Genomic DNA, 72089 nt, shown 5'->3' on the forward strand with positions numbered 1-72089 from the left:
GTGATGAGGAGGAGAACTGAGGCATATATTGGCATCGATAAATAGGAAAGAAATGTTTTAGGCTTCTAGTTCCCCCAGCCCTCTCCGAAGCTATTGATCATAAAGATTGCTCACAGATATATCGCCTGGACAATTGGAGGATGCCTTCCGGCATTTGGGGAAATATGAAAACAACTGCTAGGAAACGGGGATTATAAATATCAGTGCGAAAATCCGTTACAGAAGCCAGGTGCTCAGGTGGAATCCATTCATTTCTTCAAATAAGCAATTCTGGACTCCTTCCCATGCTCTATGCGGCCCCATGTGGGACAGAGGCGTGAATGACAGGTGACGCCCACTGCCAGAGGGGGTGCCCAGCCTTAGGACTCAGCATGCCCTCCCTCATTTCCCACAGAAATGCTCTTGCCAACATCCCAGAAAAAGACAGTGCAGGGTCGCACCGGAGGGTCACACACCTGTCAGGAATAGCCCTGCGTTTCTAAGCCACTGACCCCGATCTTCCCAGATACCTGGGAAAACAGAGCTGAGAAGGCAGTCAGGATGGTGATCCCTGAAGTAGCAGCAGGAACGGCCAATGGTCAGATGTTTTCCATGACCTTCACCTCCTGGTGACAGGCTATGGTATTGTTAGGTGGCAAAAGACACTGCAAATATAACCAAGGATCCTAATTAACTGACCTTAACAAGGGAAGTTGAGCCTGGCCTGCGTGGCTCAGTGGTTGAGCGTTGACCTATGAACCAGGAGGTCACGGTTAGATTCCAGGTCAGGGCACATGCTTGAGTTGCGGGCTGAATCCCAGTAGGGGGTGTGCAGGAGGCAGCTGATGGACGATTCTCCCTCATCATATGTCTCTCTCTCTCTCTCTCCCTCCCTCTCCCTTCCTCTCTGAAATCAATAAATTTTTTTAAAGGGGAAGGTTATTCCAGATATTTACCTTGATTGCAGCATTTTGTGGCGCCCCGTTAAGTTTTGCGTCCCAGACGAGTGCTTGCTTCCCTCACCCTATAGAAGAAGCAGCAGAGCGGACCACACAGGGAGCTGCCCGGCCAGGCAGGACACAGACCAAGTTCAATAAGGATCATTCTGGCCTGGGTCATCAGTACAATTGTTTGCTATTTTAATTTAAGCTTTCAAATTCGGGGACCAGATGAAAGTATCTCTCACTTCTTTCTTATCCAGAAGTTCAGAATCTAAGATTCTATAAGTTATATATATATGTGTGTGTGTGTGTGTGTGTGTGTGTGTGTGTGTGTGTGTGTATTTTCATTGATTTCAGAGAGGAAAGGGAGGGGGAGAGAGAGATAGAAACATTAGTGATGAAAGAGAATCATTGATCAGCCGCCTCCCACACGGCCCACACTGGGGGATCCAGCCCTAAACCCGGGCATGTGCCCTGATGGGAAATCAACCCATGACCTCCTAGTTCATGGGTCGGTGCTCATCCACTAAGCCATGCCGGCCAGGCTAATGTCGCATCTTTATGAAAACGCAGCCTCACTCTACCAAGGTAAGGGTTAGGGTTAGGCTTACAGGTGCACAAAGGATTATATTCGCTCACTTTTGTTTTCTTGAAGTCTGTTCCAAGTTATGAATCTGCTTTGCTGTTATATTAGGAGAATTTCCCTCCAGAAAATCTACACAGGGCTCCCATTCTGGCCATCCATCACACCTATAAAGAAAGGCGAGCCGAATTGAAGGCGGTGGTGCGAGCTAACTCAGCATTAGAGCTGATGTATTCTTGTGATCACAAGGTCAAAGGACTTCTGCAGCTGCCTGCAGGAGGCAACACAGCTTCTCCTCCTGCCAGCAGCCTGTGAGGTGCACATGATCCCGCCCATACGGAACCCTCTCTGGTGAAGACCTCCACCTCTGTGGCCAATTTTTGGGGCTCTAATAAAAGGAACACGGGTCTCTAAAACGATGCTCAAAGCCAACTCCCAGTTTCCCAGTGGCCAACTTTGTGTTTAATTAGATCATTTTTTACAATAAACTGGATTCCTTCCCCCTCAAGTTCTACTAACAGCAGGAGACCACCCAGGCTGGGTTTGAGATTATGGGCTTTGTTTAGTGGGGAGATGGCATTATTCCTTTTTCAGGGGGATTCTGGTTCCTTCTAGCTGTGAGTGGGCTCAACACAAAAGGTGTTCTCAGCGCCAATTTAAACCAGCAGGCAGAAATTGTTGCGCATCTGAATGAAAATGGAGAGGAAAAGTATATGCCACTTGCTTTGATAAACTCCCACCTCTTATTATGTGAGACTGAGGAGCTGAAAAGCAAACACTTGGTAGAATTTAATCTATCAGCATCGCATTATTGCTTCATGACCGAACCCTCATCCAGGCAGGGTAATAATTAACATGCAAAAGAGGCAACACGATGTCATAGGAAAATTTGAGTTTTTCAATGCCCAGGTTAAAGCCTGGGAAATGTCATATTCTCTCTGCAGAATTAATTCTTTCCTTTCCACCGAGCAATCATTTAGAACTCCGATAATTCCACAGGACACGGGGAGCGAAGTGGGCAAATAAACTGCCCTGAGAAAATCAGCCAGTCGTGCATACTGCCGATTACGCACTTGACTTTACCAGTCCAGGGCTAAGCAGTGACAGTTCGTACCTGAGGAAGACCACAATACCTGGCAGAGGTCCTGTAACTGTAGAATTATCTGGGGAGGCAGCAGGAGGAGGGCTCTCTGCTACATCACAGCTCCAGGAGGCCAGGGACTGGTCCTTCACCTCCTGGCATTTCCTGGGGACCATGCTAGAGGGTGAGGGGCCTGCTGGTGTCTCAGGACTGATGCCTGTCATCACACATTCCAGTAACACAGAGCTCTCACTCTCTTCTCTGAGCAACTTCTTCAAACCCTATTGAATGGGAGGCCGCTCTGTCATCACGTGACAAACAGGGAAAAGGCCATGTCTTCTTCCTAGGAGTCTTTTAGGATTTCGCTAACCCTTTCCAGGCCCAAGTTCCAGAACCTAGAGGGGGAAAAAGCCAATGTCTAGAGCAGTGGTCCTCAACCTTCTGGCCCTTTAAATACAGTTCCTCATGTTGTGACCCAACCATAAAATTATTTTCGTTGCTACTTCATCACTGTCATGAATCATAATGTAAATATCTGATATGCAGGATGGTCTTAGGCGACTCCTGTGAAAGGGTCGTTCGACCCCCAAAGGGTTCGTGACCCACAGGTTGAGAACCGCTGGTCTAGAGTTGGATTCTTGACAGAACTGCAATGACCAGGTACGTTGGATTCTCAAAGCGATTTGTCTAGACATGATGGGTCTGGGCTGTGACCTGGCCATCAGAACTTCTCTAAGACCTTTAGCCAAGTTTGGGGTGCACCAAAGGAAGGCGGACGGGTTAATGGCGCTTCCAGAAGTTAGCACACATCCAACACCTGGAGGCACTGTATTGTCCCCACAAGGCAAGCATGTTGCAAGAAGAACATGTTTTCCTGGTAGGGATGGCACTTAGAATTGTAAGTTACTGTAGGGTAGGACAAAGATCATTTCTGGACAATGGGAACTCGCTCCTAATATTTTCAGAGACACAAAGAAGATTAAGATTGCCTACGTGGCCCTGGCCGGTTTCGCTCAGCGGATAGAGTGTTGGCCTCCGGACTCAAGGGTCCCAGGTTCGGTTCCGATCGGGGGCATGTACCTTGGTTGCGGGCACAACCCCAGTGGGAGTGTGCAGGAGGCAGCTGATCGAAGTTTCTAACTCTCTATCCCTCTCCCTCTCTGTGAAAAATCAATAAAATATATATTAAAAAAAAGATTCCTCACGTGAGCTAAGAAAAATATCATGTGATCTCACTTATTTGTGAAATTTCGTGAACACAATGAATTGACCAACAAAGTAAGACCTAAAGCATGGAGACGCGGAACAGACGGACATACTTCGATATGGGGTTGGGGATATGAGAAGAGATAAACCAAAGAACTCATATACTTGTATGCATAGCCCATGGACATGGGCAATAGCGTAGTGAAGACCTGGGGGGTGGGGGAGTGGGTTGGGGCTGGACGGGGGATGGGGGGCGATATTGGAGATATCTGTAATACTATCAACAATAAAAAAAATAAAATTAAAACATAACAGCCCTGGCTGGTTTGGAGCAGTGGATAGAGCATCAGCTTACGGACTGAAGGGTCCTGGGTTCGATTACAGTCAAGGGCCCATGCCCAGGTTGCAGGCTCGATCCCCGTGGGGAGCATTCAGGAGGCAGCAAATCAATGATTCTACCTCATTGTTGATGTTTCTATCCCTCTCTCTCCCTCTCCCTTTCTCTCTGAAATCAATACAAATATATTTAAAAAATTAAATCAAAACAAAAAATAAACATTGCCTACATGAACAGATTTCGGCGAAATACTGTGATAGCATCTGCTTTGCCGCCTGTATTGGGTTGAATGGCTGCCCCCGACAGCACAGGCCCCAGTCGTTAGAAAAGGGGTCTCTGCAGATGTAACTAAGTGAAGGGTATGGAGACGAGATCATCCTGTATTAAAGGGCCAGGCCCTGAATTCCATGACAACTGTCCTTATAAACTGAAAAGACACAGGAAAAATCACACAGGACACATGCAAATCACGACAGAGAAAGTGGTTGAAGGCGTGCTGTGATGAGTGAAAAATGCCCGGAGCCCCAGGAGGTGATAGAAGCGTGGAAAATGGTCCTCCTAGCCCAGCCGTGGGCAAACTACGGCCCGCGGGCCGGATCTGGCCCGTTTGAAATGAATAAAACTAAAAAAAAAAAAGACCGTACCCTTTTATGTAATGATGTTTACTTTGAATTTATATTAGTTCACACAAACACTCCATCCATGCTTTTGTTCCGGCCCTCCGGTCCAGTTTAAGAACCCATTGTGGCCCTCGAGTCAAAACGTTTGCCCACCTCTGTCCTAGAGCCTTCACAGGGAGTGTGGTCCTGCCAAGACCTTAACTTTGGACCTCTGACCTCCGGAGCTCTGAGAGAACACCCTTCTGTTGTTTGTTTGTTTGTTTTTAATCATCACCTGAGAACATTTTTCCATTGATCTTTAGAGAGACAGTGGAAGGAAAGGAGGAGAGGGAGAGGGACAGAGGGACAGAGGGACAGAGGGAGAGAGAGGGACAGAGGGACAGAGGGACAGAGGGAGAGAGAGAGAGAGAGAAACTTTGATGTGAGAGACACTTCCATTGGTTGCAGCCCATGCTCACGCCCCTGACCTGGGGCCAGGGACCAGCTCTGCAAGGGATGAGGTACATGCCTTTGAGCAGAAATCAAACCTGCAACCCCTCCAGCCACTGGCTGAAGCTCTAACCACTGAGACAAACAGGCAAGATCCTTCAATTGTTTTAAGGCACCCAGTTTGCTATAGCAACCATAGGAAACTAACATCCCATCAGAGGCACATTCACAGTGCACAAGGCCCGAACAATAATGCAAACATGTGCTTCCCCCTCCAAATATGTGCAAATCACTGTGTTCAACTACTGCATCTCTTCGCCCTGCAAGCAGAAAAAGATAAAAGGTCCAAAGAGAAAGACAGGATGTGTGCTGCCAGCACAGCCTGCTGCATGCTCGGCCTGCTCTCATGCATTTACCAAGGCGGCTCCCGGGATTTCCAAATTTTCACAGACAGGCCAGGCATCCTTCCAGGGTTAGCAAACCCATTATTCCCCTTGACAACTGGATCTCATTGCCTATGCGTTCTACAGGGACATGTCCCGCACACCCGAGTTGAACTTACATCGCGCTGGCTACTTGCAAAAGTCATCTCTGAACCGATACATAAATATTCTGCCAAATGTACCTTCCACCTGAGATTCTGGAAAATGCATGGTCAGGATCGTAGCGTCTGACATAGCTCAGGAAAGAGCTGGCTTGCATTATTTTGTGAGACAAGGCCATTAACTTCAACTACTCCATTACTTGGAGTCATTTATTTTCTAGAGAAACTCCATCTTCCTTTAACTACCCGGGGTTGACACGAGAGGAATTGTGAGCGAGTCGGGTGATCATTCCCTAAAGCCGCAGTCCACGCAGGCCTGCTGAGTTCAAAATCCTTGTTGGTGTCTTTATTACATGTCCTGAGATGATCGGAAAGGAGCCACCAGACACAGGAAGCCACACATAGCTCTGTTTGCCCATAATGATAGCAAATAAATGAACATATGAAAGTAATCTTTCCATTCTCAAAGGGTTTACACAGAGAACACGACTTATATGTGTATGTTTCTATCACGCTTCACACACAATATACTAAATATTCATTAAAAAATGGAGTGGCGCCCTAACCGGTTTGGCTCAGTGGATAGAGCGTCGGCCTGCGGACTGAAGGGTCCCAGGTTCGATTCCGGTCAAGGGCATGTACCTTGGTTGCGGGCACATCCCCAGTAGGGAGTGCGCAGAAGGCAGCTGATGGATGTTTCTCTCTCATCGATGTTTCTAACTCTCTATCCATCTCCCTTCCTCTCTGTAAAAAAATTAATAAAAATATATTTTAAAAAAATGGAGTGGGGACTCTGCCCTGGGTTTCCTTGGGTTCATTTGATTGAACAAATCCAAGGTCCAAAATCAACTGTGAGCTATTAATAGGCCTAGCAGCAGACACATTTGCAGCATCATGGGAACAGACCTCACATTCTCTCCATTGAGCATTGATAATAGCTCCCAGCATTCTGTACCCTTGGCTTTGTGTGTGTGTGTGGTTTTTCGTTAAAGGCCACTGTTCCCTTCAGGGCAAGCTTTGCAGCATATTGTACAACACTGTTCAAGTCAGAAAAGCAATGTGGAGCTGGAAATGCAGCTAACAGGCATGAGGAATGACACGTTACGTGAGGCACAACTCAAATTCGAAGACCAGACCAAGACAAGGACAAGTGCGCATTGTCAGGAGACACGCCCCCTGTTGTCAGTCAGCCCTGACCTTCCGAAGCTTTTCTGCTTTCGCTCCTGGCATTGCACATTCGGTGGGATTTGACAAATGGCTATTGGCATATGTCCTCCATTATAGTATCTTACAGAACAGTTTCAGGGCCCTAAACGCCCCTGAATTCCATCTATTCCGCTCTCCTCCCCCGACTCCATTGGCGATCACTGACCTTCTGCTCTCCCCACATGGGCAGTGCAATGGAGCTGGGGTCCTACAGGATGTAGCTTTCACAGTGTGTCTGCCTCACTCAGCAATATGCATTCAAGGTTCCTCCAAGTCTTCCTGTAGCTATGTGTGAGTTCTGAAAAGTATTTTAACAATATTTCTGGCAATGGAGTTATTTCTAAAATGAGTACTTAACGATATTCAAATTTTGTTTGTCTCCAAAAATTAATAAATCACACCTGGCCAGTGTGGCGCAGTGGTTTAGGGCTGACCCATGGACCAAGAGGTCTGTGTCAGGGCCCATGTCCGGGTTGCAGGATCGATCCCCGGTAGCGGGTGTGCAGGAGGCAGTTGATCTATGATTCTCTCTCATTATTGATGTTTCTATCTTTCTACCCCTCTCCCTTCCTCTCTGTCTAAAATCATTAAAAACATATGTTTTTAAAAGTTTGACAGAGGGATGTCGGGGGTGAGTAGATGAGTGGGTGGGAAGGGATCAAGCAAAGAACTCGTATCCATATATGCAACACCCATGCATACAGACAAGAGGGTGGGGAAGGCATTGGACTGGGGAAGGGGCGGGCGCTAAAGTGCCACTGGGGGGAAAGGGAACATCTGTGATACTTTCAATAAAAGATTTCTGGAAAATGAATAAATCACACTGAAGAAGTCAATAGCAGCTTAGGGATGGCGAACCTTTTGAGCTCGGCGTGTCAGCATTTTGAAAAACCCTAACTTAACTCTGGTGCCGTGTCACATATAGAAATTTTTTGATATTTGCAACCATGGTAAAACAAAGACTTATACTTTTGATATTTATTTTATATATTTAAATGCCATTTAACAAAGAAAAATCAACCAAAAAAAATGAGTTCACATGTCACCTCTGACACACGTGTCATAGGTTCGCCATCACTGGCTTAGAGCTATTTCTACGAAATGAAGTGTTGCCATGGGCACCGCCAGGGACTTGGTATTCTCTTAGTCCTGCCCGCACCAGACACACAGACCACCAGGAGGGGTTCACTTTAAGGAAAGTGGCTGCCTTCCGGGCCTTGGCTGCAAAGAATGCGATGCAATTCACATGAACCTACCTTCGCACAAAAGGCAGCAGACATTCAAATCATTAGAATGGCCATTTGTCAAACTGATGCATGTATCACTTACGGGCTAAAATTAGTTGCTTCCAAAATCAATACCTTAAGTGTCAAATATCTTTCCTCCAGAGACTTTGGGAAGAATTATATTAGAGCTGAAACAAGCCTCATAGACAATTTCAAAACAGCCATTTCAACAAATATGTGTGCTAGGCCGTGAGGTCAAGAACGGAACTGTGGCCCGGACAGCGTGGCTCAGTGGTTGAGCGCCGACCTAGGAACCAGGAGGTCCGGGTTCGATTCCGGGTCAGGGCACCTGCCCAGATTGCAGGCTAGATCCCCGGTAGGGGGCGAGCAGGAGGCAGCCAATCAATGATTCTCTCTCATCGATGTTTCTCTCTCTCTCTCTCTCTCCCTCTCACTTCCTCTCTGAAATCAATTTTAAAAAAGTTTTTATAAAAGAACCAAACTGTGGAGAGATGAAGAGGATGACACGCCAAGAACCTATGAACGGAAATGCAGTTTTTCTCTTTTGAGCAGTGCAGCCCTATAGAAGCTACTGAGATGATGGAAATGGCCTTTATCTGTGCTGCCCATTACGATAGCCACCAGCCGCTATAATCATTCATTTTATAATCTTCTAAAATGAATAGCACGAGGACTTGGCTAGGGAACTCAGTTGGTAAGAGTGTCTGTCCGATACACCACGGTTGCAGGTTCAATCCCCTCAGCGCACATACAGGAATCAGGCAATAAATGCATAAATAACTGGCAAAACAAACTGCTATCTCTCTCTCTCTTGAAATCAATACAAAATATAAATTAAGTGAAATAAAATTAATAGCACAATGGCAGTTACGTAAGTGAAAAGGACCTTTGCACACAAAGTGGTATGTTTCACAGTGACACGTCTATTGGCAATGACTTTGATAGAATTCATGTACCATAAAGTCCACCTGTTTGAAGTGTGCAATGCAGTGACACTTGTTATATAAGATTGTGAAACAATCAGCAACAATTCCAGCACAATCCCAGCGCTTTCATCACCCCAAAAGAAACCCCATACCTATCTTTTAAATACATTAACCCTTTATTTTATAATATACTTTTATTGATTTCAGAGACGAAGGGAGAGGCAGAGAGATTGAAACATAAATGATGAGAATCATTGATCGGCTGCGCCTTGCACGCCCCCTACTGAGGATGGAGCCCACAACCTGGGTAAGTGCCCTTGACCGGAATGGAACCCGGGACCCTTCAGTCCACAGGAAAAAGCTCTGTCCACTGACCCAAACCAGCCAGGGCAAAACCCCACATCCATTTGATGTTTGTCTCTAAAACATTTTGTTAAAATGTAGCTTGCAAATCACTCGTGCATAGAGGCCCCCTCCCATTGCACGGAAACTCTCCATTCAGTTTTCCCATTCACGTGTCAATGGCCACTTCGGGAGCTTGCACCTTTTGGATACTCTGACGAACGCTACTATACACACGGATGTACCAATATCTATGCAAGCCCCTGCTCTCAATTCTGGTGGGTATAAAGCAGAAGTGGAATTGCTGAGTCACGTGGCAATTGTGTTTACCTTTGCTCGGAATCCACACACCATTTTGGACACGGGGTGCATCGCTTCACAGTCCACAGCAATGCACAGGGTTCCATTTCTCCACACGTTCACCCAGTTGCTATTTTCCGAGTCTGCGTGTGCTAATAACAGCTATCCCAGTGGCTGGAAATCGGTTCTCCCATTGTGGTTATGACTTGCATTTCCCTAATGTGCCTGCAGTTAAACATCTTTTCATTTGCTCATTGGCCACTTCTATAACTTGTTTGGGGAAATACCTACTCCAATCCTTGGCTCATATCTCATGGGTGCTTGGGTTTTACGGTTGATTTATAGGAATTCTTTATATATTCTGGAATTCAATCGCTCATCAAATATATGATACGCGATTATTTTCTCCCAGTTCATAGTGCCTTTTGATGCAAAAGTGTCTTTTTGTAATTTATGTTTATTGTTGAAGGTATTACAGATGTCCCCTTGGCTTTTGATTCCATTAACCCCTCCACCTAGCACCCACACCTCCAAGACCTTCACCACACTGCTGTCTGTGTCCATGGGTTATTCATATGTATAATAATAAAAGTGTAATATGCTAATTAGACCGGACATCTTTCCAGATGACCTTCCAGACGAAGCCGCAGTGGCAGGGGCCGGGGCCTTTGCACGAATTTTGTGCATTGGGCCTCTAGTATGCATATAAGTTCCCTGGTAGATCACTCCCCACCCACCACCCACCTGCCTGCCCTCTGAAATTCATCAGTCTGTTCCATGCTTCTGTGTCTCTGGACCTATTTTGTTCATCAGTGTATCTTGTTCATTAGATTCCACACATGGGTGAGATCACGTGATACTTGTCTTTCTCTGACTGACTCATTTTGATGGAAGTGCAAGGTATCTTCTTTCTTCCTTTTCTTGCCGGCAAATGCCTTCCTTACCAATCGGGAGTTTATCAGGGCCTCACAGCCTTCACACCGGGCAGACATTTCGAGCTTCATGGTGCTTGAGGATGTGCACAAGGAAGGAGAGACTGGCTCAGCACAGAGGCAGCTCCTAGTCAAATGCCAGGAGTCGCCAGATCCTTTCTGGCGCGTCACTGCTTGAAAATAGTGGCTTGGATTCTGCTACCTAATACATTGAACACAGAGACTAAGGTGGAGGTTGCAAATTCCTCCCTATTAGAGGGAGCCTGCAGTCCTATTTCAAAGGAAAACTGCAGAGGAAGCGTCAGAGAGTTCACCTAGCACAGTGGTCGGCAAACCGCGGCTCGCGAGCCACATGTGGCTCTTTGGCCCCTTGAGTGTGGCTCTTCCACAAAATACCGGCTCTTCCACAAAATACCTATTTGTGCACATGGGCCATGAAGTTTCAATCGCACTGTACGTGCGCGCCCGCACGTGGTATTTTGTGGAAGAGCCACACTCAAGGGGCCAAAGAGCCACATGTGGCTTGCGAGCCGCAGTTTGCCGACCACGGACCTAGCATATTCATTCTGAAAACTTGTCTCATTCTGCAGGGAGAAAATGCACTCCTTTTTTCCCCGCCTTACCAAGGTTTCTAATATAATAAAGTAGGCCATTCGCCATACATTTATGAAAACTTTGCAGCCACTCGGAGAGCTGTAACATATGCCTTAAACATACACCGAATAGCCAGATTATTATGACCACCTGATGTTTGTAGGAAAATTAGCTATAATTTCCCGCTGAAGTTGCTAGAGGGCCAGACCATTATAAATAGGGAAACAGGTTGTTTACTACGACAGTAGAAGTGATTTTGTTCTGAAGATATGGGTAAACAACATGATTTAACAGCCTTTGAATATACACTCCTCTATATATACTGTATGGAGGAGTGTATGTTTCACAGATATATTTAAAATAGTGTCTCACCAGGCTGGCAAGGTTGAGTAATTGAGCATCTACCTATGAACTAGGACAGGGGTGGGCAAACTTTTTGACTCGAGGGCCACAATGGGTTCTTAAACTGGACCGGAGGGCTAGAACAAAAGCATGGATGGAGTGTTTGTGTGAACTAATATAAATTCAAAGTAAACATCATTACATAAAAGGGTACGGTCTTTTTTTTCAATATTTTTATTCATTTCAAATGGGCCGGATTCTGCCCGTGGGCCGTAGTTTGCCCACGGCTGAACTAGGAAGTCACGGTTCAATCCCTGATCAGGGCCCATGCCCAGGGTGCAGAATCAATCCCTGGTGGGGGCATGCAGGAGGCAGCAGATCGAAAATATTCTCTGATCATTGATGTTTGTATCTCTCCCTCTCCCTTCCTCTCTGCAACCAATAAAAATATAGTTTAAAAAAATAAAATAACATAGCGTCTGACTAGTATTAAAACCTGACAGATACAAATCTCAGTGCAGAAAGACGTATCCAGGATGTGTGAAGTCTATACTGAATTCCTAGGAAGGAAAAACAATGCCATTACCTTTCCTTTACAGAAAAAAATACCGTACTCTCCATACTATAAGCTTAACAAAGGACGTTTCATTCATGTCCATCAAAGGCAGGTGTCCTAAATCAAGGAAAAGCCAAACCTCAAAGCCCATCACATACAGACACTGTACACACTAAAGTGAGACTGGGCAAAACCATCCTTAACTCACGGCATTTTAATCCCTGTCCCCATCCCTTCAGTAGGGAGATAAAAAAGCAATGGCATCTGACTCCATGATTTGATAAGAGTGGATATTTTTTAAATTCATGTCAGAATTTTTTATTTTCATCCCGGTGTGATCTTTGGCACAAAGATTTATATTAGCGATCATACAGCTACCTGATAAAAAAAATTACAGTGCCCTAAATTTTATAAAGGCCTATTCTAGCAGGAGCAGCTTTTGATTCGGGTCTACTAGTAAAAGCCAGGGAAATTTTTCATTAAGTAGCAACGAAATGAAATCTTGGCCCAATCCTAAAGATCAAGATTAACTCTACAGTACAGAATGAAGTAGGGAAGACTATGGAAACCATAGAAATGACTTCAGGTGGGGTGGCGGGGCTCAGAGGGTGACCTATGAACCAGGAGGTCACCCCCTTTCCCCAGACGGGGGAGGCATGCCTGTCACCTCTGAAACCAAGGGTCAATTTAAAGTTCTGTCCTCACATGTGCCGGGGTCCAAACCCCAGCGGGTCCAGGGGTCCCCAAAGGTGTGGACGGAGTCGGCGAAGAAGGAATGTCACGGAGACAGCGTTCAGTTGATCAGCAGCCTAGCCAGGATCTCCAGCCCGGATCTCCAGAGAGGTTCTGCTTCGGATCTCCAGCGAGGTTCTGTAGCCATGTTCCCTCGCTAGGTTCTCCAGCCAGGTTCTGTCCAGGCTCTCCAGTCAGGTTCAGTGTCCAGGTTCCAGTCAGGTTCTCCTGCCAATCTCTGTAGTCAGGTTCAGTCCAGGATCCCTTGCCATGTTCTCCCGCTAGGCTCTGTCTCTAGGCTCCGAGGCCAGTCCCGGTCCAGGATCCTCTGGCATGCTCTCGCCAGCGAAGTTCTTCTGTCTCTAGGCTCCGTGTAGGTTCTGTCTTCTGAATTCTGTCTCCTGAGTTCTGAGTCTTTCTGTCTTGTTACAACTGTATTTATACCAGTTGATTCAATCCTATCAATCTCTATTACAAAGGTTAGGGCGTTTCTTATCTCCATTTCAGGGAGAAAAGATTATGTAGTTTAAGCATGATTGTTCGTAGTTAAAGGGATTAATTACCCGCCTGGCACTTAGTTGAGGGGTTTTATTCCCTCCCTAACTTCAGGGGAAAATCCCTACCTGGGGATTCAACCTTTCTCGGAGAGGTGACTTTGGTTAAAACACAGCGCCAAGAAGGTGAGCAAACATATTAAGAACCGTATGCCATATATGCCAGGTCCCTTGAAACAGCAAGGATGGACCGGCTCCCGGCACACATGGAAATGGCTGATGCCCACGTGGGTACACGCTGCCTTTATTGGAGGACCTGTCTCAGAGAACTTGGCCTGTATGAGAGAAACTGTGGTTAAACACGTGGTTTTGCAACAGAGAACACACGTGTTAAGGCATGTGGAAAGAATATTGGGGCCCGACTGGCATGGCTCTTGGTCGAGTATTGACCTACGAAGCAGGAGGTCACAGTTCGATTCCCAATCAGGGCATATGACGGGTTGCGGGCATAATCCCCAGTGTGGGGTGTACAGGAGGAAGTCCATCAGTGATTGTCTCTCATCATTGATGTTTCTATCTCTCTCCCTGAAATCAATAAAAATATTTTTTTTAAAAAAAGAAAATTGGGGATAGTGGAGAATTTGTGCTAAGTTATGTTTTCAGTGAACTTGAGATACGAAATACTTTAAATATTTTAGTAATTAAGACCTAGAAAAAGCAAAATCGCCTGGCAATACCACAGTCTAGCAGCATGACCTAGGCCAGTGGTCGGCAAACTCATTAGCCAACAGAGCCAAATATCAACAGTACAACGATTGAAATTTCTTTTGAGAGCCAAATATTTTAAACTTAAACTATATAGGTAGGTACATTGTTATTAACTTCATTAGGGTCCTCCTAAGGCTTAGGAAGAGCCACACTCAAGGGGCCAAAGAGCCGCATGTGGCTCGCGAGCCACAGTTTGCCGACCACGGACCTAGGCAAGTGATTTTAACCTCTTTGGGGTTGGGTTCCCCGCTGGGGAAAGTGAGGTTACTAAAGGTGTGTTTGTCCCAGGAGAGTTGTGACAGTAAATGAAATCCTTGGAGGCCAGTACCTTGGACAAGACAAGCTGAACTAAGTGATTAGTGACCACTGTTGTCATTAACCCAAACCACCTCACAGCAGATTGCAGCATTCCATGGCTAAGAACCTACAAGCTAGCTCTGGCCGGTTTGGCTCAGTGGATAGAGCGTCGGCCTGCGGACCGAAAGGGACACCCAGGTTTGATTCCGGTCAAGGGCACGTACCTTGGTTGCAGGCTCCTCCCCAGCCTGGGCCCTGGTCGGGGCTTGGGCAGGAGGCAACCAATTGATGTGTTTCTCTCACATCAATGTTTCTCTCTGTCTCTCCCTCTCTCTCCCACTCTCCCTAAAAAAAAAAAATCAATAGAATAATATCCTCACATGAGGATTAACAACAAAAAAAGAACCTATACTCTACTTGAACTCCTCTTCGAAAAGGCTAAAGAAAGTAAAGAAAAAATCTAACAAGATACTGAACATGTGAAGCTGGGGGCTTACGCAGGTACGGTGGGATGTAAGACGGATAATACAAAATTACAAATACGAAATGAGATCCAGGGTTAAACAAGGGTCCTATGCACATAAAAAGCCTTCAAGTTTAAGGTCATGAACTTCATGGACAATGTGCCTCTACACCACCTTTTGATTGTGACCGGCGTGATTGGTTTGCAGCCCTCCACACGGCACAAGTCACACCGCTGGGAAGCATGTGGATGGAGAAAAATGGCCACCACAGCACTTGTTACCTGATGAGCTAGAATGCAGCCACCCCATGGGGAGAGCAAGGTGCTTGTGCGATGGAAAGCAGCCACTAGAATCAGCTTGAGCCCGCGTTTCTAAACCCCAATCTGCAGACCCTTGCCAATCAGTGAGAGGCACTTTACTGGAGCAAAATCCATTTGGGAACCATTTGCGTCTGTGCTGGGTGGGGCAGCACGTTCCCTCTGAGAATACAATGACAGTGAGGGTCCCTTTCTCCCGCCCTGACTAGCCTGCCAACCTACTCTAAAAAAAATACATATATATTTTGTTAATATATTTTTATTTCAGAGAGGAAGGGAGAGAGAGAGAGAGATAGAAACATCAATGATGAGAGAGACAAATCAATTGCTTGACTCCTGCATGTGCCCCAACCAGGGTCGGGGATGGAGCCTGCAATCGAGGCACATGGCCTTGACCAGAATCAGATCCAGGACCCTTCTGTCTGCAGGCCGACGCTGTATCCACGGAGCCAAACTGGCCAGGGCCAACCTACTCTCTTCCTAGCCCAGCAGAGAGGCTCAGCCAAAAGGGCTGGGATTCTCTAGTTTCTCTCAGTCTGCCTAGAACAGGGGTCGGCAAACTGTGGCTTGCGAGCCACATGCGGCTCTTTGGCCCCTTGAGTGTGGCCACGAAGTTTCAATCGCACTATACGTGCGCGTCCGCACGTGGTATTTTGTGGATGAGCCACACTCAAGGGGCCGCAGTTTGCCAACCACTGGCCTAGAATGTTCTAGATTTAAAGAACAAACATAATGATAATTTTCAACTAGGAATGTTATACAAATGGAAACAGCAGATTAAATTGAACATTCAGGCTGCACTACCTAGGTGTATGTAGAAATAGTTAATAAAAATCTCTAGTCTAGCACAGGTATGTGAAAAAACACGTAAGATCCACGTCAGATGGTTAAAGAAAAATGTTATGTTCTCAATTTCTAGCATTCATATTTTCAGGATGTATGTTTTAAAATTTTCAGGCAATCAAAAAATACTGACTGTTCTCTTAGAGAAAGGATTATATCTTTTTCTGCATTAATACTCTCTAAGTTAGCTGATCAAATGGACTTTCCTTGGATCTGCAACCCAAAGCCACGAAAGGGTAGCATGACACACCCATCAGAGCGTCCACAATGAGAAAGGTACGCAATGACAAGCCTTGGGGAGAGATGGGAACGCAATGGGAACTCGCAGACACTGATGGTGGGAGTACAAATTGAGGCCAACACTTTGGAAAGTTATTTACTCAACATAAATATGCAGATATGTTCACCAAGTACCACCAAGTACAATGTTCTTAACTCTATCTGTAATAGCTCATCATTGAAAATTACTCAGCCCTAACCGGTTTGGCTCAGTGGATAGAGCGTCGGCCTGCGGACTGAAAGGTCCCAGGTTTGATTCAGGTCAAGGGCATGTCTTGGTTGCAGGCACATCCCCAGTGGGAGATGTGCAGGAGGCAGCTGATCGATGTTTCTCTCTCATCAATGTTTCTAACTCTCTATCCCTCTCCCTTGCTCTCTGTAAAAAATCAATAAAATATATATTTTTAAAAATTACTCAAATGTCCTTCAACAACTGAATGGCTAAAAATTTGTGGTATACCCATTCAATGGTATTCCATTATATTGAAAATGAATGAGCACTACATGAAGAAAACACACAAATATAGTGCTGACTGAAAAAAACACACACACAAAAATAAACAAAAAGAACATAGTGGCTAAGAATGGACCCAAGAACCAGGAGGTCATGGTTCAATTCCTGGTCAGGACACATGCCTGGGTTGTAGGCTCGATCCCCAGTAGGTGGCCTGCAGGAGGCAGCCGATCTATGACTCTCTCTCATCACTGATGTTTCTCTCTCTCTCTCCCTATCCCTTCCTCTCTCAAATCAATAATAAAAAATAGAGAACATACTTTATGATAAAATTAACTTAAATTTTAAAAATAGGCAACACTAATGTGTGCTGTTCGACGCCAGAGAGGGTGCTGTGGGCTGGAACCCGTGCATATTGATCCATGAAATCAGGCATGAAGAATGGTGTAAGCCGCCAATTTAACAGTGAAATCTACACATCTCTGAGTCTCCATACAACTGCACACTACAGGCAACTACGTTTTTTCCCAATGTTCTTTCTCCTTCCTTCCCATTTCCTATTTTGGGCACATCTTGCGCTGTCACAATGAACTCTCTTTCAAAAGTTTGCTCAAGAGCTTTAAGCACCTCTCCTCAGAGAAGAACTTTCTATGAGATTTATTCACTCACTCGAAGCTGCTGCTTGCTCACCTCCATTTTCATTTCCTGTCTCTTGACCCCTTTTTAACTTATTACAGAGGTGATCCGAAATGTCTAACGGGTTTCAACATACAGTTCTTATCACGGGATTTTTAATCAAAAGCAGTTTGAAAATTTAATTAAATATGAGACAGTTCATCTTGGCCCGCTATTGTGGTTCCCAAACAACTTTGCTATTCAATAAAGACGAGGTCACAGCGACCGAGGCAGACGGTGGGGCCTAGAAACAACTCAGACAAACGAATCTGGTGGCTCATCTTCTGAAATCGGCAGAAGGAAGAGGCCAGACTACTCGCAGCGGCTGAAGACAGCCATGAAAGCACGTGTGGAATCTGAAGATTGGAAAGAATGGTCTCTACTCATTTTTGATGACGATGAAAAGGAAACAGGTCCAAGATATTAATGAAGGGAGTGAAAAATGAAATCCTACAAAACAAAGGGAAAAAGGAACAAGAGGAAAAGTCCATCTCCCTCCCTCCTGCCCCACATACGTCACTTGGACCTCATCAACCGCATCTTGCTGCATGGTCTGTTTTCCTTTGTGTTTTGCTATTGACAGTTTGGACATATCATAAGTAATTTTTTAGATGTCCCAGTGTATTGAATAATCAAACATCTGTTCCATGCATTAGAGTAGCCCCCCCCCTCCTTTTCTTAAAGGTATTTTTTAATTGATTTCAGAGGGTAAGGATGAAGGAGCGAGTTAGAAACATTAATGAGAGAGAATCATGGATCAGCTGCCTCCTGCATGCCCCCTACTGGGGATTGAGCCTACAACCCAGGCATGGACCCTGATTGGGAGGTGTGACCTCCTGGTTCCTAGGTCAAGGCTCAACCACTGAGCCACGCAGGCCGGGTTCAGTAGCCCCCTCTTATCCATGGGGATACAGTTCAAGACCCCGGGGGTGACTGAAGTTTCAGATACTAACGAACCCTGATAGACAATGATTTTTCCTATCAGTGCATCCTTATGATAAAGCTTAATTCATAAATTAGGCCCAGGTAGAGATGAACAACAATGATAAATAATAAGATAGGAGGCGTGACTTGAACACAAGCACTGCAGTGACGGAACAGTGGATCTGAAAACTGAGAAGAATCCGTGCCTGATGGGCAAGGAGCAGACAAAATGTGGACAAGGCCAAGATTCGTGTGCGGGGTGGGCCAGAGCACGATGGTGTGAGATTTCATCGTGCTCCTTAGAACAGCAACGATTCAAAAGTTATGAATTGTTTGTTCCTTCTGGAATGTTCCTTCTAATATTTTTAGACACAGTTGACCGTGGGTAACTGAAACCGCAGAAAGGGAAACTGGGACCTCGTACGGATTAATGTACTAATTTACAGAGGGTCCATTAACTACCGAGTCTGAAGTAAATGCGGGTGTGAGCCCCCCTGACCTCCCTCTGTGCCTTGCTCCCCTTAAAAATTTGGATGTGTTGCCCTGACTGGTTTGGCTCAGTGGATAGAGCATCGGCCTGCGGACTGAGGGGTCCCGGGTTCAATTCCGGTCAAGGGCATGTACCTTGGTTGCGGGCACATCCCCAGTGGGAGGTGTGCAGGAGGCGGCGGATCGATGTTTCTCTCTCAACCATGTTTCTAACTCTATCCTTCTCCCTTCCTCTCTGTAAAAAATCAATAAAATATATTTTAAAAAAAATGGATGTGTTATATTGCTTTAGATTCCTGTACTAATTACTTTTTACTTTTAAAAATACATTTATAGCATGGCCAGTGTGGCTCAGTGATCGAGCGTCCTATGAACCAGGAGGTCACGGTTCTTGCCAGGGTTGTGGGCTCAAATCCCAGTGGCGGGCGTGCAGGAGGCAGCCAATCAATGATTCTCTCTCATCACTGACGTTTCTGTCTCTCTTTCACTCTCACTTCCTCTCTGAAATCAGTAAAAATGTGTTTAAAAACATTTATAATACAATTTTTAAAGTCTCTATTGCTTAACGTACTCATTCCAGGCAGTATACTGTTATTCGTGGCTATGAAACAGGAGGAAATCCATAACCTCCAACTTCTCCCACATCCTTTCCTGCCATGAATTTTAGTTAATTCTGTTAAATTATATTAGTAATGATTCAGTAGGAAGACATAAAATACTTGGACTCCCTTCTGTAACTCAAATCCCCACAATTGTTTAAGCTTTTATAATGAAATGGCCATAATGCGCATCTCAGATTCTCCATTGTTTCCTGATTAAAGAAATCTCAAAATCAAGGCTTTTGCTGCTCACAGATTTCAAACTCACCCGAATGTTCCAAAATGGCTCTAAAGCAGGGGTTCTCAACCTGTGGGTCGCGACACTTTCCCAGGGGTCGCCTAAGACCATCGGAAAATACATATACAATTACATATTGTTTTTGTGATTTATCACTATCCTTTAATTATGTTCAATTTGTAACAATGAAATTGGGGGTCGCCACAACATGAGGAACTGTATTAAAGGGTCGCGGCATTAAGAAGGTTGAGAACCACTGCAAAGCCTTTATACCTGAATGACAACTTGGCTGGGGGTAATCTTGGCTTTCGCTTCCATCTTTCCATGACTACTTCCGGACTGAGTTCAGCCATGCAGAATTCTGGAGGCAGCCTTCTTGCCTGACCCTGACCCTGACCCTGACCCTGACCTGACCCCTCCACAGGTGAACTTCTTTTGATTGCTGGCGTGCTTACAGGATTCTGGCCATTCTTGGTGCAAACAGCAGGTCTGCATATGGCTTGCAGGGAAGCCGTGTAGTCACAAGGTGCGCACGTTTGTGGAAATTTCACGTTAACATGACTTCTGTATCTTTGGCTGAGATTAGCTGCTGCATAGCTGACTGTCACCCGCTGGGCTCTCGGCAAGGTGGCCTGCCCTTCGTCAAACATGCTATGTCTGAGTGAATGTCCTTCAAGCTGACCGCCGCCTTTGCCAGTTGCTAGGGACAGGGGACACCCGTGCCTGGGCCCTGCTCTTTGGGGACACACTGGCCTGTTCACACTGAAGCCCTATTTATGGACAGAGCAAGCGTCCTGGAGACGATTATCGTCTCTACAAGGGCTCTGTTTAGGCTAAATTTCACCGATAGCGGCAATTCCCTGTCCTGTTTGGTAGGTAGTTTAGGGCTGGCAAGTTTGACCAATTTTCATAGCTTGCTACCTTGGCTGCAAAGATAGTTTTATTCTTAATTTGAATCCTTTTTGTGGTTTTTCCCTTTAGTTTGAGGGAGGGAAATGAGATCAAAACTCTCTACCTCTGACATCTTTCATCAAATTTCTCCATTATTCCATTTAGGAAAGAATTGGACTCAAGTCTGGTAGGACTCACCTTAGCCTAAAGGACTACTGACTCCTTATTTTTTTAAAACATATTTTTATTATTGATTTCAGAGGAGAAAAGAGAGGGAGAGAGAGATAGAAACATCAATGAGAATCATGGATCGGCTGCCTCCTGTACGCCCCCTACTGGGGATCGAGCCTGCAACCTGGGCCTGTGCCCTTGACCAGGAATCAAACTGTGACCTCCTGGTTCATAGGTCAATTCGCAGCCACTGAGCCACACCGGCCGGACAGGACTACTGCTTCTTACTTCAGTTTCAGATCAAAGCTTGCTCATTAGATGTTTTGTGTGCTGTGGTAGAGGGTGTCCTCTGGACAGCAAACACTCATTCAAGGCCCACGGCTTTTCCGGAAGAACTCTCTCCAGCATCTGCTTTTTGGAAAGAGTTGACCCCAGGCAAGTGTCTCCAGTTCTCACTCCAGGAAGGGCTGAGAATACGTGGTTCCTGGAAAACTCCATTTCTCCTTCCTGGAGCTATAGCATAACCATGTGTTCTGGCCCTCTGCTTCCCTCTCAGGCATGTAGATTTGCCCAGACTTCTGGCTTCTAAAATCTCAGAGGTCGCCCTAACTGGTTTGTCTCAGTGGATAGAGCGTTGGCCTGAGGACTGAAGGGTCCCAGGTTCGATTCCAGTCAAGGGCATGTACCTTGGTTGCGGGCACATCCCCAGTAGGGAGTGTGCAGGAGGCAGCTGAATTGATGTTTCTCTCTTATCAATGTTCTAACTCTCTATCCCTCTCCCTTTCTCTCTGTAAAAAAAATCAATAAAACATATATATTTTTAAAAAATATCAGAGGTCAACTTGAGTGGATGGAGGGTCCTGACCATCTAAAGCAGTGGTTCTCAACCTTCTAGCCCTTTAAATACAGCTCCTCATGTTGTGACCCAACCATAAAATTATTTTCGTTGCTACTTCATCACTGTCATGTTGCTACTGTTATGAATCATAATGTAAATATCTGATATGCAGGAATAAGGTCTTAGGCTACCCCTGTGAAAGGGTCGTTCGACCAACAAAGGGGTCTCGACCCACAGGTTGAGAACCGCTGATCTAAACCATCAGCTGACTGAAAGGAACACTTCCACAGTGGAAAGCCTACAATTCCATCTGCACCCTTGACTCATTTTTAAAAGAAGTTGCTGCCCACACAATGAGAGGGGTTGTAAACATTTCTAAGTGACTATAAAAGAATAACATGCTACCAGTCCTCTTGAATTTAATCTACTGAAACCGATCCTTAATACTTTAAGAGTGTTCCCTCTAAACAACTGCTCATAAAATAGATTACTGCAGCAGGAGACAAAATAATCAACTGTACGTAGGCTTGTAAAATACTGCTCCCAATGAAAATCACCGGTCTTAACTTAAATAACATAATCATACTTGAAAATAACTGGAATAACTGCGACATCCCTGTATTTGTACATATAATACAACATAACATCGAACTAAATAGGAGATCCAAAATAATTTATGAATTTATGAACCCAGTCACGATTCATTAAAATACAATATTTTAAAATAACTATTTCTATTTCCTGACCAAATTAAATAATTTATATAAATTGGTATGACATTATGACAAAGTAAAATATTAAAAAATTTTAGTCTTTCCAGTAATTCTACTAACTCAGAGATAAAATTTTGTGTAAATTTATGAACATTTTTTAAAATTCTAGATTTTAAAAGTTGATAAATAATGCCAGAATTCTTCTAACAGATAGTCATGTTAAAGAGTCCATATACAATAAATTAAACACATATTTAAAGGGAGGGAATATCAAATTTACCCAGCCTGCATTCCTGCGCCCAAATCCACAGAAAGCAGCTTTTTTGCAATCGGATTATATATGATTAAACAGAAAATTCTCAAATAGGCTGAATCATCACATTATCGCAACTTCCCCCATTTAATTCCACGAAAAGAAAATTATACAATCATTTTTGGCAGTGAAAAATGTTACCTACTTATTTCAGAATGTTGGATAATAGGTTCCACATAATCTCACATCTTATTTGGAATGCCAATTCTACTAGTATGAATTCATGAAAAGTCTTCTAAAATTTAAGCCAAACCTTTTTTTAAGTGAAGAGCATAGCATTATTATAGTATTCAGGGAAATCATAAAAGTATCTATCTGAATCACTAAGAATTGTGATTATTTTTTTAAAATCTCTAAACAAAAGACAGAAAAAATTCAGGAATTGATACCCTCCATTCAACAAGTAAAGGGGAAAAACAATAAGGCAATGGAGAATAAAAATGCATATTCCGCCCAGCCAGTGTGGCTCAATGGTTCACCATGGACCCCTGAACCAAGAGGTTATGAGTTTGACTCCTGATCAGGGGCACATACCTGATCAGGGCTCGATCCCCAGTAGGGGGCGTGCAGGAGGCAGCTTAGCAATGTTTCTCTTTCACTGATGTTTCTATCTCTCCCTCCTTTCCTGTTTCCCTAAAATCAATAAAAACATATTAAAAAAAGAAGTGCCTATTCCATTCTTGGTCAAATCTAGGAAGTAGACTCCCGAATATTTTTAAGAGGGGTGCTGAAGCAGCTGAGTAGGTACAAGAGGTAAACTACAAAGCATCGCCATAGAATTAATAAGCTACCAAGCAATTCTCTGCATGAGGTATTGTTTGCCAATTTTGCAAATAGGACAATCTAAGCAAAGAAATCGTATAAATTTGCCAAGGTTTCAGCACGAATGAGTGGGACACGGATTCAGACCCAGAATGTGTTCTCTAAGCCCTTCAAGCTCATGACTTGGCCACCCCCAAATATGAGAATTTCAGACTGGATGTTGGCTTCCTATTTTTCAGTGACATAATCGCAATGCAGCCAATTATTTTCCATTCAAAAATTTATCTTTCCAGCCGAAACCGGTTTGGCTCAGTGGATAGAGCGTCGGCCTGCGGACTGAAAGGTTCCAGGTTCGACTCCGGTCAAGGGCATGTACCTTGGTTACGGGCACATCCCCAGTAGGGGGTGTGCAGGAGGCAGCTAATCGATGTTTCTCTCTCATCGATGTTTCTAACTCTCTATCTCTCTCCCTTCCTCTCTGTAAAAAATCAATAAAATATATTTGAAAAAAAAATTTATCTTGCCAACATACACTTCCGACGTATTTTGTGGGGAATCATCATATTTCATTAAAGATATCTTTCAGATAACATCAATTTGCCATTCCAACAACATATATTTGTGGACTGGTTTCCTTCGCATTTCCAAACTGGCTTCATGATTTTATGGAGTTCAAGTCAACTGCACTAATCGTTGCTAAGCATTTATGTTTACAGCATGCATTTAAAAAAATTAGATCTTTAAAAATTCTAATGGAAAATGATTTTTTAATTACATTCTGAAACATAAGAAAAAATGGTGACGATGCTTTCTTCCTATGAGATTTCTTGTTCATAAAGTAACTTAACTGACACTTTTTATAAATTCAGAGAAAAATATTCTTGGGGTCTTTGTCAAGGCTCTAAGCTTTAATCACATCATATATTGTTGCATTTGAGACAACTAGAGATATTACAATATTTTATAAGACGTGAGTACATTGAGTGCTCGATAAAGTACAAAATTAAAAGGATTGAACTAAATTAGGTTAATGAGTGAAAAGTGACATTTTCTCCCATTCATTCCAGTTTCCCAATATGCCACAGAGCGCGAATCCATATGATAAAGGTAGGCTTATCCACTGGGAAGTGGGCAGGGATTCATAATCCGTAACAGGAGGGATCACAAAGGTGCTCAAATTCTCCAAGTCTCAGCCCTGCTCCAAAGCTCATGACCTTGGACGGGAAGCCCAGGCCTACCACTAACTGGTCCTGGGTGGTTTGGAAAGCTACACAGCCTTCCTGACTGTAGTGGGAGGAGTAGAGGTCTAATTGCTGCAAGAAATGAAAGTGTCTTCTTGAACTTACAGGAAAGAGATGTGAAGTTCAAGCTCATGTGCATCCATGACCAGGCCTTAAGAAGCCATCCACCTATCAGGATCACACATTGAAGCAGAAGGGAAGAGGGGATCAAATTCTCTTTTCTTTAATATATTTTTATTGATTTCAGAGAGGAAGGGAGAGAGAGAGAGAGAGAGAGAGAGAGAGAGAGAGAGAGAGAGAGAGAAACATCAATGATGAGAGAGAATGATCAGCTGCCTCTTGCACTCTGCCTACAGGAGGATCAAGCCTGCAACCCGGTCATGTGCCTGACCCAGAATGGACCTGAGACCTTCTGGTTCATGGGTCAGTTCTCAACCACTGAGCCAGGCTGGCCGGGTGGGGTCAAATTTTTTAACATACTCCGTACATCCTACCATCCACGGTTTATCATTAGTACACCTATCCAGACATCCATTCATCCATCCATCCACCCACTCGCGGAGTGCCCAATGGAATGATACCTGGGATTTCTTATACTCATTCTCAAGCAGGTTTAACTTTTACCTTTCAGGAAAAAATAATTTTGAAGGAATCCCTATAGCTACTTTCCCCTGCTTTGGATGTGCTCAGGGAGCTGTTGCAGGAGGGAGTGAATGGAAATTTCAGTTAGATTTGCCTCCCCTCCCCACTGCGGTACATAGGGAGAGGTCTGCAAACACTTGGGTGTATTTAGCACTTGCCGATCACTAAAGCCTGAGAAAAACATTAAAAGCCAGAAACAGCCCTAGCTGGTGTGGCTCAGTGGATAGAGCATCAGCCTGCGGACTCAAGGGTCCCAGGTTCGATTCCCGTCAAGGGCATGTACCTTGGTTGTGGGCACATGCCCAGTAGGGAGTGTGCAGGAGGCAGCTGATCGATGTTTCTAACTCTCTATCCCTGTCCCTTCCTCTCTGTAAAAAAATCAATAAAATATATTTTTAAAAAATTGTTTTTAAATGCAACAGCTTCACATACCAACAAGGATATGAACTCTGTTCGAAAGATCAACAAAGTGGAATTTGCTCCTCGTCATCTCACACGGCCTTCCTGCCCGCTTCCCAGGAGTGGCGGGACTGTGTCCATCAGCTCCCCCTCTCCTGGCCTCCCCCTCACCCAGCCCTGGAGGTGACTCCTAAGTCCATTTACAGCCCTAACCTCTTTCGAGAATTCCAGACCCAGATTTCCAACTGGCCTGCTGGGCCCCGCCAGATGGGATGCCTGCCATACCTCGAAATCAGCAGGGCCAAAATAGCACTCATTTCCCCGGCTCTGCGGGCCTGCCCCTCTTTCTGCACCAAGAAATCACAGCTCAGGGGTTCATCCACCAGCCCAAGGTCACGCAGCAAACAGTGGGGGCCAGGGCCAGAATTTGAACTCAGCACTCCTACTTGCACATCTCAAGCCTATCCCATTCATCTCTCACGGCACACTTCTGTCCACTGCTACCAGACACTGAGTATATAAATTGTGCAATGCGACAGCAACCTCAGCTCTCACACACACACACTGATCATGTCATCTGACCTCCCCATGCCTCAATTTCGTCTTCAAATATAAAATGTGGATTAAAACCACACCTTTTTATAGGCGCTAGACCAGCGGTTCTCAACCTGTGGGTCGCGACCCCTTGGGGGGTCGAACGACCCTTTCACAGGGGTCGCCTAAGACCATCGGAAAACACCTATAGAATTACATATTGTTTTTGTGATGAATCACTATGCTTTCATTACGTTCAATTAGTAACCATGAAATTGAGGGTTACCACAACATGAGGAACTGTATGAAAGGGTCGAGGCACTAGGAAGGTTGAGAACCACTGCGCTAGACCATGCAACGAGACAGTCTAGGGCAGGGATGGCGAAGCTTTTGAGCTCGGCGTGTCAGCATTTTGAAAAACCCTAACTTAACTCTGGTGCCGTGTCACATATAGACATTTTTTGATCTTTGCAACCACAGTAAAACAAAGACTTCTATTTTTGATATTTATTTCATATATTTCAATGCCATTTAACAAAGAAAAATCAACCAAAAATATGAGTTCGCGTGTCACCTCTGACACGCGTGTCACAGGTTCGCCATCGCTGGGCTAGGTACAGACTGTAGAATGTGGAGGACAAATGCTGTTTTGTCCCTTTGGCAGGGGCTTGCACTGCACCTCCAAGCAGGCACCACCAAGACCCAGTGTCTGGGGAAAGAATGGCTACCAGGCTCAGCTGGAACACAGCACATGTGTGGCTCAGGTTCCCAAACAGAATCCCGATCGGTGCCATTGAATATCAATTGTAAAAGATGAAGGGCATTTGGCAAAGTCAGAAGCAATCATCATCATCAGGATGTCGTTAATGAATGGACTTCTTTCCAATTAGCCATTTACATTTTCCCTATAGGTCTAGGTCAGGAAGCAATTAGCCAGGAGATTCCAGTTCGGATTAATTATGGGACGACTGGACTTTTTCAATTTTCATTCTAAGAGACATTAAAATATATGAAAAGAAAAGTTCACTCTGTTAGCAGATATGAAGTAATACAGAACTGTGGGAAAGAGTCATAATAACAGGGTAGAGCAGTGGTCGGCGAACTTATTTGTCAACAGAGCCAAATAGCAACAGTACAACGATTGAAATGTCTTTGGAGAGCCACATTTTTTAAACTGAAACTAAGCTGACGGCTCACACCCGCTGATGGCGCCGAGCAATCGGGGTGCTGAGGGGCCAGTGCTGGCAGGGGCTGCGAGCACAGGAGCAAAGAATTTTCAGGAACCACCAGAGGCTCGCCCTGATGACAGCGACCTGCAGCCCGCATTGGTGTGGCGTCCCCGCTCACCTGCTCCACCATCCCACCGTGGCCGATGCCCACCATGTTTTGTGCTCTGCCGCCTGCCACCGCCACCGATGCATGCCATGGTCAGCGCACGCCCCCTGGTGGTTAGCACACATCATAACGACCGGTTGTGTGGCCTATTTGCATATTAGGGCAGTGATGGCGAACCTATGACACATGTGTCAGAGGTGACACGCGAACTCATTTTTTGGTTGATTTTTCTTTGTTAAATGGCATTTAAATATATAAAATAAATATCAAAAATATAAGTCCTGCCCTAACCGGTTTGGCTCAGTGGATAGAGCATCAGCCTGTGGACTCAAGGGTCCCGGGTTCGATTCCGGTCAAGGGCATGTACCTTGGTTGCGGGCACATCCCCAGTGGGGAGTGTGCAGGAGGCAGCTGATCGATGTTTCTCTCTCATCGATGTTTCTAACTCTCTATCCCTCTCCCTTCCTCTCTGTAAAAAATCAATAAAATATATTTTAAAAAATATATATGTCTTTGTTTTACTATGGTTGCAAATATCAAAAAAGTTCTATAAGTGACACGGACCAGAGTTAAGATAGGGTTTTTCAAAATGCTGACACGCTGAGCTCAAAAGGTTCACCATCACTGTATTGGGGTTTTATATATATATAGATGTGGGACATCAGAGAGACGCTTCCACTTTAATTCAGTCTGACCCCACACAAACCTCGGTTGGTTGGCTTGTTCAAGGATAGAAGGACAGCCTCATGATTCTAATCTTTCGTTGACAAAGTTATGGTTACAAGCTTACTCTGCTTGACATCACAGACCCAACAGGGTCAAGAAGGTAAATCGAAATTTGGCAGAAATTATAAAGCATAACTGTACCCATTCGGAGCCCAGACTTCAGTTTTCACAGGTGAGAATACCACCCAGGCAGTACAGCACCCTCAGGCGCTTTTTCTGTGTAAATTGGTCGGCACTGTTACCTCTCAAGCGACCTTTGCTTTTTGCTTTTTCCTAAACTTCGGCTGACTGCAGTTCCGTTATCTTGGCCACACCTCTAGCTGATTGCAGTTCCGTTATCTTGGCCACACCTCTAGCTGATTGCAGTTCCGTTATCTTGGCCACACCTCTAGCTGATTGCAGTTCCGTTATCTTGGCCACACCTCTGTAAGTATGAGTCACAAAAGAATGTGCCCCAAGGGTTGCCTTCTTAGAAGAAAACTTCTCAATGCACAGAACACTCTCTGTGCCTTAGGCAATGAGTCACCCATCAGGCAATTTCAAGCATATCATTGCCTGTCCAGAATCATTGTTGAAAATTAGCCCATTGCTTGAGAGTTTGTGCATATGGCTCATAAAATGTGTCACTTTTCCATGATTCATAGACTTTCTTCCAGGTTAAATCAAACAGATGCTTATCTTGAAACGGGGTAGAATAAAATATTGCTTTTAAAACTTTTGGTACATTGATTATGGATAAAAATGGCAAGCATCTGTAGTTAGAAAAATATACTATGCTGCCTTCGTCCTATGGGAAACCACGATGAGGGGTTGATGTGTTGCAGGTATTTAAAGTGTCTGGCGACATTTCCATTTCATAGAAAGTGGGGAGATTAATCGTGGTCATATTTACTTGGTCCATATGGTGCCTTCAGACTGCATGGGCACCTTGCTACTGAGGCAGGATTTAAGGGTGAATTTCTCAGGAAGACACAATAAACAACATAGTGGACTTCGTAGTGAATTTCATTTTTACGTTATAAATGTTAAATTATATTAATAAGAAATTTTAAAATTCAATTGTGGTTCAGTGGTTGAGCATCAGCCTATGAAGCAGGAGATCAAGGTCAATTTTGGGTCAGGACACATATCAGGGTTGTGGGCTCAATCCCCAGTAGGGGGCGCAGGAAGCAGCCGATCTATACTTCTCTCTCATCATTGATGTTTCTATCTCTCCCTCTCCCTTCCTCTCTGAAATCAATAAAAAAATATATTTTTTTAAATGCGGGGGTAGGGGGGGTGAGGGAGGGGATAAAACTATTTTCAGGATTCTCGATTAACCCATGAAACCAATACCCTAAGTCTGAATATTAGTTCCAATTCAACTTTGAGTGAAAATAAGTAAACTACAACTTATCTACCTGTTTTCTAAACAAAAATGAATTCTGATATAAATAGGAATGTGCCCTGGAAACACGATGCATTTAATCATATTTTTTCACCAGCATTTGCATTTCATCTATCTACACTCTTCCCAATGAACACTCTTGATCAGCTTCGTTTCTTGCATTCAAATTTACTGAGGTTATTATTTCTATGTATTTGCTGCTTTGAAAACAAAGAAAAAAATTAGCATAACGCATTTAAACTTTTCCCCCAATTCCCCCAATAAATACCCAAAGCCCAGCCTTTCAAGGTGCTTTCTGGGCTTTTCTTTCTTAAAATAAATATATTAAAATGGATATTTTAATATATGGATGGATGGTTCCATTTAACATGCATAATACTGTTTGAGAGATACAATCACGTGTTAGTTCAGAAGCACACTGTGACAATCCAAACTTTTCCCTCCCCCTTCCTTCTCCCTTGAGGTACTCATAGCTGTTTAGAAAGTGATGTTCCATCTTAAGTTCTGCATCAGGCCATGGGCCACTGGTGAAACCCACTGATCACCAATAATTCATGGACTACAATTGAGCCCCAACATCAAGGTCACTTCACAGAATTATTCTCTGTGATGCCCAGACTTTCAATGCCGAAACTTTCTCAACGCACTTCTCAATAGATTTTGCAAAACCGCAAACCTTATTGTGTTTGCTTACTAGATTATCCACATAATTGTGCACTATTCCCTCAGAATTAGGAATAAATATAGGATGTCCCAAAATTGACACAAGAAGTAATTTTGATTGAAAACACAGGTTATAATTAAAAATTGTAAATTTGTTATTGATTCATAAAGTATATAGTATAGGGTTATGTATGGAATAGCACATCGGATAAATGGCCTCCACGGCTTTGCTGGGACAGACGCAAAGCCGTGGTCTTCATTGTCCCTGCTCCTGGGCCAGCATTGGTACTTGGTCATGCTTATCAAATTGAAGGGATTGACATCAAAGGGCAAGAGATATTAGAATCTGATTCAATAAACCAAGTAAAATTAGGCTTTTATTATTTGTTGTTGTTGTTGTTGTTAATGCTCACGCAAAATTGAAATCTTGCGTGAATTTTGGGACAACCTATAAAATTCGTGTTTCAAGCTTTCCCACTTAGCACATGCTAACCTGCATGATCTCTTGATAAGAAAGGGGCTTTCTGACATGGGTTTCGGGCATGAATTCAATGGAAAGTGTTCATGACGTCATCAAGGATAGGATCGACCAGACGATTACTTCCCTAATTTCACAGGGGGAAACTGAGGCCTGGGTAGCTGATCTGCTGCGTCCACGGACACCCTGCCTGAATCCGGATCGTGACTCCCAGTTGAGTGTTCTTCCCTGAAGGAATCATAGTAACAGTATTTGAGTGGTTGCCAGGCTCCAGGCACCTGCAGTAAGTACTCTGAATGCATCATGCCAGGGAATCCTCCTAGCAATCCTAGGAAAAGGCTTATGATTCACCCCATTTCCCCTAAGGAAACTGAGGCTGTGAGATGGAACCGATTCACCAGATGGAGAAAAGCTCTATCTTTCTAAGGACGCAGTGACTGGTTTTTTGAATCTTGGACGACATAAAGGCAGGGGGATTTATGAAGTATGTCTTATATGGTTAGAAAGGCCAGTTTCTTTACTGATGGCCTACAACTGTCCTAACCAGTGTGACAAGCCTAACTGTATTATATGATGAGAGGATTGAGGAGTTCCCTGCCCTGACAGCTCCTCTGTGCTCTCCCAGGCCAACACCCCCACAAAGGACTTGGAATTTTGACCAGTGACTAAGTCCAGCCCGTGGCGTGCAAAGAAAAGGACCCTTAAGCGTTGGGGTCATAGGACTATCTCAGACTCCAATGCGTGGCCAGGTTGGTTTTCTCCTGCTGCACCCTCTCCTTTGCCCTTCAACAAAAACCTCCTGGCGGTGCATTGTGGGTAGTCCATGAGGTGCATTGTGGGTAATCCATGAGTACGTTGAGATAGCTACCACTTCCAATCGGGAAGGCTGTAGCCAGGAAACCCAAGGAACGGTGTGTACCCTCGAGAGATCTGCCCCCAAATGAGAGGAACTTTATCCAACTCATCTAGCCAAAGGAGTAATGTTTTCCAGGTATCACTGTATTAGTTAGCTTTTGCTGCGTAACGAATCAACCCAAAATCAACCTCAAACAACAACCGTGTATTACATCTCTGTCCTTAGGTCATGGCTCTGCGGGTGGCGATCGGACTGGGCTGGGCTGGGCAGTACGTCTAGGCAGGGCTCAGCCAAACTTCTGCAGTCACACACCGAGTGGGCTAGGACTGGTGGCCTAGGTGGTTCTTCTCTATCCTGCGCGCTTCATCACTGTTGAGCCTTCTAGCCCGAGTTTGTTCTGGGCAGTTTTGCAAAACACAGAGAGCAGAAGTCTGTAGGGATTACAACAGGCGCATCATCATTGCCCCTAGGTTCCATCGGCCAAAGCAAAGCACAAGGCCACCCTTTGGGGAGGAGGGGAGGAGAAATAGACTACGTCCATTTTTTTAAAATATATTTTTATTGATTTCAGAGAGGAAGGGAGAGGGAGAGACAGAAAAACATCAATGATGAGAGATTATCATGGACCGGCTCCCTCCTGCACGCCCCCTACTGGGGATAGAGCTGGCAACCCGGGCATGTGCCCTTGACCAGAATGAAACCTGGGACCCTTGAGTCCTTAGGCTGACACGCTACCCACTGAGCAAAATCCAGCTAGGGATAGACTACATCTATTAATGGAAGGAACTCAAATTGATATTTCATCAAACTTGAACAAAGGCAAAGATGGGGAAATGGAATCAATTTTTAAATCAATCTATGATATCCACAAAGGCAAGGAATGTACTAGCAGAAACACTAATCTAGAATCTTCTTTCTCTCTTTGTTGAAAGAGAAAATGCCCAGATGAAACGATACATCTTATCTGCTATCCGGCAATTTCATCGCAGGAGATAGATTACAGCCTATTCTCTGGCTGACCCACTCTTACTCCCTAGGGCCACTGCTATGACAGTCAATCAAATCAACTGCACATTTGCATACCGCAAGTTCAATAAATCAGCAAATGGAAAAGTTCAATATTTGCAAACTTGCTATGTTAATCACTGAATGATATAGAGTGACTTCTTTAAAGGAGCAAATGAATGAGATGTGATCAGATTGGGAACATTTTTGAGGGCCGTGATCACTCATGCACAAACGAGCAGACACCAGCTTCTTCTCACCGAGGAGTCATGTGACAGCTCCACAAGGGGGAGCGAGTCAGGGGAATCGGCTACAGAAATTAAATCGTTTGGTGACGATTTCTTAAAATATGCCAGGAGCCCTAGCCGGTCTGGCTCAGTGCATAGCCTGTCGGCCAGTGGACTGAAGGGAGCCGGGGTTCCATTAACATCAGGGCACAGGCCCGGGTTGCCAGCTCGATACCCACTAGGGGGCGTGCAGGAGGCAGCTGATCCTTGATTCTCTCTCATCACTGATGTTTCTATCTCTCTTTCCCTCTCCCTTCCTCTCTGAAGTCAGTAAAAATATATATATTTTTAAATTAAAAATATCTGATTTAAAAAATACAAAAAAAAGAAAGACGTGGCCCAAATGCCAACAATGCAGACACCCTCTTGTCCTCCCTCTGGGACCCAGGACAGAGGCTGGGAAGCTTGGATGCAGCGAGAGGGCTGGAGCCACAATGGAGGGAGCAATGCCTCTCACTGGCAACGCTGGGAATAAAACCGGACGGCACAGCCTTAGACAGAAAGTAGAAGGAAAATGAAGACCTATGGTTACTGGATATTTTGTCCTGTCCAAAATGCCCAGAGAGGCATTTGGTCCATGAGAAAGATCTTTGATGTTTGACCCTATCCCAACACATCCAAGGAGACGTGTGGAACATGCTGGAAGGTTCTAGAAATGTGAAGAAGCTATCACCCAGGTTCTGCATAGTCACACTCAAATACGACCACCAACCTCCTGGTGATACCGAAAGAATCAAATCACTGAAACTCTTCACAGACAGAACGAGTAGCTAGGAGGGCAATGACTGGGTCGATATATACTCAGTAGCAACTGCTCATTAAAATCAGTGTTAACACTGCTGGACTTCATGACTACGAAGGAGAATCAACAGGAAATTTAAGAGAACCAACGTCCATACACTTTGAACAAGGTTCACTGTTTGTATTCTATAATGAATCGGGGACAAAATGTCTGTGTAAATATTCTGGGACAGGACCAATTATCAAAGACCTTTTGGCGAGGACCAAAATTCTTTGTGGACATTTTGGATGGGACCCAATGTCCTGCAAGGTAAATATCTATAATAATAAAAGGGCAATATGCTAATTAGACCGGACGTCTTCCAGATGTCATTCCGGACGTCCTTCCGATGAAGCCAGGGCTGGAGGGAAGCCAGCCCGGATCCCGGGTGCCGGAGGGAAACCGGTGCCTGCAGCCAGGGGAAGGAAGGCCTACCCTTGCACAAATTTTCATGCATCAGGGCTCTAATATATATATATATATATATATATATATATATATATATATATATATATATATATGTAATAAATCACCCCACCCATGTCCTCATGCAGAAGTGTGCATAGACAATATTTCCCAGGTCACAAAATGGGGAGATTCTTCCCTAAAGAAATGGGTAAAATATTTAACCAGATCCAAAGCAGAAAGTGGGGTTATCGGTGTCCCTGATAAACAGCTCCATGTTCTAGCACTTGGAAGTCCACGAGAAAACCCTTGCTCCCTACGCACTCGGCCTAAATGTAAGCCACTCAAAACGTCATAGACATTCATTTCCCAGAGCCTCCTTGAGAGCTACTTGTGACTTCTTTTTTTAAAAATATATTTTAGCCCTAACCGGTTTGGCTCAGTGGATAAAGCATCGGCCTGCTGACTGAAGGGTCCCGGGTTCGATTCCGGTCAAGGGCATGTACCTGGGTTGCGGGCACATCCCCAGTAGGGGGTGTGCAGGAGGCAGCTGATCGATGTTTCTCTCTCATCGATGTTTCTGACTCTCTATCCCTCTTCCTTCCTCTCTGTAAAAAAATCAGCTGCCTCCTGCACACCCCCTACTGGGGATGTGCCCGCAACCCAGGTACATGCCCTTGACCGTGGGTTCTTCATTCATTCACAGGGGATTGGAGAGGCTGGGAAACCACTGGTGGGCAAAAGCCAGCAGAATTCTAGTTTTGTAAATAAAGTTTTATTGGAACACAGCTTCAGTGCTACAAGGCAGAATGGAGTAGTTAGGATGCGACCATGACAAGGCTGTCAATGTAAGAGCTACAATTCCAAGGCAGTAATGCCAAGCACAACATGAGGACTCCTTCCCACAGATCCAGTAACTTCCCAGTAATTCTAATAAGGCACCTGGATTATAATCTCTGTAAAACGCCAGGTGACAACTTTCTTTGGCTTTGCATGACACGCAGCAGTGTCTCTGTTAGCAGTTTATTCATGACATTAAGTTAATCAACATGGCTCTCAATACCCAAGAATTAGGAAACTTAAAATACAGTATATGTCTTCAGTATTTGTTCTATCACGTTTTTTTCAAAAGGTGGATTACACGAGACCAATGTAAAAAAACAAACACACACACAATAGTATATGAAACAGTTACATAATATTTTTAAATGAATGATATTGTTCGGGACTATAAAAAGGAAAACAGATTGGATTCATTTAAAATACTTTCCTCGCCCACTGTGTGGCACAGTGGTTGAGCACTGACCTATGAACCAGGAGGTCAAGGTTTAATTCCAGATCAGTGCGCATGGGCTCTATCCCCAGTAGGGGATATGCAGGAGGCAGCACAACTATGATTCTCTCTCATCATTGATGTTTCTCTCTCTCTGCCTCTCTGAAATCAATAAAAATATATTTTAAAAAAATAAAATACTTTCCTCTTCTGGAATATTTTTATTTGTGTTTTGGGTAAAGATGGGATCTTAAAAATAAAAGCCAGCCCAGTGGGGATTACATTAAAGAGCTTACAGCTTTGACAAAGCATCAGAGAAAAGTGTTTTTCGGTAATCAGTGAATTTTTTTGAATGTGTAGAAGTTTCTTGTCATTCAAATATGAAAAGACCATAAAACTCCAGCTTGTACCTGGTAAAAGTCTATTGCAAACAACAACAAAGTCCCACACCCATTATCTTAATTAGAAAACCTGTTAGTAATAGGGATATATTGACTAAATATATTGACTAAGGAGAAGATAATTAATTTGTACACATCAAGAACTCCATTTACGAATATAGCCTCATGTCTGAAAAAAGAGAAGTAAAATAAACCGGGGACATAATATCTGAGAACATAAAATACTTGTTAGAAATAAGCCAAAATAACAAGAAAATTAGGAAAATTTCAAACTGCTGTTTGGTTAACTGGTAGATTTTATTTCATAACTCATTAAAATGGCTATTTCTCCTCATTATGCATTAAAAATGGGTTTTAAAATCTCAAATGTGGCCGAAACCGGTTTGGCTCAATGGATAGAGTGTCGGCCTGCGGACTGAAGGGTCCCAGGTTCGATTCCGGTCAAGGGCATGTACCTGGGTTGCGGGCACATCCCCAGTGGGGGGTGTGCAGGAGGCGGATGATTGATGTTTCTCTCTCATCGATGTTTCTGACTCTCTATCTCTCTCCCTTCCTCTCTGTAAAAAATCAATAAAATATATTTTTTTTAAAAAAAATCTCAAATGTGCCCTAGCTGGTTTGGCTCAGTGGTTAGAGCATCAGCCTGTGGACTGAAAGGTCCCAGGTTGGAGTGCGGTCAAGGGCACATGCCAGGGCTGTGGGCTCAATCACCAGTAGGGGCCGTGCAGGAGGCAGCCCATCAATGCTTCTCTCTTATCATTGATATTTCTATCTCTCTCACCCTCTCCATTTTTCTCTGAAATAAATAAAAATATATATATTTTTTAAATCTCAAATGTTACACTTGAGAACAATTAACAAACATAGGAAAATGTGTCCTTTGTCAAGCTGAAGAAATGCCTTGGGCGAGAAGGGAGGAAGCTACGGTTTGGACTAAGTACTAGGCGAAGAGCAAGTTGTCACATGCGCATTGCTTGTCCCGAGCATCCTTCAGTGATTTGATTCATTTTAGCCCGAATCTGATGATTAGTAAAGGACATATTTTGGAGTCTGTGTTGGCCATATGTTATAACTAAAATCACTTCCTTGGAAAAAGGTTGCACCACAGCATCTGGCTCACAGATGAAGCTAATGAAAGTGAGCTCCCGCCCAGCCTCAGACAAAACAGCAAGCTCTGCCCTGACCGGTGTGGCTCAGTGGATAGAGCGTCGGCCTGTGGACTGAAAGGTCCCAGGTTCGATGCTGGTCAAGGGCATGTCCCTTCCTCTCTGTAAAAAATCAATAACATATATTTAAAAAAACAACAAAAAAAAAAAACAGCAAGTTCTCAGTAGGTTATCCACGCTTCAGAAATGAAGATGGGTCTTATCAGAGAACTCTGAGAAGGACAGAAGCACAGGGCTTTACATATAAGGCATGACAAGCGGATTCTTTTTAAAAAATATACATATTTTTATTGATTTCACAGAAGAAGGGGGGGAGAGAGAGAGAGAGAGAGAGAGAGACATCAATGATGGGAGAGAATTATAGATCAGCTGCCTCCTGTACGCCCCCTACTGGGGATCGAGCCAGCAACCCGGGCCTGTGCCCTTGACCAAAATCGAACCCGGGACCCTTCAGTCCACAGGCCAACGCTCTACTTACTGAGCCAAACCAGCTAGGGCCGTCCTGGGGATTGAACCCTCAACCTGGCCAGGCCCAAAATGACTTGTATCTCCTCTGAATAGCCCCACTCAGAATGGGGACATACTTGCTACACATTCTCCGAGTCTGCCCCAAACATGCTACCAGTAGCTAGGGTCCTAGAGGGAAAATACTGACGATCCACAGGCAGAACTACGTACTGCACAGCACACGTGCTCATGTGAAAAACTTAGACCATGTATTTCATGAAATCTTAGATGCCATTGATGGCGAGTCCTACTTTGATTTTCAAAGAGATGTCGACCTAGGAGAAATGTTCTACTTGCTCGAAATATAAAAGCAAACAAAAGTTTCATGAAATAATACCCCACTACATGAGCTACTCTGGTATTTTCTGTCCTGTTCTATTTCATTATTGTACAATCCTGCTTGTCACCACCCAAGTTGATTTATTTACCCGCTGCCTGGTTAGAAGCTATAATTTGAAAATACAGAAGGTCTCTCACAGGCAGGCACAGGCCCATTAATACTTCTGATGGACTCAACTTCAACCACAGCCCACAGGCCTGCATCGCCTGCCGCCTCCCTTTCCCCAGCTGGCCCACCCTCCCGCTCGCCTCTGAAGCACCTGCCAGGTTGCTCTTTTTAAAAAATTTTTTATTGATTTCAGAGAGGAAGGGAGAGGGAGAGAGAGATAGAAACATCTATGATGAGAGAGAATCACTGATGAGCTGCCCCCTGCACGCCCCCTACTGGGGATTGAGCTGGAAACCCAAGCATGTGCCCTGACCAGGAATCGAATCGTGACCTCATGGTTCATAGGTTGACACTCAACCACTGAGCCATGCCAGCCAGGCAGGAACCTCTTCTTGAAGTCTCTTGAACTTCAAGACACCAAGCACACTGCACACCTCATGTCGTTCTCTCTTAAAACTCCCTGAGTTATGCCTATAATTTGTTCTGTCTGCCCATGTCACCTCTGATGTCAGCTCCCAGTCCCCCTACACCCTTTGATCACATTAAACCGTCACCTCAATTGGGTGTTGGGAGATAATTCCGGTTTTATTGCAGCCTTCAGAGTCAAGGGCGCTGAGAGCGTGGTGCAAGGATGTTTGGATCGGAAAGAGCGTGGCCCCGGCTCACAGAGTCCCTCCCTGGCCAGAAGTGCCAGGGCTCTGTCCCCTGCCCTGGGAGACTCATTAAAATGTGGGGAACTGTCCTGCCCCCACAGACACCGGCTGACATTCACTCCAGGCTCAAAAAGAGCCGCACTGAAGGGGAGGATGGGCAGATGGGCTAGGAGTTTCCTTATAACATTGGGGGTTTCCTAGCCTCCACATTTCCCGTTTGAGACACAAACCTTCTATGTGTCCAGCATCTACCCAGGCCACCTGCACATCACCCTGGGCAACTTGCGGGGGCGGGGGGCCTCGCTTTTTCCTCACAGACTGAATTGGCCCCAAGGCTGCGAGGGGCTGTTCCAGGCACCTGTATGGCGCGTGACTCTCTGCCACTCGCTGGCTCCCCTACCTAGATGGCAAGAACAGAGATCACGTGCTAAGAAAACCCTCATGAATATGCATGGGGCATTCCAGGCCCTTTAATTCAAATGACCAAATTGTGCAATTCCCTTCTTTTGGCAGCTGTGCCCCTGAACCATCTTCTAAGTGGGCATAACGGTCTCGACTGATAAAGCCACGCCCTCCTGGACAGACGGTACTGAACACAGGTATTAGCTCAAATTATCAGCTCCAACACAGGCCCCGTACAATGAAGGCATCGAGAGAATCAACTCAACTATTAGGAGCTCTCGTTTCTGCCGCCTTAGCAAGTACACAGAGAAGTGGGTTTGGGGGGATAGCTGAGTGTCTTGCTTCCCCTCGGGGGCGCTGCCATGAATACTAGTACCACTCCCCTGTACAGAGGAGAGAGGCTCCCTGTTGGGGCTTAGTCAGAAATGACAATTGGTAATGAACGTCCTGGCCGGTGTAGCTCAGTGGATAGAGCATCAGCCTGCGGACTGAAGGGTCCAGGGTTCTAGTCCGATCAGGGGCACATGCCCGGGTTGTGGGCTGGATCCCCAGGGGAGGGCGTGCAGGAGGCAGCCGATCCATGATTCTCCCTCATCATGGATGTTTCTCTCTCTCGCTCCCCCTCTCCCTTCCTCTCTGAAATCAATTTAGAAATTTAAAAAGAAAGAAAGAAAATGGATAAGAAATAAGAGGCGTTGACCTCAAATAAAAGGTAAAAAATAAAATAAGTAAATAAAACTCGTAATGAACTTCTAACGAGGATTTTTGCCACGTTCCCGCTTTCCAGGTGGCATTCCGTTGGGTACCTTTGTCGTCGGCTGTTCCTCTGGCTGGTTCCCGGGAGCCTCTTCTAAAAGCCTTCGTCAGGGACTGAGCAGCGCAACCAGAGGCTACATCCTACCACTCGGCAATCACTCTGCTGGGCATCGCCTTCCCTATAGAGCAGCGGTTCTCAACCTGTGGGTCGCGACCTCTTTGGGGGTCGAACGACCCTTTCACAGGGGTCGCCTAACACCATCGGAAAACACATATATAATTACATATTGTTTTTGTGATGAATCACTATGCTTTCATTATGTTACATTTGTAACAATGAAATTGGGGGTCACCACAACAGGAGGAACTGTATGAAAGGGTCGTGGCATTAGGAAGGTTGAGGACCACTGCTCTAGAGCATGGGTCCAATCACTTCAGAGTGCTGTGTGCATGCTGCTGCCTGGCCAGAGACCTGGTTTAATTTAATTTTATTTTTTTCCATATATTTCTTTAGTGATTTCAGAGAGGAAGGGAGAAGAAGAGAGAGATAGAAACATCAATGATGAGAGAAAATCATTAATCAGCTGCCTCCTGCACGCCCCCTACTGGGGATCGAGGCCGCAACCCAGGCATGTGCCCTTGACGGGAATCGAACCTGGGACCCTTCAGTCCGTAGGCTGACGCTCTATCCATTGAGCCAAGCCAGCCAGGGCCTGGTTTAATTTTCAAAAGCAAAACATCTGTTTCTCAATGGACCTACTGGCATGGATGCCACTCCAAGCAGAGTAGACGAGTCAAGTTTGCAGAAGCTTTCCTCAAGGCAGGAACAGTGACTTGCCCTGTGTGTACTGGGGGCACCTGCTGGGGCTGCTCCGCATTCTGGACGTGTAGACCCACAGGTGTCCCAGTGCCCTAGGTGGGGGGAGGGAGGAGAAGAATAGTGAGTTAGCTCCCCAGGACCCGGCCTGACCTCACAGCCTTCAAGAAGTGCCCTGTCCTGCCGAAACCGGTTTGGCTCAGTGGATAGAGCGTCGGCCTGCGGACTGAAGGGTCCCAGGTTCGATTCTGGTCAAGGGCATGTACCTGGGTTGCGGGCACATCCCCAGTGGGAGATGTGCAGGAGGCAGCTGATCGATGTTTCTCTCTCATCGATGTTTCTAGCTCTCTGTCTCTCTCCCTTCCTCTCTGTAAAAAATCAATAAAATATATTAAAAAAAAAAAAGAAGTGCCCTGTCCTCCTAGCTAACTTCCTTCATTTGTAACATGAACGCAGTCCCTGGCTGTACGAATTACCAAATCAATAATTTGAAATGGCTCCGACAGACATGCTTGAGACAGGCAAGCATGTTATAGACCAGCGGTTCTCAACCTGTGGGTCGTGACCATCGGAAAACACGTATAGCATAGCAGGTATTTACATGACGATTCCTAGCAGTAGCAACATGACAGTGATGAAGTAGCAAGGAAAATAATTTTATGGTTGGGGGTCACCACAACATGAGGAACTGTATTAAAGGGCCGCGGCATTAGGAAGGTTGATAGACTGTGAACTGCCACCTTCTGAATACTCCATATGTGCCACTCGATTTAGCTGAGAAAGAAAGAAAGAAACAAACAAAAACACGCTAGAGGTTTCCCAACAAATTATCCTAAGTGCTCTATCAATCCCAGAGGCAAAGGCTGATAAAGGTTCTGTACACAGTGTTTACAAAGACCGCCGAGCGAAGAGCTGCAACAGAACATTATGTGGCGGGCATTCGGAAATAGGGTTATTACTGAACTAACGCACGCAGGAGAAGCAATGCCCCAAGGCCACATTCAGCGCAATGTCACGGACATTTGCATGGGAGACCATCAGCCAGAGCGCTGCCGATCCATCCTCTCTGCTCAGTGGTAAAAACAGGCCCTGCGAGTCAAGAACAGCACTGAACACGCGGACAATAGAAGCCCCTCCGTTTCCCATTTCGCCCAAGTCTAGAGTAGTGGTTCTCAACCTGTGGGTCGTGACCCCTTTGGCAGTCGAACGACCCTTTCACAGGAGTCGCCTAAGACCATCCTGAAGATCAGATATTTACATGACGATTCATCACAGTAGCAACATTACAGTTATGAAGTAGCAACGAAAATAACTTTATGGTTGGGTCACAACATGAGGAACTGTATTTAAAGGGCCAGAAGGTTGAGAACCACTGATCTAGAACAAGGGTCAAGTCCACATGGGAAGTGCTTTTGGCTTTGCTGGCCAGTGTCTGATGTAGCTGCTCAAGACTGCCTTAGGGCCCTGAATAGACACGTCTCCAAAGTGGACATACAGATGGCCAAGAGACATATGAAAACATGCTCAAAGTCACTGATCATCAGAGAGATGCAAATTAAAATGACAATGAGGTATGAGCTCACACCTGTCAGAATGGCTACAATCAACAAATCAACAAATGACAAGTGCTGGCGAGGATATGGAGAAAAGGGAACCCCAATACACTGCTGGTGGGAATGCAGGCTGGAGCAGCCACTGTGGAGAACAGTATGGAGTTTCCTCAACAAATTAAATATGGAACTCCCATTTGACCCAGTGATCCCACTTCTAGGACTATATCCTAAGAAACCTGAAACACCAATCAGAAAGGATATATGCACCCCTATGTTCGTAGCAGCACAATTTACAATAGCTAAGATCTGGAGACAGCCCAAGTGCCCATCAGCAGATGAGTGGATAAAAAAGCTATGGTACATTTCTACTGTGGAATACTATGCAGCAGTGAAAAAGAAAGCCATCTTACCACTTGAGACAAAATGGAGGGACCTAAACTTATTTCATTCTAAGTGAAATTAAGTCAGTCAGAGAAAGACAAATATCACATGATCTCACAAATATGTTGAATCTAGTGAACAAGATAAACTGATGAATGGAGTGGATCCAGAGACATGGAAACATGGAACAGAGTGTGGAATCTCAGGGGGAAGGCAGGGGAGGGTGTGTGTATGTGGCAGGGGGTGGGGAGGGATCAACCAAAGACCTTGAATGCATATATGCGTAACCCATGGACACAGACAATAGGGGGCTGAAGGCCTGAGGTGGGGATGGGAGCAGGCTGGAGGGGGACAATGGGGGGAAAAGGGGGGGTCATATGTAATACTTTCAACAATAACGATTTATTTTTAAAAATTTTTAAAAAGACTGCCTTCGCAACACAAAGCAGCCAGAGCCAACATGTAAATGAGAGGGCCCAGCCGCACTTGGCCTTGGAGCCCTCCTTAGCTGACCCCTGACCCAGGCTATTCGAAATGACTTACCTGGCTCCCACACACAGATGAAAAATTTTTTTTTTTTTTTTTTTTTTTTTTTTTTTTTAAATATATTTTATTGATTTCTCACAGAGAGGAAGGGAGAGGGATAGAGAGCCAGAAACATCCATGAGAGAGAAACATGGATCAGCTGCCTCCTGCACGCCCCCCACTGGGGATGTGCCCGCAACCAAGGTACATGCCCTTGACCGGAATCGAACCCGGGACCCCCCGGTCCGCAGGCCGACGCTCTATCCACTGAGCCAAACCGGTTCTGGCAGATGAAAAATTTAAATGGCTAAAATAAATGTGTCTTTAAGAGTGTGTTCTATTATTAATAGCACAGAATGTGCTCCAGTGGAAACATTCCTTTTAATATTCTTTATGAAGAGCACTTGGTTTGAATCTGCTTAATTCATTTTGAAAATCTTGGTTTTATACTCGAGGCTACAGCAACCTAAAGGTCTGGCGTGAGGCTGTTTGCACAACTTGAATCAGTGGCTCTAGAACTGAAGGAAATCTTGACAGAGATGTTGGCCCAAATGTTGACTGGCTGAGTTTTCAGCTCATGTCATCTTCAACCCACGCCCACCAGCCAGGCGATCATTTTTGTCAAAACTCTGACAGTCAGTATCTACTTGCACCGGCAGGAACCAGTTGCCCTGGAAACTACCCAAAGTTCTTCAAACCTGAGCTAAGAACCACTGGCACCTTAAATCGGGAAGCATGAAACACGCCCCAAAGTCCGCGATCCAGCATTTAAGCATGCAGCCCTGAGTGTTGGTTGCTGAAATCATCATTTTCAGCAGCAATATATTTCTTTCAGAATCGACAATGATGGAAACGCTGACCAACATCCATTTGCAAAATGGGCCACAATGTTAAAGCCTGTTTCTCTTGAAAGCAGTTCCTTGCTAGTATTTTATTTACAATTTTATCTTGAAATAACAGACAAAACATGTTTATGTCTCTAAAAGATGTCCTCGACCTAGCTGCTTTGGCGCAGTGGACAGAACATCGGTCTGCAAACTGAAGGGTCCCAGGTTCGATTCCGGTCAAGGGCATGTACCTTGGTTGCAGGCACATCCCCCCAGTAGGGGGTGTGCAGGAGGCAGCTGATCGATCTTTCAAACTCTATACCTCTCCCTTCCTCTCTGTAAAAAAATTAATAAAATATATTTAAAAAATAAAAAGATGAATTAGGTATGATAGATAGGGAAGAACTTAGCAAGGCCTTTGACAACTCTGACCTATCCAATGGGAATGGCCCAACAAACATTTGCCTCCCGCCCTAACCGGTTTGGCTCAGTGGATAGAGCGTCGGCCTACGGACTGAAGGGTCCAGGTTCGATTCCGGTGAAATGCATGTACCTTGGTTGCGGGCACATCCCCAGTAGGAGGTGTGCAGGAGGCAGCTGATCGATGTTTCTCTCTCATCGATGTTTCTAACTCTCCATTCCTTCCCTTCCTCTCTGTAAAAAATCAATAAAAATATATTTTAAAAAAACGTTTGCTTCCCACTCACTCTTTTCATTCCTTGTGAATGGACTCGCTTCTCCTTAAAGGTCCAGTCCTCCTCCTCCTCCACCTCCCCAGGCTGGGGTGACACCTATACCTCATTTGGCCTGTCTTTTGGGTTCCCTGGAAGTACGTATTATTTCCTCCTGTTAATCTGTCTTCTGTGAATTTAATTATCCGAGCCAGCTAAAGAGCCAACGGAGGGCAGAAGGAAGTGGCCCCACCCTCACAACACTGACTTGCAATCCAATTAATGCAGTCATCACAGACCTTCCAACTCAAATGGCTTCTCTAATCAGATCTTAAAATGGCAATAGGAAGTTCATTATAGCAGAACTAAATATTCTTCAGGACACATAAATTTTAATGATTTGCGTAACATTAAAAAAGGCTAAACTGTGCATGCCATTTTTGAGGATGATCCCCATAACCATAAAAGATTTTTGCTTCAAAACCAGCCGGTGCGAGCAGTGCATTCAGGCACTTAGAGGCCTGGCTTTCAACCGAACTCTCTGGCAGCGAAGGCCAGAGAGCCCGGGAGACTGTAGGGGACCCTTCCCAATGCTGAAAGCAAGCGCACAACACGGAGGATTTACCTGGGTACCCTTGGGAAGGAATGCATCTCAGAAGTGGATCTAAAATAATGAGAAGAGCCCAGCCGAGGTGGTTCAGTGGTTGACGGTCAACCAGAAGGTCAAGGTTCCATTCCAGGTTGGGGCACATGCCAGGGTTTTGGGCTGGATTCCCAGTAGGGGGCATCCAAGAGGCAGCCAATCAATGATTCTCATCATTGATGTTTCTAGCTCTCTCCCCCTCTCCGTTCCTCTCTGAAGTCAATAAAAAATATATATATTCTTTAAAATATATATATTTTTATTATATTATTATTTTCAGATTACCTCATTGGTAATTGCATGGTCTCAATCCTGGAGAGAAATATAAAACTAAAAATATACTCAAGTGTTATGTATTGGAAGATGATATGGCCATCACAGCTTTTATTAAAACTCAACTGAAAACATAAACATGTTGAATCATTGATCGGCTGCCTCCTGCACGCCCCACACTGGGGATCAAGCCAGCAACCTGGGCATGTGCCCTTGACCAGGATAGGACCTGGGACTCTTCAGTCTGCCGGCCAATGCTCTATCCACTGAGCAAAACCAGTTAGGGCAATAAAAATATATTTAAAAAATAAATAAAATAAATTAATGAGAAGTAAAGGGAAATGGGAAAAGCATCACCAAAACTCTTTCTGTTTGATTTAAAAAATAATATAATCAAGTTTTTAGTTGAGTTTTAATGAAAGCTGTGATGGCCATATCATCTTCCAATACACAACACTTGAGAATATTTTTAATTTTATATTTCTCTCCAGGATTGAGACCATGCAATTACCAATGAAGAAATCTGAAAATAAACACAAACTGTGAAATTCCCTTAGCTTACAAAACCTAACAAGTCAAATGGTTGGTATTTTACCAGTAGGTGAGCTGATTGATGCCTGGTGGCGGGGGTGTCCTATACGTTATAGCAGCGGTTCTCAACCTGTGGGTCTCGACCCCTTTGGCGGTCAAAGGACCCTTACACAGGGGTCGCCTAAGACCATCCTGCAGATCAGAGATTTACATGACAATTCATAACAGCAGCAACATGACAGTGATGAAGTAGCAACGAAAATCATTTTATGGTTGGGGGTCACCACAACATGAGAAACTGTATTTAAAGGGCCAGAAGGTTGAGAACCACTGCGTTATAGGATGTTTAGCTGCATCACTGGGCTCGACCCAATTGCATCGCCCCCTCCTCCGGTTTTGACAACCAAAAATGTCCCCAGACATTGCGAGATTTCCCCTGAGGGGCAAAAGACCCCTGGTTGAGAACTAATCCACAGGCACAAATTTCTGGTCAAATCTGGAATCAGCACCAAGCTGATTTCAATTTTTGGTGCTTAGTTCTCAGTGCAAACAGCCCATCATGAATTCTGCCTTTTGCCTTCCTCTGGCCTCCGGTAAGGGTGCCACGGATGGGTCTGGCCTACTTATTAGCCTTGAGAATGCACGTATTTGTCATCCGTGCCTTGTCAATCTTACTGTCAGGTAACTAGCGATCCCATAAAGATCCCAGCTCATTCATTTGCCCAGGCTGGTCCCTACCTCTTGTCTCTGCTATTTGTCTTTAAATGTTTCTGTGGCCCTGAGCGGTTTGCTCAGTGGATAGAGCATCGACCTGCGGACTGAAGGGTCCCAGGTTCGATTCTGGTCAAAGGCATGTACCTTGGTTTCGGGCACATCCCCAGTAGGGAGCGTGCAGGAGGCAGCTGATCGATGTTTCTCTCTCATCGATGTTTCTAACTCTCTCTCCCTCTCCTTCTCCCTTCCTCTCTGTAAAAAAATCAATAAAATATATTTTTTATAAATGTTTCTGTGGATCTTTGCTTCCTTATGAAGGCTCGCAAATCATGTAAAATCTATATAAATGTGTACTCTCTTCTCTACTTAATCTGGCTTTTGCCAACCCCGTTCCCAGGGTCAGAGAAGCTGGGAGGGTGGGAGGAAAAAGAATTTTCTACAATAGGTCATAGGAAGGCTGTCAGTTTGGTCCTATTTGGAGACACACTGGCACTAGTAGTCAATGAATAATTATGACTATGTGCATCTTGAAACAACAAAATGGAAGATTAACACCACAAACCTTCCCCGCCTCCCAAAATGCCTTTGTTTTCAAAATTACAATGAATGGGGTTTCCAGATTTGTTTGACAAGAAAATGAAATTCATTTTCATCGTCTTTAGCCGACTCTTTTGGCAAGCGAACTTGAAACTTCATCACACCAGGAATTAAAGAGTATATTAGTCACTCGGCACAAGTGAAAATATAATAACTGTTAAACTGAGAAAGCCATCATCAGAGAAACTACAGAACACCTAAGAAATTAGTAGTAGCATCATCTAATAAATAGGACATGCGAAATGCCAGCTACAGAAATCGCTGACCCATGGTGTTTACTGGAATGCCTGCACGTTAAAGATACAGGCTTTTTGCTTCCTTAAAGAAGGCACTAATTGTGGTACACGTGTGTTCTTTAGGCAAGCCAGCAGCTGTGGTCCCAAACACGAGGCTTTGAGAAATCCATTTAAATGAATATTTATCAACTTTTCCCCCAGCAATTATATTTAGCAACTGCAGCAGATGCCTCTGCTTTTGCAGTGTTCGCTGTGTCACTAATTAGAGTCCCTCTGTAATCATGCTGTCCCCAGTCGCTTGTCTCTTAAGTGGACTACCACCAGCTTCGGGAGAGAGAAAAACACCGGTCTAACAAGTCTATTACCAAATTTTTAAAAAAGTCATAAACCATAAGCACTCAATGTTCATAACCTCAGCGTTTCCCAAAGCAACTATGGGCTCATTTGAAATTGAGATTTTGATGCTCTGAGCATCTCGATGGGATGCTATGGTGAATACCACTGGACCGTTTCGATGCATCCTGTACATCCCAGTTGCTCAGCGTTGCTCCACAGACCACGAGGCCACTGCACGAATCCTCAGCCACATGGGAGCTCTGGGAGGAGGAGTCTGGAAATGCATATATACTAGATGCCCGGTGCACGAATTCGTGCACAGGTGGGGTCCCTAGGCCTGGCCAGTGATAGTGCCGATGGGAGCTGTCTCACCCAGTCCCGGTCTCGCCCAGTCCCTATCGGGCTGATCGGGGCCAGCCAGCCGGGGTGAGGGACCACGGGAGGTTGGCCAGCCATGGGAAGTTGGCTGTAGGAGCGCACTGACCACCAGGGGCAGCTCCTGTGTTGAGTGTCTGCCCCCTGGTCGTCAGAGCATGTCATAGCTACAGACCAGTTGTCCAGTCCTAACGGTTGCTTAGGCTTTTATATATATAGATATTTTTTAAATATATTTTTCTTGATTTCAGAGAGGGTGAGAGAGAGAGAAAAACATCAGTGATGAGAGAGAATTATTGATCGGCTGCCTCCTGCACACTCCACAATGGGGATCGAGCCCGCAACCTAGGCATGTGCCCTGACCACAAACCCCCTCATTGTTACTGAGTTGTTGACTGTTAACTACCCTGCACCCACCTACGTAAAAGAAGTGTGTGTCTATCATTACACTTTTTATCGAATCCCAAAGGTTTCCCTGCTTTGCTCTCTCCCACCTCCCTAATCTATCACCAATGGAGTTCACGTCACCACCTCCGTCCCCTCCTTTGACTGCCATGTATAAAACGAGGTGCAAAACCGCCATTCTCCAGAGCACTATCCCAGGACGTTAAGATTCTGCTTCCCAGGCAATTGTCGACAGTTTGGCTCAAATCAACTCACAGAAAATCTTTCCAGGTTGGATGTGATTTACGCTAACACCATTGTTTCCTGGACCAGGCTGCCTTCCAGAGCCAGCCTGGCCTCCATGTCTCTATTCCCTGCAGTGTCAGTCGGAGCACTCACTGGTGGTCCAGGGGGGTGGCTCCTGCAGGAATGAACTGTCTAAGTCCAAGGCCAAGGCCAAGCCCAAAAAAGCAAATAGGTCTCCTGTGTAGCCGAAGGCCAGCCTCCAGGCCCCAGTTGTCCGAGGAGAAATGAAAGACATTCAATGCCTCTGTGTGTGATCACGGACAGAATGCCAGGAGCCTTTAAAAGTTCGCTCACAGGCGTCCAAACGTGCAGTCACAATGACCCTGAAAAGACAACCCGCCCATAACTGCCGGCTGCACAGTCTTTAGGCTACAGAATGTCTGTGCGCCCGCTCAGCAAGGACCTTGGAGTGAGGAGTGATCTTCCTTCACTTTCTCAGAGTGAGGAGTGGTCTGTACAGAATACAAGGTGGATGTTAATGAGATGGGGACGATCTCGGAATGTGAAGAACCATGTGAGTCCTTGTATGTCATGGGTGTGAACAAAGGCCGCTGGGGCGTGCCAGAAACTGACAGGGCCTCAGGGCCCAGTGAATTCCGCCAAGGCTTGTGATGTCGCTGAAAATCAAATGGTCCCTGAACTATGGTCCCCAGCACAAGGTGATCACTATCCACTTTAGCAACCATAACAGCACACACGCGCATGCGCACACACAGAGCCACACACTTAGCTGCACGTGAAGTCTTCAGAGCCCTCTCTACTCTATCATTGACCGGCTACCTCCTGCAAGCCCCTCACTGGGGATCGGGCCCGGAACCCAGGCATGTGACCTGACCGGGAATCGAACCGTGATCTCCCGGATCATAGGTTGACATGCAACCACTGAGCCACGCTGGTCAGGCTAAAATATATTTTTAAATTTAAAAGACATTTGTGCCGAAACCGGTTTGGCTCAGTGGATAGAGCGTCAGCCTGTGGACTGAAAGGTCCCAGGTTCGATTCCAGTCAAGGGCATGTACCTGGGTTGCAGGCACATCCCCAGTAGGAGATGTGCAGGAGGCAGCTGATGGATGTTTCTCTCTCATCGATGTTTCTAACTCTCTATCTCTCTCCCTTCCTCTCTGTAAAAAATCAATAAATATATTTTTTAAAAAAAAAGACATTTGTATTTTTGGGGACACAATAAAAGAAAGGAAGAAGCAGGAAGGGTCACCGGTTACAGTTAGCCTGTGTTGTCATAATCAATATTCATTCCTAGCTCTTCTACATACTAACCACGGGAAGGTTGAGTGGTATGTGTGTGTGTGTGTGTGTGTGTGTGTGTGTGTGTGTGTGTAGTAACCAAAGACTATAAACCTTGCCCTCAAGGACCTCAGTCAACTGAGAAAAGAAGAAAACGAAGATGGCCTAGTCAGTGGAAATGTTGTGTGGATAAACTCTTGGACGAAAAAGAAAGTACCAGAAATCTTTCGGGACAAACAAGAAATGCTATCAGTGATTTCTGATCATGGAAAGAAATTCTGGGGAAAAAAATAAATAAATAATAAAATGTTGCCTGACTGGCGTGGTTGAGCGTTGACCTATGAACCGGGAGGTCATGGTTGGATTCTCAGTCAGGGCACATGCCCCGGTTGCAGGCTCGATCCCCAGTGTGAGGTGTAAGGGAGGCAGCCGATCCATGATTCTCTCATGATTGATGTTTCTATCTCTCCCTCTCCCTTCCTTTCTGAAATCAATAAAAGTATGTATATTTTTTAAATGTTAATTTAGAAAACAGAACTTCGAACCCATTATTAGCTAACTTCTGTTGGGTCAAGCTTTGGGAGAATTTTCTGAAGCACACAGTAAGTTTGTAAAATTAGGGAACAAAATTCCCTGTAAAATTATAAAGCAGAGATGGCCATTAGGGTCTTAAATTGGTGTCTAGTCACCCTGAGAATATCTCAATTCCCTCTAAGATGTGGTCATCAACACTGTATAGTATCTCTATGCAGGGGTTTGCATACATTAACCTAAAAAGAATTATGGAGAGATTTGAATCATTAAATCATTTCAGTATTTGGTACATGGGTCACCTCAACCCATTTACGAATTACCTCACATGGGATTTGGGGCTGTCATCACCACTGTCCCCTGAGAACGTGCTGCGCTTCTCTGGCAATGGCGGGGAATCCTTGAATGTCATTTCAGTATCTATTCAGAGGCTTTGCAGACTGGCAGTACCTCGTGCCTCCCTCTCTGCCTGTGGGCACAGGCTAATTGTGAGGCAGGTGCCCGGGACTATATAAATTCTCATCTACCTCTACCTCCTTTACCTCCCCAACCCCTCCCTAACAGAGCTGAATCCCAGTGAGTTAAACGTGTCAATGCTACTTCGGTGCAAAAAGTCAAGGAAAGAGCCTTATAAAAACTGCATTCCGACCAAGGCTTTCTATTTAAGTCAGGGTGCACAAAGAAGTTTTCCCCATCGCTCGTGCTTCCCCAATTCTAGTTTTAATCATCTCCACCCATACTTTCACGGTGGGCTGTGACAAAATGATCAAATGGCCGACTAAGAACTGACCTGCAAGTACCTATTTTATCAACAGTCACCCAATTAATCAGGTTCTCTATGCAATGTGTTCTACAATAGATTGAATCATGTCTCCCTCATGAATAATTCATTTCATATGACATGCATCAAGTCAAAATTCCAACCAGGCACCAGGCTTCTATAGTTTATCTGTGGTTGTAAAACAAAAATTTCCCAGGGTGCCTACGGCCTCAAGTGAGTGAAGGAGTGAGTGATGGGAGAGGCCGCCGTTAAACAGCTCCCCTGGGCGGGCAGGTCAGGCAATGGCGCTGCCCAGTCTCTATTGATAATGAAGAGTGACCGCAAACATCCACCTCCCTGAACCCATCACCATCTGATTTCCCTAAACATCATGGACCCAAAGGAAGACTTGGGTTGTATTAATACAGGCTTACTACAAACAGTAGTTCTCAACCAAGGGTGATTTTGGTGCCAAAAGCAATGTCTGGACACAGTTTTGATTGTCACAACTAGGGTGGATGCTGTTGTCATTTAGTGGGTGGAGGGAAGAGACGCTGCTGAACATGCTATGGTGCGCAGGACAGACAGCCCCCACAACACAGAACTACCAGGTCTCACATGCCAGTGCTGCAAAGGACGAGAGAGCCTATTTTAACTACGGTTGCCGTTTTAATGGTGCAAGGCTTTTGCACAACATACCCAAATTCCCTGTAGGTTTCACATTATTAGAATTAGTGATCGGAGATGACGTTTGGCACGAACATCTTGGTAAATTGGCATCAGCACTTGCATTGTTGAGACGTATCTATCTATATATATAAAAGGCTAATATGCAAAGTGTCTCCTCGGGAGTTCGACGGAGAAATGGGGAGTTCAATAGCTTGCTATGACGTGTGCTGACCACCAGGGGGTGGCGCGGCACATGGCAGGCGTCCAGCAGTGGCGGCGGGATGCTGAGGGAACAAGGGAAGAAGACTGGGAACCTGATTAGTCCTGATCACTGGCAGGCCTAGGGACTCTACCCATGCACCAATTTCATGCACCAGGCCTCTGGTAAATAAGTAAGTCATAAGCCACATTCTGAGTAAAACCTACTAGCTGTAGGTGCAGGGAGTTGTCTAATCACCAGACTAGATACCAGCAATTAGTTCAGTCTTTACTTGCTGCATAGAAGCTTTGGCTTAGGAAGGTGAAATCTACCTTAAAGACTTCTCAACTAATGCCAGTCTTACAAGAAAAACAAATGCAGCCTTGCATGTAATTAACCTTTGACACTGCTCGTGCAAGTCGTTTGACTCGGTGACCTGAGTCTATTTTTTCTCTTTCTAAAATCTTGGCTCAGTGGTTGAATATCAACCGATGAACCAGGAGGTCACAGTTTAATTCCCAGTCAGGACACATGCCCAGGGCACCTGCCCGGGTTGCAGGCTCAATCCCTAGTAGGGGGCATGCAGGAGTCAGCCAATCAGTGATTCTCTCTCATCATTGATGTTTCTATCTCTCTCAACCTCTCCCTCTACCTTCTCTCTGAAATAAGTAAAAATATATTTAAACAATAATAAATAAAATCTCATTTTTTTCTATGGTGCCCACAGCATTATGGCTGCTGAAAGCTCTATTTTCATGAAGGTTTCTCCCCATATTGCCTGCTAACTTGTCAGCCCGACCAATTGACAAATTCCTCTTCCCCCCCCCTTTTTTAACTCCTATTTATATTTGGGTTATTTTCATTAATCCAACTAATAAAGAGGGTGAAAGCACCACTTAAAGGCCGAAACAAATTTCTCTAAAGATTGTGATTTAATAAACCAATGGGATACAGGTTCAATTGAGAGATGAATCATTCATTCATAGAGAAAGAGGGAGATAGGGTAATTCTCATTTGTTCTATATTCAGAGTGTACTATTATAAGTTCATTTATCCTCTAATTAAGATGGAAAACAAACCTATGATCTTTATTTCAAATTAAACCTCAATTAATGTGGCTATTATAGCTGATTAATTTTACCCTCCTTCATGTACTTTATCTGACCTGTTGAAAAATCAAACATTTACTTCTTGTATTTAAGTCTTGTTTTAGTTTTTAATAGAAATTCTGTATTCAGATTTTTAGCACCTATAAGTTTCTTCATTTTTAAAAAAGAAATATTTTATTGATTTTTTTTTTTTTTTTTTTTTTTTTTTTTTTTACAGAGAGGAAGGGAGAGGGCTAGAGAGTTAGAAACATCGATGAGAGAGAAACATTGATCAGCCACCTCCTGCACACCTCCCTACTGGGGATGTGCCCGCAACCAAGGTAGATGCCCTTGACCTGAATCAAACCTGGGACCCGTCAGCCCGCAGGCCGATGCTCTACCCACTGAGCCAAACCAGTTAGGGAGTAAGTTTCTTCTTGAACTAACATTGTCCTGTCAATGTTGAGGAACGAGATTGAAATTCTTTAGACAATGAGTCGAGGTATAGGACGTACCTATCTCTTGGGACCAGTGAATTGATTCCAGCAAATGGTGTTTAGGGAAAAAGATGCCTCTTTCCTCCCTTTGTTCCAACAAGTGCCTTCCGGCACCTCTCTTTCCCTAACATCCACAAGTTTATTACACGGGGTGTTTGAAACCTAACCTTTAACCGAAATGCGTGTATCACTGTGGGTTCCGTTCACCATCATGCACTATTAACTCATGGTTGCACTTGCACTTGCTAAGTGCCCAATGGCTGTATGTCACAATAATATTAAATTATCATTTTTAGCCCTAACCGGTTTGGCTCAGTGGATGGAGCGTCGGCCTGCGGACCGAAGGGTCCCAGGTTCGATTCCGGTCAAGGGCATGTACCTTGGTTGCGGGCACATCCCCAGTGGGGGGTGTGCAGGAGGTAGCTGATCGGATGTTTCTCTCTCATCAGTGTTTCTAACTCTCTTCCCCCTCCCTTCCTCTCTGTAAAAAAATCAATAAAATATATATTTTTTAAAAAATTATTTTTATTTTTTAAATATATTTTTATTGACTTCAGAGAGGAAGGGAGAGGAAGAGAGAGAAACATCAATGATAAGAGAGAATCATGGATCGGCTGCCTCCTAAACACCCCACACTGAGGATTGAGCCTGCAACCCGGGCATGTGCCCTGACCGGGAATCGAACCAGTGGTCTCTTGTTCCTGGGTTGACCCGCAACCACTGGTTGGGCTGAAATTATAATTTCTGATGGAAAACTGTTTGTGTAGCTTTTGAGGTTTTCAAAAGGCCCAGATAAAACTAAAAATGGCTGAATATAAGTTTAAAAAAATTCTGAATAATATGAGCTAGGGTTTCCTAAACACTTTTTAAAAAACGATTCTATAATGAGTAAGCTCTTGGAGTAATAACAATATGGCTTAAGCTTTTTAGAAGCTAGGCAAATATGATGGGAGTATAGGAAAGAGACTTTCTAGGCATCTAGGCAAGGGCTGTCATGAAAAACGCAGAAGAGGGTTGAGGAGCATCTGGCCAAGGGAATGTTCATGGGGGCTCCCCTGAGTGAGCTGGGGATAGCCATTCTTTAACACTAGATTGCCCAAGGAAGTCATTTTGACTGCTTTTTATTTATTTTTTTTTAAGTATTTTTTTTATTGATTTTTTACAGAGAGGAAGGGAGAGAGATAGAGAGTTAGAAACATCGATGAGAGAGGAACATCGATCAGCTGCCTCCTGCACATCTCCTACTGGGGATGTGCCCGAAACCCAGGTACATGCCTTGACCGGAATCGAACCCGGGACCCTTCAGTCCGCAGGCCGACGCTCTATCCACTGAGCCAAACCGGTTTCGGCTGCTTTTTAATTTCAATTAGAAAAACAATGATGTATATAAGGACACAATTTCTTAGAATTTTGTGACTTTTTGTACAACATATAAATGCGTTGTAGTTACCTCCCCCCTCCTTCATTTCCGGTATATATATGTGTTATACCTATATTGCCCAAAAGCAGTCATTTTGACTGCTTGGGGAAATTTTAAATAATCAAATGACTCTTATTATTGAATTGAGTAAATTTCTTATATGACCAGTTCGGCTCTGTATTGAAATAACAGTTTTCATTTTTTTCGATTACCGTCACATGATAACATACAAGCACATGATAAATTGTCGATACTTGATAAGTTGCAGTTGCTCAATAAGCTAAACTAGTACTTGTTATTTGAATCTTTATGCAGTGATACTTGTTCTAATAAGTTGTTTATTTTATTTCTTTTGCGTCCTAAATTCATGAAAGAAATGTCGAATAGAAGTGAGTTATTGGAAAAGCTAAGGAACATAAGTGAAGAGTGCTCCGATATTATTCTTTCACAATGCAGTCATTTTGACTGCTTTTGGGCAATATAGGTATATACTAACTTTCAATCTTTCTAGTGTTAAATCTCACTTAGCATGTCTACCTCTATGAGGGAGCTAACGACAGTAATTCCTCATAAGACTGTTAGTATTAAATGAGGAAGTGCTAGTGCATGCTACGTGCTTAAATAGTGCCTGACAAACAGTACGCAGTCAATAAACGATTATCAGGGAAAGATGATCTCATGATATCGGCTGAGGATTGCCGGATAGACCAAAAGGAAGGAAGAAGACAGACAAAGACAAGCCAGTCTGGGGAAGGCCCTGGGTGAGCCGGACAGCAGAGCATCTGTATCTGGTCTGGGAAGTGGCCACAGCAGGGGGTTGGGGCTTCATCTGGCGGCCAGGGACAGAGCAGTGAAGGTTTTCGAGCAGAGATGAGCTCAGATTTGCTCGGAGGATGAGCACAGTGCATGAGTGTGGGAGGGACTGGTGCCCAGGGGCCAGGCCCAAGCCGGCTGTCATGAATCAGAGAGGAGATGGTGGGGCCTCGGAGATGGCAGTGGCAGTTGGCGTGGCGAACTGGGGACAGATTCAAAAGGCAGAATCTACAGAACTTCCCAGCCATGGATTATGGAGGGGGGAGAAGAGCAGACAGTCAAGGCCGACAGGTACTTCTCGTCTTGGAAAAGGGAATAGAAACACGCCTACGCTAGTCATGGACTCCAGACAGGGCAGGAGAGAAAGGACAGCAATGAGGTGAGGAGCAGACGCATAGCAGAGAGACCTCCAGGACAGGGAGGTGGAAGAGAGTAGCTGACAAGCTCACCCCCTTTGTGGCCCTTGAACCCACTCATTTGCTCCAGATTCCAAGATCTTACAGACCCCCCCCCCCCAATGAAGACGCTATAGCCTCCTCTTCAACCACCTCCCACCTCGCATCCCTCCTCTGTGCTTTTCAGTCACCTCACTATTGAAGTTTTGATTTTTCCTTCCAATTCTGTCCTCTGCTATTCCCTAGCACGCACCCCAAACCTGCGCGCTTCTCCTCACAGCTGCTTGTCCTCACAAAACAGTAGGTCCTTAATTCCAAAACAGCGAGATTTAATTTTCTTAAACTTGAAACATTTTTGCTATAATTTCTCATCATTCCATGCACCATCTCACAATTCTCCATGATTTCTCACAATCATATTATTTACAATTTTCTGTACTGTCCCAGAATTCTTTGTTCCCTCCCATAAGTTTCCATCCTCTCTCATCATTGTTTCTCTCTCTCCCCCTTCCTCTCTGCAATCAATAAAAATATATATTTTTTAAGAAACTGATACAAGGCTGGGGCATGGCAAATCAGGGGCCAGAGAGTGGGGGGGCTTGGGACTCAGGTCTGTAACTGCCCAGCCCTTTTCTCTGCTCTTGTTTCACTCCACCCTCACTCACTCACTTCCCAACTCCCCCACCAGAGGAGGAGACCTTGATGAATTCCTCCTCTCCTTCCCACAAAAGACAGACCCAGTGAGTGAATCAGGCAAAGTGCTTATAATGTGTGTTGTGTGAGCATGGCCTTGGGAGAACATGCGTGCATCAGGGATAAGGTGGCATTTATATGTGCAGCAACCCTTGGTGTTTCCCTTCCTTGGTGGCTCTGGGGTGTGTGTGTGTGTGTGTGTGTGTGTGTGTGTGTGTGCACGCACACGCGTGCACACAGTTGAGTGAATGTGTGTGTGAATGTGGGGTGTGTATGTCAGTGATTTCTACTTCCTGGGATGCTGACCCAGGAATAGTGGACATGGTCACAGTCCTATGTACAGAGCTTTCTTTTGTATTAAAAAAAAAATACTCTTTCAATAAATGTATCATTTTTGTGCAAAAAAAAAAAAAAAAAAAAGAAACTGATGCAATTACATAATCAACTGCTATCAGTCACGATGCCTGTTCTAATTCCAGACTCTCCATCATCACTTTAAAAAAAATTTTATTGTTTAAGGCAGTCGTTCTCAACCTTCCTAATGCCACGACCCTTTAGTACAGTTCCTCATGTTGTGGTGACCCCCAACCATAAAATTATTTTTGTTGCTACTTCATCACTGTAATTTTGCTACTGTTATGAATCGTCATGTAAATATCTGATATGCAAGATGGATTTTCATGGTTACACATTGAACATAAAGCATAGTGATTAATCACAAAAACATGTAATTATATATGTGTTTTCCGATGGTCTTAGGCAACCCCTGTGAAAGGGTCGTTCGACTGCCAAAGGGGTCGCGACCCACAGGTTGAGAACCGCTGGTTTAAGGTATTACAAATCGTACATATGTCTCCCTTTTGTTTTTTTCCCCATTGACCTCCCTCCAGCCTCTCCTACCCTCCCCCGAGCCAGCACTTGCCCTCACCCTCCCTCCCAGTGTCTTGCATCTGTTGGTTATGCTTATCTGCATGCATACAAGTCCTTCAGTTGATCTCTTACCCCCCCCACACCCTCCCTAGCCTTCCCAGTGTAGTTTGACAGTCTGTTCAATGCTTCTTTGCCTCTATTTTTGTTCCACAGTTTATAATGTTCTTTATATTCCTGGTGGGAATGCAGACTGGTGCAGCCACTGTGGAAAACAGTATGGGTTTCCTCAAAAAATTAAAAATGGAACTGCCATTTGACCCAGTGATCCCACTTCTAGGAATATATTCCAAGAAAACAGAAACACCGATCACAAAGGATCTATGCACCCCTATGTTCATAGCAGCACAATGAACTGGTTTCCTCCTGTAGATTCTCTGCAAGAAAAAACTGAGCACATCACGCCGCCACGAACTTGCGGAAGATTTGAGTTTTTATTAACTTTTATCAACTGAAAGTCTGATTGTAAGTGAACTTATCCCGCAGCTCACCTACAGGGAAGGGACTTACTGATAAGAGAGAGTGAGTATTCCGGTCTGCTTGAGAACTCTATTTGTTTCTAACGCTAGATTCATACATTAACATTTCCATAAAAATGCATAAACATAACCTTGGTGTCCTTACATGAATAAATGAAATATGTAAATTTGTACTTCAATTCTATAAACTTGATTAATAGGATTCCAGTCTTGAGAGGCCAATTTCTGCTCAGGATGAAAAACAAAATCTGATTCCAAAATGATGCATTTGGAGACCATTTCCTTGATCATGCTATCACCTGGCCCTGAGAATTCACTTCTTCCCGGCACAGGCATTGGCCGGGGTCTGCACTGGGGAGGGAAGATACGGGGGTGACTGGGATGACTTGGTTCCTCCTCTAGGGTAGGAGATCAGAGAGCATCTAGGGGATATTGTGGTCAAACAGATTTTATTTAACTGCTACATAACAATTTAAAAAGAACCTGTTATAAAACTGTGTGTGTGTGGGGGGGTTATTTACAACTATGGGTTTATGGACATGTATTTCTAAAGTGTTTAATATTCCTATAATGTTTCAAATGCTTCCTTTGGTTAACAGATTTAATTAGATATCAAACTTCGTTTACAAACTCCTTTTGGTTTTCATATCTATGTCCCTAATTGAGGTGCATGCCAATAACTGCCATTAGCTTTTAAAAAGGTTCCGGAGCTTAAAGGAAAGAAGAAAGAGAGGAAAGATTCACAAAACTCTGATGAAAGGGTAAACTCTAGCTCAAAGGACTATGTCTTATGCTATGTTTCCATACATAATCACCACCTGGACCAGTGAGTACCCGATAAATATTTCATGACCAATGAATCTATTCTTTCTCTCTATATAATACATTGTTATAGGGGTTCTGTACTATTCATAGTCAAAGAAAACTTTAATGAAAATTAAATTTATTGACAAATACATAAAATGTTTAATCCAATCGGGAATAAATAGACTTAAAAATAATCCTGTGTTTATTAGTAATATATAATATTAGAGGCCCAGTGCACAGATTCGTGTACTGGTGGGGTCCCTCGGCCTGGCCTGCAGGGATCGTGCTGAAACCAGCTCTCTGACATCCCCCGAGAGGTCCAGGATTGCGAGAGGGTGCAGACCAGGCCAAGGGATGCCGACTGGGACCGGAAAGGGACCGCTGGAGGGCTCCAGGGCGTGTCCAGCTCGTCTTGCCCAGTCCCCATCAGCCAGGCCCCAGCAGCAAGCTAACCTACTGGTAGGAGCGTTGCCCCCTGGCGCGTCATATTGACCAGTCCACCGGTCGGACACTTAGCCTATTAGGCTTTTATTATATCGGATAATAGCATGCAGCTGAAAAAATAAAAGTAGAAATATGTAAATCACAGCATAATTAATGCTAAATGCTATATAAAATTTAAAAACATTGCCATACAAATTCTAAAACTGAAAATACTTACAAATCACAACAGTTGACATATACTAAATCCAAGCAAAATGATCTGTTAATTCCTAAGTCGCTGGCATTGGCTAATGCATATCAGACTGTCATTCTGAATTGATTAGTCTAGTCTTTCTTGTTGACCACTCACTACAAGAATAATTGAAGGGAAGGCAAGGCACAAGTTAAATGTAGAAACAATGCAGTGTTTCTGTGGGCATTCAAATGGACTGTGACACCACAAATGAATGAAGGTGTAATTCTTTCCTGCTATTTCAGAGAATGAAACAATTTGCATATTTATTCTTTGCTGTTGGATTTCTTATTGTCCCTTCTCCAGGCAGTGATTTCCATTCCCACATGCAACGCTGCCAATGAGCTCAGCCCAAGTAAACCTATTTACCAGATCTAACATATTTCACCTCCATAGGTCTGAGGACACTGACCCCCGGCTCTTCTTCCTGTACCCCCATATTCGTATTATAAGCTGCCAGCTCGCCTATTAGCAGCCGAGTTCTGGAAGTACATATTTGAATCAGGAAAAATATAGTTGACATTTTCATAACGACAGACCACAGTTAATAAGCATAAACAACCTTGTAGTGATAGGTAGAAAAAGAATGCAGTCATAGTTACTATCAAACTTCAGATTTAAAAATCTATGTTCTATGGACTAGCATAGAGTCCATAAGAGAATATTAGAATGTATATGTGTGCTGGTTTATATGTACCCATGATTCAAAATTCTGACGCTCGATCCACTGAGCCAAAATGGCTAGGGCAAAAGTCCGTCTTTCTTGAACTCTCTTCCAAATCACCAAACACAGCTCAACTCCGAGAAGTCCTTTCTAATAGTCTTTATTTTTTTTTAATGGATTTTTTTACAGAGAGGGAGAGGGATTGAGAGTTAGACACATCATGAGAGAGAAACATTGATCAGCTGCCTCCTGCACACTCCCTACTGGGGATGTGCCAGCAACCAAGGTACACGCCCCTGACTGGAATTGAACCTGGGACCCTTGAGTCCGCAGGCCGACGCTCTATCTACTGAGCCAAACCGGTCAGGGCCTTTCTAATAGTCCTTTACTGAGACATCCCATGGTTCCTCATGGTGTGTGTTCGCTCTCATTGCAATGTGCAATAAAACCAACTTATTTAACTCCAGGTCTGTTCCTGGTAGTCACTGTCCAGAAAGCATGTTTGCCCTGCACAAACCTATGACTTTCTATTCCCGAGGCAACAGAGAGGAAAAAGAAGTCTTCAGGCAGAAGTGAAATAACCAGTGTTGTTTAGGAAAGTAAGTCTTACTGTAATGTGGCCATGAACTCATTGGGAAGACACTGGTGGTATTGAGACTGAGTAGGAAACAATAATCCCTTATGTAAGGCAATGCGTGCATTACAGGGAAAGGAGATTAGACTTGAGACACATGTGGCTACAGATGGAGGGGGGAGGGAGATACTTGGCAATGAGAATGACTATGATATATAATGAGGAAACTGAGTCAACAATGCTACCACCGACCAACTTCAGAAATACAAGAGGCAGAAGTGGTAGGGAAAAAGGATCAATAATAAAATTTTGCAATTATAAAGTTGATATTGCCATAGAATATCTATGGAGAAAGTGTCCTGTATCTAGAATTATGGAGCTGGAGACGGGGAGAGAATCCAGTACCTAAGATTTGCGAGTAATTAGCATATAAATGACATTCGAAGCCTGGAGGATGGATAAGTTCATCCTGGGAAAGAAATGTACTATGAGGCCCTAAAGGGAGCCAAGAACAATTCTTAGGGAATCATAACATTTGACGGACATGCAACAGTCAGCAAAGAATGATAAGGAGGCAAAGAAGTATTGGGAAAATTATGATGATGCAAAGATCTAGAAATCAAAGACAAAGGTTCAAGAAATGGTACTGACAAATGGTGCTAAGTGGATCAAGAAAAATAAAAAACTGGTCTTGGGGCTTGACAATGAAGCCGCCTTGGGGACCATTAAATGACAGAGATAGGAAGGGAAATCGGGGAATAGAAAGGCATTTATATTTGTACTAGAGGCCCAGTGCACGAACTCGTGCACTGGTGGGGTCTGGCCCACATGCCCCGATGGGAGCCCATTGGACTGGGATGGGGGAGCACAGGCAGTTGGCCGGTTGGCCTCACCCCCGATCTGAGTGTTGGGGCTGATCAGGGCCGGGCCAGTAGGGGTGGGGCCCACGGTGGCGATCCGGCCCAGATCAGGCTGGTTGGTTGCTGCAGTGCATGTCAATGTCAAAGCCACTGGTTGTTCTGCCATTCTGGTTGCTGGGCTTTTAGAGAGAGAGATTTTATCTCTCCAGGGGGACTTTAACCATGCTAGGAGCCATATGGACTGACCCATTCTCCCAAGTGTTCTTGATGTACACCATATAACAACTGATTCCTCCAGAAAGGGTACCCTGCCATGCAGGCTCAAAGCTCCTTAGAGCCAGTTATCCGACAGCTGGGAGATTCATTTCTGCATTTGTTATGATGAAAAAGAAAAGAATCAACGGAGGATTTTTTTCATTCTTTAGAGGACATCAAAATATCACGCAGTAGACTTCCTTAATCCCAACATTCTTTAGCTCTCTAATTAACTCACTATTGTCTACGAAGTGACAAAGGAGGCCCGGAAAAATCTATCATAATATGCAATTCTTCACTCCATCTATGATCAAGTTAATCAAAGCTATAACCATAGGAAGCCTTCCGAAGGTACAGAAAAGGCAGAGGTCCTGGTGCATGCTGCAACATACTGCCAATCGCAACATTACAGTATAATAGGCGAGCCTTTCTCAAAGGCCTACGTGTGCGTTTCAAAAATGTCCTTACAGAGGCAGAGAAATCACAGAGTTCAAAGCAAGCTTCCCGAGTCTAATTCAGTGCCTCGTTTTCAGGTCATATTGCATTGTCCCGTAACATTCGCATCACAGCGGGGTCCTGCTCAGATTATAGGTGGGAAGCGTGGGCTGCACGTACAGGGTGTATTTATATATACACTACGAGGACGCAGGATTTAGAGGAACGGGATGGAAAGATGTTTTCAAAGAAACCGAAAATCAACTCAAATGCAAATGATCACAAAATTAAGCTGTAAAGTACAGTTAGATGTCTGAGTATCGGTGGTTTTGTGTGCATGCGGTGCCTTTATAATACTGTATAATTTTACCTTTAGTTCTTTTTGTCTTTCTAAAAAGGCACATATATGTATATAAAATGGATTTTGCGGGAGGAAGCCAATGTTCCTCTCTCTCTCTCTCTCTCTCTCTCTCTCTCTCCCCCCCCCCCTTACTCTCTGAAATCAATAAAAACGTTTTTAAAAACAAACAAACAAAAAACTACCCAGAAATTCGAACATTTGCCTAATTCATGCAGGTCAAGAGATGTGGAGCCAGAATTAGAAAAAAAGTGGTCCATGTTTTGAATCTCTTCCATAAGCTGCCGTTAAAGATTTGACACTTGGAAAGGCTAGGCTAGACTATCAAGTTGAAGCATAGCACTGACAGACACTACGTCCTGCGCATGCGTGCAGGAATACATCTTTAAATGCACTGGGGAGGGGTGGGGGCGATGGGGTATGTTTTGTCTACCATGCATGTGGAAAATATTTAAGGACATAGGTGCACTCGAAGTTGAACATGACTTGACAGGGTAAGCTTTAGGTAGCGGGTCCGCCCAGAGGTTCCAATAACAGTATATGGTTATTTCAGCTTTCCTAACCCTGGTTACACTTTGGGAAAACACATTCTGGTCTGCAATCCAGCTCTGAACCCCTACAAAGACATTTCCCCTGTTCCGGTCAAGTTACAAAAGGAATTCATTCATCCTGGTACAAGGGGCAACTAAACCAGTCACTGCCCAGGAACCAGAGGGAAGTTCAGTGGGCAGAGGAGAGGCGGGACGAGCAGAAAGGAAATCTTTCTGGCATCCGGGGTACCTTGCAGGAAGAATGAATCTTATAAAACAAAGATTCTCAAATGGGAATAGGAAGAGGGTTGTATTGTATTGTATTGAGGCCCATAATATATTTCCAAAGGTTTCAAGAAGTAACATTAACACACTGTTCAATGAGTAAAAATAGGGTGTTCTGTAACAACAGCCACGAGATGAATGCTAAGAACATCTTCAATAGATTCATTAACTGAAATATTCATTAGAAACCTTACTGGATTTGCATGCAGTGTTTCCACACTCCTTGTTTATGGGTGTTTTGTTGTTGTTGTTTTTGTGGTGTGTTTTTTTCTCCTCAGAAACTGTCTTATTATAGCTCATGGAACAGCTGGGTAGCTCCAAAAACGATGTGGGGAAATCTCTGATGATATCATGAACTACAAGTGATCATTCCTGAGTCGTCTATAGGATAAAGGATATTAATATTTTGTTTCCATTCAAACAGAGATTTTTCAGAATTACTCATATTTGTTAAGGAAATAACAAGTATCCTAAAAGGACAAATATTGCCCTAACCGGTTTGGCTCAGTGGATAGAGCGTTGGCCTGCGGACTGAAAGGTCCCAGGTTTGATTCCGGTCAAGGGCATGTACCTTGATTGCAGGCACATCCCCAGTAGGAGGTGTGCAGGGGGCAGCTGATCGATGTTTCTCTCTCATCGATGTTTCTAACTCTATCTCTCTCCCTTCCTCTCTGTGAAAAATCAATAAAATATATTTTTTTAAAATATTTTAAAAAGAACAGTATATGTGTGCATATGGAACCACCTAGCGTGTGATTCATCATTTCCTTGTGCCCGTATGGGAAATGACGGAGACAATAAACAATAGAAAAGGAAAAAAAGAAATCGCGCTAGTAGCTGAAGAGGAATCCCATGTGTCCTAGTCATTTAGGCAACTCGGTCCCTGAAAACACCGGATATGAGACGTTTACTAGAGAAAATGGTAGTTCTACGACAACCTCATTCATGAGGAGCTGCCAATTTAGCAGGTGTCATCAGTGGGCCCTGTCTACGCTTCTCGCTTCCCTGGGACGGCTGTACCCAGCACTTTAATGCCCTGAACGAGATTGCTGAAGGCTCGCCGAATCTTCCACGAACAAACTGATCTAAGGCACTTGAGAAACATCAGAAATGGTGAGGCATGTGACTGCACGGCATTCCGTCTTTTCGCTGACGAGGGGGCAACTGCTTGGCCTGCTCCCTAAACACTGGATGCTCACAACAGCAGACAGATCCCGGCTCGGGGCCCCCACCAGCTCTGTCACTTCAGATTTTGCGACCAGGACACCACCACGCTCCTCAGCCTAAACCAGTGGTCGGCAAACTCATTAGCCAACAGAGCCAAATATCAACAGTACAACGACTGAAATTTCTTTGGAGAGCCACATTTTTTAAACTGAAACTATATAGGTAGGTACATTGATATTAACTTCATTAGGGGACTCCTAAGCCGGCCTTTGCTAAAAACGTCCTCAGTCGGATGGAGGGACATTCGCTGAGGTCGACCCCTTCCAACTCTCACATCCACACTCGTCTTGTGTACTTGTTTCGTCCATCTCCTTTTGTTCATCCTCTCTCTATGTCCAAACCATCTCCACACACCTTTCTCCATCCGCAACACTACATCTTCTTTCCCTCCACAACATTCCCTAAAATTAACTTAATAAACTCTACATAAAGTTTTAAGTCTTAGTTAAACCTATATAGGTACGTTGAATAAAACTTGATATCATACTTAATAACGATATTATTTATTGATAAAATTAAATTCCTTACAATTTACCTTACAATATCCATAAAATTAAATCATGACAATGACTGACGAACACTAATGTGAACAATGGCCTTGCGTCTCCTTGGAAAGTTTAGGTTAAGTCAGGTTTGTATGTTGTTGTTTTTAATTTTAGGCACGATTCCAGGTATTTTGTGGAAGAGCCACACTCAGGGGGCCAAAGAGCTGCATGTGGCTCGCGAGCCGCGGTTTACCGACCACTGGCCTAAACCAACTTTTAATACACATGGATGCAAGCTGTTCAATGCGCTTCTGCAGGCATGAAGTTTCTGTATCTCTCTCTCCCACAGACTAGGTGCTGGCCGCACCTGGCCACAGAACTAGTGCAGTTGAGGAACTGAGGGGATTTTTTGTTATTGTTGGGTGTTTTTTTTAAATGTTTTCCTGAGTTTAGAGAGGAAGGGAGAGAGAGAGAGAGCTGGAAGCATCAATGATGAGAATCATGGATTGGCTGCCCCCTGCACGCCCCCTACTGGGGATCGAGCCCCCAACCCAAGCAAGTGCCCTGGCAATGAATCACATTGGGCCCTCCTGGTTCATAGATCAATGCTTAACCACTGAGCCACCCCAGCCAAGGTGATTATCTCTTTTTAAAGTGACTTTACTAAATAACAAGCACTGGGAGCAAAAGCTTACATTAGAAACAAGACTAAAGAAGGCACCATTATACTGCAAGGCCCTGTTCTATTTTGTCTGAGGATGCGGGGTAGGTATGTGTGTGCACGCATGCGTAATAAATACTGAGCCACCTGTGCATATTTCACATCTATAAACTCATTGAATGTTCCCGAAAACCATGTTACTGTCCCCATTTCATAAATACGGGAAGCGCGAGATCCCAGGTCACCTGCTAGCAAGAGAGGGGTCGGGAATCGAAGCCAGGCAGCAGGGCGCTGGCCAGACTCTGCCAGTCCACGCGCAGGAGCCTGCATCTGGGCACCTGGGACCCCCGGGAGAAAAGAACGAGGATGGTTGACTCCTTAGGATCACAGCATGTGCAACAGCAAAATCCCCGGTGCGTTGGGCCAGGCCTGGGTGGGCTGGGACCTCACCTGGAACAGAAGAGGATTTGGGGTACAGAGCACAGGCGCTCCCTGTCTCAGCCTCAAGACCTCAAATGATTTGCCAGGAACCTGCTAAGAATGGCTAACATGAGTCCAATACAAAGTAATCTTTAAGAAACAGAGCCCAGTCCCAGCTGGTGTGGCGCAGTGGATAGAGCGTCAGCATGCGGAGTGAAGGGTCCCAGGTTCGATTCCGGTCAAGGGCTTGTACCTTGGTTGCGGGCACATCCCCAGTAGGGGGTGTGCAGGGGGCAGCTGGTCGATGTTTCTCTCTCATCAATGTTTCTAACTCTCTATCCCTCTCCCTTCCTCTCTGTAAACAATCAATAAAATATATTTAAAAAAAGAAAAAAAAGAAACAGTGACCAGCCCTAGCCAGTAGGGCTCCATGGATAGAGCATCGGCCTGCGGACTGATGGGTCCGGGATTCCATTCTGGTCAAGGGCACATGCCTGGGGTTGCAGGCTCGATCCCCAGTGGAGGGGTGCAGGAGGCAGCGGTTCCATGATTCTCTCTCATCCCTGATGTTTCTCTCTCTCTCTTCAAAATATTTTTTTATTTAAAGAGATGAGTGCCTTTCCTTCCTCATTATTTTCCCTGCAGGCCTGCAGCTGCTGGCGAGCCCCACTGGGGAGCTTGCAGAAACAGATTTGCCCACGATGCCCGTGACCTTGTCTTCCTGGCTGCGTGGGGACAGAGCTTTCCAGATTGAATGGGCTTAATACGTGAGTGATGGCTGGAAGCTACTTGGTCCAACAGCAGAACAAATGGGGAGGCAGCTGGGAGAAGAATATATTCAAAGAACAGGTGGCTGGGAGGGTGTGTGAACAGAAGCAGCAGCTAAAATGGGGGGAAATGAACCGGGAGCTGGGACAACACTCATTCCCTGGGGCTTCCTTCCTGTCAGAAGCAGGCTTGCTCCTTTTGTGCACTTTTGGGCCCTCCGGAACCTTGACTTTGACGTAGGAAAAAGACATTTATTAAGCAAAGGAACTCAGCGCTGTCGTGGAGGAACGGACCCCTTGTGAGACCAGCGAGCGAAGGCAAAGGCCGGTCATGGACTTGACATCTAGGCTGAGCCCTCACGCAGATGCCCCCAGGGAAGCCAACATGCGATTCCGTGGTTCACACGGAGGGCTGACTGGGGGGACATGTATTCAGTTATTTCTTGCGATTCGTACAAGCTGTTTCAGACAGGAGACCAATTAGAACAGGAAATGCCCTCCTAGCAGTTCCGAATTGCCCTCTTTGAAACGTTGGCGGCAAGCCTTGTTACTCTGCTGTTCGATAAGGCAGCAAAGCCCGGGGTGGCCAAGGAACTCGCATCATGTGGTGTCTGGAGAGAGATACACCTGGATCGTAAAATTACACGGAGTTAGTTTAACAAAGAAAAGTAACATGACTTTTTAAAAAATAGATGTTGTGGCTGATTCTGGAGAGGAAAGGAGAGAGAGGGAAACATCAATGGGAGAAAGAAGCATCGATGGACTGTCTCGCCCACACCGTCCGCTAGGGGTCAACAGGACACCCTTTGGTACATAGGATGATGCCCAAAAAACTGAGCCACGCCAGCTGGGGCTAAATGTTAAATGTCTTTTTTATTTTATTTTGCTTGTTAATATATTCTTTATTGATGTCAGAGAGGAAGGGAGAGGGAGAGAGAGAAACATCAATGATGAGAGGAATCATGGATCGGCGGCCTCCCGCACGCCCTCACCGTGCTGCTTTATATGAGGACTAAAATTTGATATTTCTGTTCAAATCAGCATCTGATATTTTAGCTAAGCGGCACCAATTTGATCTTGACCTTCCCATTCCCTTACCATGGGAAGGGACCCGGTTTCTGTGAAGCAGGTCACATGACCGGAGCATGATCCTGTCCCATGATGGACATTGAGTTTGACTCCCTCACATGCACTTTGGTCTTGACGAGTGGCTGCCCCTGTTAGGTCCTACTCTATTCATCTGTACAGTTACGGGGTCAACTACACTGATCTCCCAATCACCCTATCCTATCCCTTCATCTTCCTCAAAGGCCCGTGTCACTCAGAATTCTTCAGGGCCTACCCATGAGCCACTTCACCAACAGGAAAGTGCCACCTCGCCCTGCTGGCTCTCCAGGGGGGGGGCCTCCTCTGCCACCTTTTCACTCCATCCCCTACCTTTCGGGCCTGGGAAGCGGACCTCCTGCCTTTCCTCATTCTGAGGTTACATCAGCTCCTCTGCTTGCGATCCTGGCTAGCTGCATCCTCACACCTTCCAATGTCACCGATCAAGGTCAACCAAAGTTACGCTGGGCCTGGCTGGAGTGGCTTCAAGGTTGAACCTTGACCTATGAACCAGGAGGTCACGGTTGGGTTCCCAGTCAGGGGACCTGCTCAGATTGTGGGCTTGATCCCCAGTGTGGGGCGTGCAGGAGGCAGCCGATCAACAATCCTTTCTCATCATTGATGTTTCTCTCTCTCTCTCTCCACTCTCTCTTCCTCTCTGAAATCAATAAAAATATATTAAGAAAAGAAAAAAATTACGTGGAAATGCCACCTTTGGGTGAGAACACATATTTCCTTCCCTGGTAGTAATCTTAGCTCTACTGGGATTCTTTTTTTTTTTTTTTTAAATATATTTTATTGATTTTTTTACAGAGAGGAAGGGAGAGGGACAGAGAGTTAGAAATATCGATGAGAAACATCAATCAGCTGCCTCCTGCACACTCCCCACTGAGGATGTGCCCGCAACCAAGGTACATGCCCTTGACAGGAATCAAACCCGGGACCCTTGAGTCCGCAGGCCAACGCTCTATCCACTGAGCCAAACCGGTCAGGGCTCTACTGGGATTCTTCAATGCCTTGTCTGGCTGCCTTCTAAAAAGGAAGCACGCCCTAGCTGGTTTGGCTCAGTGGATAGAGCGTCAGCCTGCGGACTCAAGGGTCCCAGGTTCGATTCCAGTCAAGGGCATGTACCTTGGTTGCGGGCACATCCCCAGTGGGGGGTGTGCAGGAGGCAGCTGATCGATGTTTCTCTCTCATTGATGTTTCTAGCTCTCTATCCCTCTCCCTTCCTCTCTGTAAAAAAATCAATTAAATATATTTTTAAAAAAATAAAAATAAAAAGGAAGCGCATCCTACCCTGAGCAACACTCATTTCTGCGCATCTCATCTCAGGAGGGAGGCGATCCTGATGGGCAGGGCCTGTCTCTGAATCCCAAGTGCAAGCAGCCCAGGGCCTCGCACTGCAGGCAGGAGGGCTGCAGGCGGGAGGGCCGCAGGCGGGCCTGTATCCTCCCCGCTTCCTTCTGCCAACACCCGTCCAGAAACAAATGCGGGCCACGGTCAATGGGCTTCGTGGCTGCTGACAGGAGCTCCAGAACTCAATCCAGTCGCTTCTTTGCTCTATGTTTCCGTGGGCGCTTTCCCTTTTTTGCAGAAGTCAGGAAAGAACAGGGATTTGTCGGGAGGAAGAGGCCTGTATTGACTCCAAGGACTGACTGGGAGGCTGCCGCTGTCTCATTGAAGGGTCCTGATGACAAGGCTCCCGCTGAGGCTGCGGGTGGGTTCCCACAACCCATATTCATAATTCTGTATTCGTCTTCTGCAAACAGGGCTTCTCTTAATGTAACAATGTCTGGCTCCATAACACCTGGAACTGTGCCAGGTTTTAGACCTCTTTTCTTTTTTAATTGGAAAGAGGTGATATCTACGCCTATTTCATAAATATATATACACACACACACACACACACACACACACATATATATTGTATGTATGTATGTATGTATATAGGGAGCGGCTATAGGGTTAAGCCTCAGACTGACCTGTTGGCAAAGCCACAAACAAGTCCCAGCTTGGCGGGCACAGCCCTCTTACCATAATTAGGTTTGACCTTATGCTCCCTAGATCCTATGTGGGTAGCTAAGGGGCTGAGGGAGGTGCAGCAAGTGCTGGCAAAACAAGTGAAACTCACAAGAACACTGTAACTATGGTGACCACTACCTTGTTTACCTCTGGCTGTAAAATAAAGGCTCAGCTTGCCTCTGGATCTCTGTGGCCTCAGCCAGGCACAGGAGAGCCACCTCCTAGCCCAGTGACGGCGAACCTTTTGAGCTCGGCGTGCCAGCATTTTGAAAAACCCTAACTTAACTCTGGTGCCGTGTCACATATAGACATTTTTTGATCTTTGCAACCATAGTAAAACAAAGACTTATATTTTTGATATTTATTTTATATATTTAAATGCCATTTAACAAAGAAAAATCAACCCAAAAAAATGAGTTCGCGTGTCACCTCTGACACACGTGTCATAGGTTCGTCATCACTGACCTAGACCCAGCTTATTCTCTTTGTCTGTCTTTTCTTTAATCCTTCGCCCCCACCTCCCGCTCCCCCCCCCCACCCCCCTCAGGCTCGCTGAACCCTTGGCTGGGCGGGCGCGGCATATATATATTGTTTTCAGAGAGAAAGGGAGAGGGAGAGATAGAATAATTGATGGACTGACTCCTGCACAGCCCCTACTGGGGATCGAGCCCACAACCTGGGCTAGTGCTCTTGAACAGAATCGAACCCAGGACACTTCAGGCCGCAGGCCAACGCTCTAGCCACTGAGCCAAACCAGCCAGGGCCTAAGCCTATTTTTTTAGGTTTCAAAAAATGCATCCTAGAGGCCATCTGGGGGCCCCTGAGCCCTTGAGAATGTGTTGCCTGAACAGTCTCTACTCTCAGTATGTCTCTCTTCTGCACATAAAAGGCCTATACCCCTTACTGAGTGAATGAATCCATCACTGATTACATGACGAGATGAATGAAGTTTTGGGATGCCATGATTACACAATGAGGAAATAGGCACATTTTCAAAAATGGCAAAGCAGCATGGAAATACTGGCACCTCTATGGTGGAAAACAGGTGGTAATCACAACCCAGTAAAGAACCATTTCAGTCCAGGAGGCAGAAGGGCAAATGCAATACGAAGAGGAATGTCTAGCCCTCACCGATTTGGCTCAGTGGCTAGAGAGTCAGCCCGCGGACTGAAGAGTCTCAGGTTCGATTCCGGCCAAGGGCACATGCCCGGGGTCCCCAGCCTGGGGCATGCAGGAGGCAGCCGAGCAATAATTCTCTCACTGATGTTTCTCTCCCCCCTGCCCCCGTCCCTTCCTCTCTGAAATC

Source organism: Myotis daubentonii, chromosome X (assembly GCF_963259705.1).
Source record: "Myotis daubentonii chromosome X, mMyoDau2.1, whole genome shotgun sequence".
Taxonomy (NCBI): Eukaryota; Metazoa; Chordata; class Mammalia; order Chiroptera; family Vespertilionidae; genus Myotis; species Myotis daubentonii.